Here is a 72,089-nt window from a genome sequence, read left to right as displayed (position 1 = left end):
GGCAGTATTCTAACCCAGGCAGTCTGAGCCCACAGCCCGTAGGCCTAATCTGTATTCCAAATGCTTCCTACAGGCTGTGCTACAGTCCAAGAAGACATGTCACACAAGTATATAGTGATACTGCTGTATAAATAATAATTAAATCAACTGACTTGAGCTTATGATGTGCTCTTCATTAGAATGGATCCAATTTGTGGCATCCTATTGTTTTTTGTTTACTCCTTTCCTTACCTCCTGCCTCAAGCTAAAATATCAAAAGGATGTTTTACATATATCCTTTATATATTGTTAATTATGAACAAATGTATCTATAGAATAGGGCACCATTTTGGTTGGGGCGAAGCACTGTTATTTGTTTTAGTTTATGTTTGCCGTGGTGGAAAGTATGTCTATCAGCAATGCCTAGTTGACTTAGGTTTTCTTTTTTGTCAGAAGTAATTTTATGATAAACTAATATTGTAGTATCCTGGGAAGCTTTGTATACCTGAAAGAGGGGAGTGATTTGCTCAGATATGCTGAAGGTTCAGTTTGTCAATTCCATTTATATTTTGAGACCCACTTTGCCCTAACTGAAAGAGATAATGGAACAGAAATCTGGATAGTTTTTTGTTTCTTTGTTTTTGTTTTTGAGATGGAGTTTTGCTCTTGTTGCCCAGGCTGGAGTGCAATGGTGTGATCTTGGTTCACTGCAACCTCTGCCTCCCAGGTTGAAGCAAGCCTCCTGCCTCAGCCTCCCGAGTATCTGGTATTACAGCCATGTGCCACCACGCCAGGATAATGTTTTGTATTTAGTAGACATGGGGTTTCACCATGTTAGTAAGGCTAGTCTCGAACTCCTGACCTCAGGTGATCCGCCCACCTCTGCCTCCCAAAGTGCTGGGATTATAGGCGTGCGCCACTGCACTTGGCCGAAATCTGGATAGTTTAAGTCAAGGAAATGATGCTGGTTCATTGGAAACCATACTAATTTTCCTTTTCTTCAGTAGCAAAGTCATCCCCGGGGTCTCAGACTACAATCTGGGGGCAGTTTCCTACACTGGCATTGCCCTCACTTGGCATTTACCAGCTGCCCACTCCTGCTTCTCCCTGGCATATCTGCTTCTCCATCTACTCCTCTGACCACGTCTTCCTGACCACCTTTCTTTTCTTTTAGCAGAGAGTTAGGGGTTGGAGATAACAAGCAGACCATGAATAATGAGAAAGCAATGGACACATTTGATTCTTAAGCCCTTTGGGGAAAATTGGCATGCTCCTATAGCTTCTTCGGGGATGAGGATGGTAGAATCAAGTCAAGAGCCAACACCCAGGGCAGAAAGCAACCTGCCCTCACTGGTCACTCCAAGAGGCTCAGAGATGGAGTCCGGTTGCGCCAGCTATTGGTAGACCTCTCCTCTGAACCTAACTGATAGCGTGCCACCCTCGCACACTGCCATTGTTTGTTTCACACTATGGACCTAGACAGATGAGCTGCCTCATCACCTACTCTATGCAGAAACTACCGTGTCCTCCCCTCTGCACAGGCAAATATTTACCAGCTCTGTGGACAGCCATGTGTATCATATCAAGGACCTGGGGCCAAGTCAACTCAGGGTCAGATGCGAAGGGGCAGACAAAAGCAGAGAGAGAGAAAGAGAGTACTAACTTGTTTTTTGGCTCCAATTTTATTCATATAGGCATTGAAATGCTGTTGTCAGTTGATCCCCCGGAAAAATCAGCCTTGACAATGATCTTGGTCTCAGGCTTGTGGCCTCTTTGAGTTTCCTCATTGTCAACATCAAGACCTAGGAATGAGAAAAGAAGGAAAAAGAAGAAGAAGAAAGGAAGAAAGGAGATGAAGAATGTAGAGAGGAAGGGATGAAAGGCCCCTGCAGGAGGGGACTGGCCGGGAGCAGGATACACTTCCTTTCACCAACATTCCGGGCCTCAGGGAGGAGCTTGGGGGCTGATCCAAACTGTGTATGGGAGTGGCAGGGATCCTTGGAGAGAATCAAAAACCTAACAAATCAAGTTATTAAGTTACTTTTGAAAGCATAAACATACTTTGCAATAAAGGTCTAGGACCCTGATAAAACCCAGAGATGGAGAAGTGAAATCAGTTGTTGAGAATAAATGAAACATGTATTGATCCACACACTACAGCCATCTGTGATGTCTAATCCTCATGGTAATCACGGCAGGATGGTATTTTGATCCCCCTTTGATAAGAGAGGATATTTAAGTCAGAAAGGGTCAGTGGTTCACCCAAGTCCACACGGTAAATGAATGGCAAAGCCACGCATCCACCCGTTCATCCTGCCTCCAAATCCTACCCATGTTTTCGCACAGAATCTGGACTGCACTGAAACCTGGAAAACAACAGACCCTGTTGGCTTGGGAAATAGCTGACAGCAAATAGCACTTGGAGAGTGAGCTGGGGAAGAAGTAGCCCGGGCTGGCAGGTGGGAGGGAGAAGGGTCAGGCCTGAGAGCTGAGGAAGAGGAAGGCCCGCCTGGCCCGCTCCCACTCCACGTGCCAGCCCTGGCCGGGAGCATGTGGGGGCACAGGTTTCCTCGGATCCCACGTCCATTGTTCTGCCGTTATGACATGGCCTCACTGTCTATCATAGACGGAAGTGAAATTGGTCTGGAATGGTTTCCTCTTCCCACAGTTTTCTTGGTTGTATATTGATAGATGACTTTTAAATATAATATCCTTACAGATAGGAAAATTAAGCTAATCTATCCATTCAATGTCCAGAACTGTCCTTTTTTTCAAGTTTAGCATGAGAGACGATGTGTTAGCCTTTTTCAGTCCTCTAAGACTTCCTTATCATGCCATAGTTTTTAAAAAGTGGCTTAATTTCCCTGGGTCACCGGAGAGCATCCGTGGGAGTTCCATGGTGTCAGCATTCTCTGTGCTATTGGAGCACGGCTTCCCTTCGACCGGATTGCAGGTCTGGGCTCACAGATTCCAGTCACCATGGCCACAAAGCTGGGAGAAGAGAAAAGAGGCCCCACCTTGGCCGGAGCATGTGCTATTCTCTTCCTAGAGCTGTTGTTTTCCTTGATCATCTATAACTAAGATCTTTTTCCAGTTGCCTCTTGCATGTCCTAGAAGCTCCATCTGATTTGTTTTTGTGGTTTACTTTTTTTTTTTTTCACAGAGACAGAATCTTGCTCTGTCGCCCAGGCTGGAGTTCAGTGGCATGATCTTGGCTCACTGCTACCTCCGCCTCCCATGTTCAAACAATTCTTCTGTCTTAGCATCCCGAGTAGCTGGGATCACAGGTGTGTGCCACCATACCCGGATATTTTTTCTCTTTTCTTTTTAAGTAGAGACAGGGCTTCACCATATTGGCCAGGCTGGTCTCGAACTCCTGACCTCAGGTGATCTGCCTGCCTTGGCCTCCCAGAGTGCTGGGATTACAGGTGTAAGCCACCATGCCTGGCCATGGTTTGCTTTTTTGATTCTGACTTGGAAACCACATACTATCTCTCTCTCTCTCTCTTTTTTTAATTTAGCTGGAGCTCCATGGGTTTCTCAGGCCCTGGACAGAAGGGGTTGATTTTTGTTTTGCTTCTGTCACTGCCTTTCTCTGTCAGTATAATTTCTGTGACCTTAGCAATGTCTACTAAAAGTACATTCCTTGCAAACTTTAATTCCTAAGATTTGATTTTCCCTGGTCCTTTTTGCTCATAGCTAAAGCATGTTGGAATGTTTCTCTGAAGCTCATGCCAACTGTGGATTTTCCTTAACACTGTGAATATTATTACCCAGATGATTATTTTCTCTATTTATAGAGGAATTTTTAGAAGTTTACCATTTGAATGGTAAACTTGTGGTTAACATGCATTATCTCATTTCATCTCCAGTTACCCATGAGGGAGATACTCTCTCCATCGTCTATTTCACAGATGAGGACACGTCCGAGGATTTGCGTGCATCACACAGCTCACGACTGTCAGAGCCGGAAGTGGAGTGCGTTTCCACCTTGAGACGCATGCCACTACTTTTTCGTTTTCTTCCGTCTTTAAACATAACTCCTTTCCATATGTAAAAATTAAATCTGGCTGGGCGCAGTGGCTCAGGCCTGTAATCTCAGCACTTTGGGAGGCCGAGGCAGGCGGATCATGAGGTCAAGAGATCGAGACCATCCTGGCTAACATGGTGAAACCCTGTCTCTACTAAAAATACAAAAATCAACTGAGCATGGTGGCACGTGCCTGTAGTCCCAGCTACTCAGGAGGTGGAGGTTGCAGTGAGCTGAGATCGCACCATTGCACTCCAGCTTGGGCAACAAGAGTGAAATTCCATCTAAAAAAAAAAAAAATTAATCAGGGAACCAAACTACCCATTTTAGGAAAACTCTCCATCTGAAATACTTACTTCCTTTTAAAATTTATTTTGTTTTCATAATAAATTCTCTAATACAAGAATAGGGAATGCACTGTGTTAGCAGGTGGCGGACTCTGGACCCTGGGACCCAGATCCCAGCTTAAAGGGTCATTCCTTCTTGCCCTGAAGCACCATTGCACCAGGAGAAACTGGCACCCGGTGTTACATTGGGAACATTTGAATGGAAACCAGAATTTTTACACTGTTTATCATCTGATGAGGGTTTTAAGGGGAAAGTGTCAACATAAATTTGGAATTTCCTGACTTCTGCGGATTTGAGTTACAATCCTGACAAGACTAGAAAGGAAATCTTTAAAAAAAAAAATTTTTAGAGTGTTTTATTGTGGAAATGTCCCCAAACATTTTCATCCCATTTTCCCAGAGAAACCTGACAGCTCTTGGGGCAGGGGGTGGGGGGTGGCGGACGAGGGGGGATGGAGAAGAACAAAACCCAGCGGCCACATCCTTGAACTCTTTTGTGTGTTTAGAACAATGTCCAGTTAAAATCAAACAATATTGCTGCTAAATGCGTCTAAAATAGTCCTTGGTTAGTACTCTTGCTCTTGCCCGGTGGAAGGGCTCCGTAAGAGGGCAGCTTGGAGAGTGATGAGAGCCGGGCCCAGTGCTGACCGCAGAGGCAGCAGGGCACAGCGAGATACTGTATCTTTCCAATAACCCTGTCATCAGCTCCTGCGTTGCTGGGACTTTAAATCTCAATCTGAGCGCAGCGTGCATACAGCCGCTGCACCCAAGTGGAAAACAAAAGCCGGGCTAGGGCTGGGGGTGGGGGAAGCTCATAAAGGAGAAGTCATGAAGTCTGGCTTTCTGGCCAGATTTCCTCTGGAAGGTGAGGTGTGGCCGGCACTGTGTGTGTGGACCGCCTGGGAGGGGACACACACCCTGCCTTCAGACGGCAGGACCTCAGCCTGGCCCGCAGCCAAGGAGCCAGACGCCAGGCCCCGGGCTCTCAGCAGTGGGAGCGGTCGCTGGGCTGGGTATACAATGGTATTATCTCAAGCCAACCACTGCTGCAGAAACGCGCAATGCTTCCTGTCCTTGCATTGCAGCACAAACTGTCCGATTTCCAACTGCTTTCGGACACACTCACCCGCACTCGGCCGCCAGGCTTGCTGTATGAATGTCTAAAGCCATTTCTTCCTTGGGAATTGCAGACGCTGCAATGCCGTAATCCACTGTATTTTTATCCCCTCTGGAAGGACCTGAACCGATCATGAGTCACATGGGGAAAGGGATTAACTCCCAAAACAGTTTATGTAATGTAGGCAAATGCCTGAAGCTTCTTATAATGGGGGAAAGCAGAAAGATCTCCAAACTCATTAACATCATACACAATTTATTCTTGTTGGTCCATCGTCTTTATTCTCTTTCCCACTTTGAATCCTTGGGAAAGCAAGAAGATGCAATAGAAGAGGAAAATCTGGGTGAACGTGGAGGAGAAAGCCTGATTTTAATTTCTAGTGATTACTTTTAATATATGTTGAATGAATTTTGTTTAAACTGTTATGGTACTCTCAAACATGGCCATTGGATTAAATTATTTCAAAAATTTAAAAGCCTACTAAACCCTGGTACTACCAATGTGTTGAAAAGGACAAGGGAGATGAAGGAGAAGGTTCTTTTTTTTTTTTTTTTTTTAATCGTGTTTGATGTTTTTGGCTTTGGAATATTTCAATTAGGTTTTTAAGCACCTGACTGAACCTTTCAAATTACGTGCCTATGTCAGAAGGGTGAACACTTTCAGTAACCTGCTCCCAGAAGTCAGAGGTTTAATCCAACAGTTACCAGAAATGCTCTTAAACTTTCTGCTTCCAGGTCAGGAACTTTTTGGCAGGCCGCTGTTCCCAGGGACATGGACTTTGATGCAGCATGGGCTACTTAAGGAGGCTCAGAAAAGGCTGGCCTCAGGCGGGCAGCCAGGGCTCACAGGGCCAGAATCCTCTGCTTTGTGCTTCGTGGGAATTCCTGTGATTACAGTACAAACCCAGTTTTCAGTAAAATGGGATGACAACTGCTCCAAATAAGGTGGCCCTTGGTTTATCCCGAATGTGCCTAAGTAGATCTACTCCCTCGTAATGAAGCCTGAAGATTCCTTCAGCTACTTGCCCTTGTGAAAATGGGTGGGCTTCTTTTGGACTGGATTCAGTAGTGTGCTGGCAAATGTTTAACCACCAGCTCTCCGCAACAAGCAGCCCTGATGGGGACATTTGCTATGGCCTTCAAGGGATTGGGGCCTTGAAATATACAACTTTTTTTTTTTTTTTTTTGAGACGGAGTCTCGCTGTGTCTCCCAGGCTGGAGTGCAGTGGCGCGATCTCGGCTCACTGCAAGCTCCGCCCCCTGGGTTCACGCCATTCTCCCGACTCAGCCTCCCAAGTAGCTGGGACTACAGGCGCCCGCTACCACGCCCGGCTAATTTTTTTGTATTTTTAGTAGAGACGGGGTTTCACCGTGTTAGCCAGGATAGTCTCGATCTCCTGACCTCGTGATCCACCCGCCTCGGCCTCCCAAAGTGCTGGGATTACAGGCTTGAGCCACCGCGCCCGGCCGAAATATACAACTTTTTAAAATTAGAAAGTATTTTAAACATACAGAGAAATATAGAGGATAATAGAATAAATGTTTATGTACCCACAAACTCTTATTTAATCTGAACACTTTGTGGTGTTTACTTTTCTTTTGAAGAAATGGTTGAAACCTGCTGGGTCCTCTCTCTGGGCTCCTCCCTCCCTGCGCAGAGGCAATCGATGTCTGAACTTCGTCTTTCCCCTGCATGCAGGACAGATGTTCTTCAAGCTCCCAGAGCTGTCTAAAGGCCAGAGTGACAGCACAAAATTTTCAATTTTCAAATACCACCCTTGCCTGCATTTTCCAAACATATGTTTATACATGCAATAGATAATATTGTTTTGCATGCTTTAAAATTTGAATATAAATCATAATGTACATACTTTTTTGATACATTTAATGAGATATTATTTACACACCATACAATTCATCTATTCAAAGTGTACAATGGTTTCTAATATATTTGGAAAGTTGCACAACCATCACCACAATCAACTGTAGAAACTTTTCATCACCACCGCTCATGCCAAGCCAAAAAAACCTACTGGTGCCAATGAATGGTCCCTCATCTTCCCCGACCCTGCCCCACTCCCAAACCTAGACAACCAATAGTGGGTTGCCTAGACTGGTAATTTCACATAAATGGAATCATATAATGTGTGACTTTTTGCATCTGGCTTTGTTCACTTAGCACAGTATTTATCATTCATGCATATTATAGCATGTATTTATATTTCTTCATTTTTATTGCCAAATAATTTTCCATAGTATGAATGTATCACATTTTATTTATTCTTCCATTAATGGCTATTTGGGTTTTTTCCACTTTTTGGCTATTATGAATAATGCTGCTATTAATATTTCTGTACAAGTTTTTGTGTGAACACGTGCTTCAATTCTTTGTGGTGTATACCTAGGAGAGGAATTGCTGGGTCATACAGGAACTCTATGTTTAACCTTTTGAGGAGCTGCTAGACTGTTTTCCAAAGCAGCTGCATCGTTTTATATTTCCACTAGCAGTGTGTGAGGATTCTGGCTTGTCCATATCCTCACCAACACCTATTATTGTCTGTCTTTTTGACTCTAGCCATCCTAGTGGGTGTGAAGGGGTATCTCATGATGACTTTGATTTGCATTTCCATAATGATTAATGGTACTGAGCATCTCTACATGTGTTTGCTGGCTAGCTGTATATCTTTTTTGGAGAAATATCTGATCAGATCCTTTATCCATTTTTTAAATAGAATTACTTATCTTTTCACTTATTTATATATATTTTTTGATACTGGGTTTTCCTCTTTTTGCCCAGACTGGAGTGCAATGACATGATCTCGGCTCACTGCAACCTCCACCTCCCAGGTTCAAGCAATTCTCCTGCCTCAGCCTCCCAAGTGGCTGGGATTACAGGCATGCGCCACCATGCCTGGCTCATTTTGTATTTTTAGTAGAGACGGGGTCTCTGCATGTTGGTCAAGCTGGTCTCAAACTCCTGACCTCAGGTGATCCGCCCACCTCATCCTCCCAAAGTGCTGGGATTACAGGTGTAAGTCACTGCGCCCAGCTTATTATCTTTTTATTTTTGAGGTACAAGAATTCTTAATGTATTCTAGATATAGTCACTTATCAGATATACGATTTGCAAATATTTTCTCCCATTCTGTGGGCTATATTTTCACTTTTTTGATAGTGCTCTTTGCTCTATATAATCTTCTAAGGCTATTCTTAAATTAATACATTTTTAGCATTATCCAAGTAGAAACATGGAACATGAATACATCAATTTGAACCATTTTCAACCTCTGTATAGTACTGAATACTATGACTATTTAGAATTAATTTATTGATTCATTATTCTGTCAGTGGAAACTTGGGCTTGTGCCAGTATTTGGCTGTGGCAAACAATGCCACCATGAACATTCTTATCCATGTCTCTTGGGGTACATTTCCAAGTGTCTGTTGGGCAAATACAAGGCATGTGTTAGAGATAGTGTGGGTTTGGTTCGAGACCACTGCAATAAATCCAATAGCACAATAAAGAGAGTCACATACATTTTTGGATTACCCTGTGCATATAAAAGTCATATTTACACCATACTGTAGCTTATTAAGTATGTAATAGCATCAGGTCTAAAAAAAACAAAGTATAAACCTTAACTTCAAAATACTTTCTTTTTTTTTTTTTGAGAGAAGGTCTCACTCTGTCACCTAGGCTGGAGTGCAGTGGCGCGATTTGGGGTCATTGCAACCTCCATCTCTTGGGTTCAAGTGATTCTTCTGCCTCAGCCTCCTGAGTACTGGGATTATAGTCATGCACCACCATGCTCGGCTAGTTTTTGTTTTTAGTAGAGATGGGTTTTGCCATGTTGGCCAGGCAGATTTCAAACTCCTGGCTTCAAGCGATCCACCAGCCTCGGCCCTCCAAAGTGCTGGGATTACAGGCATGTGCCATGGCGCATGACCTAAAATACTTTATTTTTAAAAAATGTTAACAATCATCTGAGCCTTCAACAAGGCCTAATCTTTTTGCTGGTAGAGGATCTTATCTTGCCTTGAGGTTGATGGCTGCTGACCAGGATGGTGGTTGCTGAAGGTTGAGGTGGCTGTGGCAATTTCTTAAAATTTGCCGCATTGATTGACTCTTCCTTTCGTGAGAGATTTCTCTGAAACATGCAATACTGTTTGGTAGCATTTTACCAATAGTAGAATTTCTTTCAAAATTGGAGTCAATCCTCCAAACCCTGCCACTGCTTTATCAATGAGGTTTGTGTAATATTCTAAATACTTTGTTGTCATTTTAATAATGTTCATAGCATCTTCATCAGGAGAAGATTCCATCTCAAGAAACCACTTCCTTCGGTCATCCATAAGAAGCAACTCCTCATCCATTAAAACTTTATCATGAGATTGCAGCAATTCAGTCACATCTTCAGGATTCACTTTAAATTTTGGTTCTCTTGCAATTTCTACCATCAGCAGTTATTTCCTCCTCTGAAGTCTTGAAACCTTAAAGTCATCCATGAGGGTTGTAGTAAAATTCTTCCAAACTCCTGTTAATGTTGATAGTTCGATCTTCTCCCATGAATCATAAATGCTTTAATGGCATCTAGAATGCTGAATCCTTTCCAGAAGGTTTTCTATTTACTTTGCCCAGATACATCAGAAGAACCATTACCTACGGCAGCTATAGAGTTAGGAAATGTATTTCTTAAATAATAAGACTTGAAAGTTGAAATTACTCCTTGATCCGTGGGCTGCTGAATGGATATTGTGTTGGCAGACAGGAAAACAACATTAATCTCCTTGTATGTCTCCATCAGAGCTGTTGGGTGACCAGGTGCTTTGTCAATGAACAGTAATATTTTGAAGGAAATCTTTTTTTCTGAGGAGTAGGTCTCAGCAGTAGGCTTACAATATTCAGTAAGCCATGCTGTCATTCAGGCTTTGTTGTTCCACCTATAAAGCACAGACAGAGAAGGCTGAGCAGACCCTAGGATTTTTGGAATGTAAAATGAGCATTGGCTTCAACTTGAAGTCACCAGCTGCCTTAACCCCTAATGAGAGCCAGGCCTGTCCTTTGAAGTCAGGCATTGATGTCTCCTGTCTAGCTATGAAAGTCCTAGATGGCATCTTCTTCCAATACAAGGCTGTTTTGTCTACACTGAAAATTTGTTGTTTGGTGTAGCTGCCTCCATCAGTGATCTTTCCTAGATCTTCTGGATAACCTGCTGCAGCTTCTCCATCAGCACTTGCTGCTTCACTTTGCACTTTTATGTTACAGAGATGACTTCTTTTCTTAAATTTCAGGAAGCAAACCCTGCTAGCTTCCAACTTTTCTTCTGCAGCTTCCTCATCTCTCTTAGCATTCAAGGAATTAAAGAGAGCTAGGGCTTTACTCTTGAGAGGAGGGTTTGGCTTCTGGAAATGTCGTAGCTGGCTTGATCTTCTATCCAGGCCACTAAAATTTTCTTCATATGAGCAATAAGTCTGTTTCATTTTCTTATCATTCATGTGTTCCCTGGAGTAGCATTTTTTTTTTTTTTTTTTTTTTTTTTTTTGAGACAGAGTCTCACTCTGTCGCCCAGGCTGGATTGCAGTGGCGCGATTGAAGTAGCACTTCTTTTTTTCTTTTTCTGACACAGAGTCCTGCTCTGTTGCCCAGGCTGGAGTGCAATGATGCGATCTTGGCTCACTGCAACCTCTGCCTACCAGGTTCAAGCAATTCTCCTGCCTCAGCCTCCTGAGTAGCTGGGACTACAGGCACGCACCACCACACCCAGCTAATTTTGCATTTTTAGTAGAGACGGGGTTTCACCATGTTGGTCAGGCTGGTCTCGAACTCCTGACCTTGTGATCTACCTGCCTCAGCCTCCCAAAGTGCTGGGATTACAGGCATGAGCCACCACACCCGGCCTGGAGTAGCACTTTTAATTTCCTTCAAGAACTTTTCCTTTGCATTCACAACTTGGCTAACTGCGCAATGTAAGAAGACTGGCTTTTGGCCTTTCTTCTCTTGTGACATGCCTTCCTCACTAAGATTCATAATGTCTAGCTTTTGATTGCAGTGAGAGATGTGCAACTTTTCCTTTTGCTTGAACATGTAGAAGTCATTGTAGGGTTATTAATGGGCCTAATTTCAATATCATTTTGTCTCAGGGAATGAGGACGCCCAAGGAAAGGGACAGAGATAGGGGAATAGATGGTCTACAGAGCAGTCAGAACACACATACATTTATTAATTAAGTTTGCTGTCTTATGTGGGCGTGGCTTGTGGTACCTCAAAACAATGACAACAGTAAGGTCAAAGATTGCTGATCACAGATCCATAACAGTAATAATAATAACACCATAATAATAAGGAAAAAGTTTGAAATCTTGTGTGAATTACCAAAATGTGACACAGAGACACAGAGCGAGCATACGCTGTTGGACAAATGGTGCCAAAACACTTGCTTGATGCAGGGTTGCCATAAACATTCAATATGTTGAAAACACAGCGTCTGTGAAGCGCAATAAAGCAAAGTATAGTAAAATGAGGTGTGCCTGTACCTAGGAGTGGAATACCTGGACTTAGAGAATGTAGGTCTTCAGGCTTATTTGATATGGTTACAGTCTTTTTTCCCTTTTTGTACCAGCAGTGTATTGGAGATCTCAGTGTGGGACATCTTTGCTAATACTTGGTATTGTTTGACATTTAAATTGTAGCTATTCAGATGGGCATGAATTGGTTCTGATTGCTGTTTTTAAGATGTGGCCTGACTGTCAAGCCTGCAGAGAACAGATAAGCTGCTGGACCCGTTTTGTTATTTGTAAAGCAGAGTCATGAAATTGTGGCCCTAATAAGCTCTTGTATATCCAGAGCTCTGGAGACTTCCATAGATAGAGAACAATATGGAGAACTTTATGAGATACTTGTATGATTCCTCTGTACAGTATTAGTTGGCTGTATTAGATCACTGATGATTTTGACTATATTTAGTATGGAACATATTTTAAACCTGTAATGTAAACTTTTTGCAACTGAATAGTATAAAGTTCTAGAAATTTATTAGTGTAAGCCATTTGCAAATTGTTTAGCCACTGGAAGTCCTGCAAAAGCAGGATCATTCCCATTTCCATTCTTTGTCTCCGCCCTTTAGTCTTGCTGTTAATAATGCCAATTCCTTCAGCATTTTCTCATATAGTTCCTCTCAACCTTTTTTTTTTTTTTTTTTTTTTTGAGACGGAGTTTTGCTCCGTTGCCCAGGCTGGAGTGCAGGGGTATAATCCCGGCTCACTGCAAGCTCCACTTCCCAGGTTCATGCCATTCTTCTGCCTCAGCCTCCGGAGTAGCTGGGACTACAGGCGCCTGCCACCACACCTGGCTAATTTTTTGTATTTTTAGTAGAGACAGGGTTTCACCGTGTTAGCCAGGATAGTCTCGATCTCCTGACCTTATGATCCGCCCACCTCGACCTCCCAAAGTGCTGGATTACAGGCATCAGCCTCCGTGCCTGGCCCCGCTCAACTCTTCAATCTTGTAAAAGTTAATTTTTTTTTTCTTTGGTACTGCATACATAATGCACACAAAGCTTTGCATAACTTTCGAAATTAACTCCTCTTTCAAGGTGAAGATTAAATACCTGAGACCACTATGGTTTTTCTTGTTTGATATTTGTAGCAGAATGGCATTTTACCAGATAACCTGTTTCAAGATATCTCATCAAAATTATACTTAAATCAGTACCTTAGTATTTAGGTAAGAAAGAAACTTTTCATGGTAAATGAAGGTTTTTCTCTCAGACTAGAGTCTGATTCAAAAGAAGACTAAGGAGAAGCTTCAATTTGAATTGTGAATAGACCATGTTGTGAATTGTGAAATACAACTAGAACATGGTTTTCAGTTCAGTTTCTCACATGGGTGTCGATCTGTTGCTTTTAATATGTGTAGGTAGATCCTGCAGAGTAAAACTAGCAAACTATAATCTACTAATAAGTGAGAAGCTTTCTTTTTTTTTCTTGAGACAGAATCTCGCTCTGTCACCCAGGCTGGAGTACAGTGGCATGATTTCAGCTCACTGCAACCTCTGCCTCCTGGGTTCAAGCGATTCTCCTGCCTCAGCCTCCTGAGTAGTTGGGATTACAGATGCCTGCCACCACGCCCAGCTAATTTTTGTATTTTCACTAGAGATGGGGTTTCACCATGTTGTCCAGGCTGGTTTTGAACTCCCGAACTCAAGTAGTCCACCCGCCTCGGCCTCCCAAAGTGCCGGGATTACAGGCGTGAGCCACCACGCCTGGCTAAAGTGAAGAGCTTTCTATGCGGAGAGCTTTATAAATGTTGTGTCACTTAATTTACACAATGTGCTTTTTCTAGAGGTATTTTAACAAAGTAGTTCTCTTACAGAATGTTTATGTGCCACTGTGCTCAGCTTTGCACATACATTCATTATATCATTTTCTGCTGACCAGGGTGTCTCCAGACACTACCTCACTCATCCTGGCTTTAGCTATTTTCCAGAATCTTCCACAGATGTAGATGGTGATATTAATTTAGGCTCTGAAAATAAACGAAATATTAGTCTTTGGATATTTCCCTCCAGTAAGTGTTCAAAAGCCAAGACAGTTCAAGGGTTTGATTAAAAATAGTTGGCCTTCTTGGCTATCAAATGAAGCATTCTCCTTCAGAGGGAAAGGTAAAGTCAGGAAATCCTGAGATGTTCTGTCTAAATCCTACTTTACTGAAGTGATAAAAGATTAGAGGTCAGCCTCAAAGTTATTTTTATTTAAAACTGGGCAGACTCCAGGTTGCACCAGATTTTCTTGGCCCAACGCTTTCTTTTCCTTTTTTGTTTTTTTTTTTCTTGAGACTGAGTTTTGCTCTGTCACCCAGGCTGGAGTGCAGTGGCATGATCTCGGCTCACTGCAGCCTGTGCCTCCCAGGTTCCAGTGATTCTCCTGCCTCAGCCTCCTGGGTAGCTGGGATTACAGGCGCATGCCACCACGCTAGGCTAGTTTTTGTATTTTTAGTAGCGACGGGATTTCACTATGTTGGCCAGGCTGGTCTCAAACTCCTGACCTCAGGTGATCCACCTGCCTCAGCCTCCCAAAGTACTGGGATTACAGGTATGAGCCATTCTGGGCAAAGCTCAGGACTGTCTGTGGCCGGTGGGACCTCGCCTATGGAAGTACCTCAAATGAAGGGATGTTGGATGTAGAGAGGAGAGGTTCTGACCCTGTTCCCAAGCCCGTGATCGTCCAGTGGTAGCACAGGCTTTGTATCAACATGACTGTGGATGCGGTGTTGGCCAGATGTAGAAACAGCACCCTGCATGGGGGCAGATCTGAGTTGACGAAGAATGAAAATGTCCCACTTCACAGGCACTGCAGGTGTCTGACTTCTGCTGGTGGCATCTGCCTTTTACGTGGTTATGAAATGAAGGAGAAACCTGGGTTAGTTCTGCTCAGCAGTTTAGCTTTGCCACATATTAGCTGCATGTCATTTAACTTCTCTGTGCATCAGTACCCTCATCTGTAAATTGGGGATACTAATAGAACAGTCCCATAGAGTTACTGGGAGGATGAAATGAGATTAAACATGTAAAGTGCAGGAATAGTGCCTGGAAAAGAGAAGATGCTCAGTAAATGTTAGATAGGATGATTACTGTGTTATTAGTAATATGTCTTATAAAGTCAGGGGAGAATCAGTTAATCCTTAATGTAGCCAAAGAGTTGTCTGAATAATCCTTCAGCAGTTTTAGAGATCAGTCATGTGCATTCAATTAGATGCAGAATCAATGTAGGTCTTCTCAATGTGTGGTCAAATTGAACTGAAAAATAAAGGAGAAGTGGGCAGGGCACAGTGGCTCACACCTGTAATCCCAGCACTTTGGGAGGCCGAGGCCGGCAGATCACTTGAGGCCAGGAGTTTGAGACTGGTCTGGCCAACATGGCAACATCCCATCTCTACTAAAAATACAAAAAATATTAGTCGGTGTGGTGGCGCATGCCTGTAGTCCCAGCTACTCAGAAGGCTGAGGCGGGAGAATCGCTTCATTCCAGGAGGGGGAGGTTTCAGTGAGCCAAGATTGCTCCACTGCACTCCAGCCTGGGCCACAGAGGCAGGCTCCATCCAAGTCTAACCCTGGGGTTTTCTCATGAAGAGCAGAGTGGAGGAAGCCTGGTGAGACCTGAGCCTCATCCCTGGAGAGAATGCCTGTCAGCCCAGACCATTTGGGAAGCAGGAAAAGTAAAGAGAAGCACAAACAGCCACAGACCAATTTCAGGAAATAGTAGTAAGGGAGAGTCGCCGAGCTTGTCAAATCTTGGTTTGAGTTTGGAGGTGAGATGAAAAAGCAGGAACGGGTCTCAGTCCTTCACAGGAGAGACACCATACTCCAGAAGTTTCCAGAGTGTGATGTTTGAAACTGGGATTTGGTTAGTTTTTTTCTTTTTTTCTAACTTTTAATGTAGAAAAGTATACAAGTCACAAATACGCAGGTTAATTTTTTTAATTGTGATAAATTATACATAACACAAAATTTATTATTTTAATCATTTTGGGGGCACAGTTCAGTGGTATCAAGTACATTCACATTGCTGTGCAACCACCACCATCCATCTCAGAACATTTTCATTTTCCCAGGCTGAAGCTTCATTCCCATTAAACACGGTTTCCCCACTCCCTTGCCCCGTGGCCCAGGCCCTGGCAATCCCCATTGTACCTTCTGTCTCTATGGATTTGACTACTCGGGACACCTCATGTAATAGAATTATACAAATTCGGTCCTGCTGCGATGGACAAATTTCACTTAGCGTAATGCCCACAAGGTTCAGCTTGGTGAATTTTATAAACTTGAACCACCTGTGTAACCAGCTCCCTGACAGTGAAACATGTCATTGCTAGCCACACAGACGTCCCTGTGCCCACCTCTGGTCAGTCCCCTCTACCCTCGCAGGACCCCGAGGGCAACCTTGTCCTTTGTCAATGCAGAGAAGGAGGCAGAAGAGGGGAAGACAGAGGTTTCTGCCTCTTACCTCCCCTAGGGAAGCTGCACATTTTATCCGTTTCACACGTTAGGCTTTAGTGTCTCTGCCAAAGAAAATCTGGAAACTTTGGCTTGGGCAATGTTTATATTTCACTCCCAGATTGTACAGATAAATGCCTTGTTTTATTTAGTCTGCCTTTGTTCAACTAACTCCCATTTTTGCGACTCTGTTTAGGCAGCCTCTTCTGGGGGAACCCTGTGCATCCCACAATCTGGAGACATTGTTGGCTGACTGTGACTCACCACCAGACAAATGCCCACCAGAGGACAGTCTCCTTGGCATCTGCGTAACCTCAAAGCGTAACCTCAGTGTCCAGCGCTCAGTGGTTTCTACAATGCATGTTTAACTGAGCAGAGCTGAACTAGTGCTCCCAGGGAACTGACTGATGGAAGTCTGTCTTAAAAGCTGAGCTCTGTAATTCTGCAGCTGTTTGTCCTTGGAGACATCATTTAACTTCTCTGTCTGGGACTCTGCAACATAAGGAAAGTGCCGCAATATTAATCTGCCGTAAAAAGTCTATGAACAAGTGCCTAGGCAACTCTTAAGTTGAACAGCAGTTATCACATCGTCATTTAGTGTGCACACTTCATTCTCTCATTTACTTGAGAGAGATTATTTTAAAATCTCTCATGTTAATCAAACCACATTTCCTGATCTAGATAAAAAGATTTCAGAGTTTAATTACACAAAAAGTAGGTCATGTTACATGAAGATTTACAAAGAAGCCAAGATTTTTTTCTCTTTTTAAAGTACGACTAGGTAATAATAGATACAAGCATATTTTTCTCATTCCTGATACGTGTTTTATTTGGATGCTGTGCTGTGATATTCGAGGATTTGGGACACACTCTTTTAGGTTGCAAGAGAACTGTGAAACGCAGACACCAACAGTAGGTGAAGTGAGATCTTCTGTGTTAGTTTCCGAAACGTCTAGCAGTGGGCCATTCTCTGACGGTGGCCTCGTAGCTGATAAAGAGAACAACCTGCCACGGCCATGTGAGGGGCCATTCCCAGATGGGGGAAGGACTCCAAGTCCCTAAATCTTTCTTAAAATTTTAGACTGAGAATCAACAGAAAACATCTAAATTCAGATAAACAGGCAAAGGTATTGAACAGACTATTCATAACTGTACTTATGACCACAATAAAAATAGAAGAAATGTAAATTTGAGTAAAATAATTAGATATCTATTTGGGGCCTATGAAATCACCAAATGCATTTAAAATTTAATTAGCATGATAGATGATTTCTGTTTTCTTATTTGCATTTGTCATATTTTTAAAAATACTGTGTAGGTGTTATTTTTATAACCACCCAATAGTATTTGAGAATATGCTCTAAAATGAATGAGCCTCGTTCATTTTATTCATGTTCAGGAAACTACAGTCAGCCAGTAGAAACAGTGCAGTAAGCTGGCTGTGCATGGTTTTATTTGTACTTGCCACTTTGCAAATATCATGGATTGGCAGGTGTAGCTCTTATTTTATTAGATACAAGAGAAATGGGAAATGACACAGAATTCCCACACATTGGAAGGGGGCATTTTTTTTTTTTTTTTTTTTTTTTTTTGAGACGGAGTCTCGCTGTGTCACCCAGGCTGGAGTGCAGTGGCGCGATCTCGGCTCACTGCAAGCTCCGCCTCCTGGGTTTACGCCATTCTCCTGCCTCAGCCTCCGAGTAGCTGGGACTACAGGCGCCCGCCACCACGCCCGGCTAGTTTTTTGTATTTTTAGTAGAGACGGGGTTTCACCATGTTAGCCAGGATGGTCTCGATCTGCTGACTTCGTGATCCACCCGCCTCGGCCTCCCAAAGTACTGGGATTACAGGCTTGAGCCACCGCGCCCGGCCGGAAGGGGGCATTTTTTAATTGAGCAGATACTATATCCTGTATGTTATGCTGAGTACTTTACACCTATATCTCATGCCATCCTTAAATGACACTGAGTGGGGCCTTTCCATTGGAAAGAATGCTGCAGTACGATGGCTGATAAGCAGATATCAATGTACAACAAAGCTTGCCATTAAAATTACTTTCAGAAGATATGGTAAGACTGCTTTTTTTGGGTCTTGGATTGTTAGTAGAGCCTCAAAGTTTAATAACCGAACCCCAGGTGCCTAATTTGCCCCACTGGGTCTTGTCACTGACTCACTGGATGACCTTAGTGAAATCGTTTTCCATCTGTGAGTGTGTTTCCTTGCTGTGAAGATGAAACTAAAAATAAATACTGCCTTCATCATGGGTTATGGTAAGGACTAGCTGAGTAATCTTTGCTAAGAAATTGAAACTTTTTCAAGCAAAAGGGGGAGAAGAAAAAAAATGCCTGTTTCATCATATAGGAAACTTGTTTGGGAGTTTTCTGACCCTAAAGTGATATAAATAAAATAGAAGACTTTTCTTCAACCTGCTTTGTTAGAGTATGAGACAAAACTGGCTGAATTCCGGTGTTCTTTGGTGCTGGCTAAGAGCGGCTTGGTTGCCCATGAGCAGGGCGGTCACAGGCTAGTTCCCGGTGGCCACGTGCACTCCGGAGAAAGCGGCCTCCTCCAGCCTGAGCTGTGCTCCCCCATGGGACTGAGTCGCTCGGACTGCCCAGTCTCTTCTCTCCCAAAGCTTCCAAAGCTCACTCTCTTCCAGGTGCTAAGTCCACCATCAATTTTTCTTTGACTAGTCTAGTTTTATTAGTGGTAGTTTTCTGATTTTAAATGGAAAAATTCTGCCTCATTTGCATTATTTTATTAATATACTTTTATTCTTCTCTTTGATGTGAGTGTCCAGTTCTAATAGCTAAGAAGATCCAGGAGTGCAACTCAGAAGTGTAGAAAGAAAGTGGGCTTCAAAGGTAAGGTTTTCCAACTGTCTTACGATGACCTCGGACACTAACCTCTTTGAGCTTCAGTTTCCAATGGGAAATACTAACCTTATAGGGTTGTTGTAAGGATCAGATACCTTTTCTTTATTTATGTTTCATGTCATACAAAACACACATAATGGGCATGGGCACCAAGTTTCTTACCTCATAATATGGTGGCAAAAAAAGATAAGCCCTGCCTTGGTAGAGCCCGTGTTGCGGGGGGAAGCTAAGTCCTAAGTATGGGTCTTTAACTCAGGTTCTAACAGGGGAACAGTCCACAGCACAGTGGGCCTGTCTGTGTTGGGTGCTGATGAGCTCTTCATTTACCGTCCAAATATCAGACAAAAGAACACATGGAGGGGTTATGTGATCTCATGTTGCTCCCATTTTTCACTACTTGTTCAAACAACAGTGACAGAACACCTGGTTCCCATGGGCAGGGAGTTCTGCTGGGCACTAGGAACGCTGACATCAGTGGGACCCTGCCTTGTCCTGGAGGGGCTGACAGTCGGAGTAGGGGAGGCAGACGCCTAAACGGGTGTTACACTTCAGAGCACTGAGCGCCACAGGGCTCTTACAGAATGCTTCAAGCTGGGACTAGGAACTGAGTCCCGAGGATGAAGAGACATTTATGATGCAGGGCGGCGGTGAGATGGTGGGGAAGAAGATGGAGTTGGTGCTTCAGACAGAAAGGACAGAGGAAAAGGCTATAGGGGGACAGAACGTTTTGTGCTTTTGGCATGTCACAGACCAGTTCAATTCAGTGTGAGGAGCTTGGAGGGAGCGGGGGACAGGCAGTTAAGAGGTGAGAATAAAAACTGGAAGTGTGAAGGGGTTGGCCTGCGCGTGGTGCTGACCTTGGAAAAGGGAAGGCAGGTGGGAGACTGGGAGTGAGAGGGGCTGGGGGCCTGGAGGAGGCGTCAGAACCAGGAACAGTCAGGGGGCGGCATTCCAGGGAGGGTGGACAAGACTTAGTGAGTGGCTGGTGTGGGCATTGCGGGGAGGAGGAGACACTGAGGACAGCACCAACATCCCCTGCAGGGAGGATGTGGTGACATTAACCAGGGGAGGCTGAGAGTGCCACCTTTGATGCCAAATCCCACCTCCAGCTCTTCCCTGTGGCCCTGGGAAAATTAATTCTCTGTGTCTCAGACTCTTCACCTGAAAGTGAGGATGACAATAACAGAACCTCATAGAATGTGGCTTTATTGTATAGATTAAGTGAAATGACGCATGTAGACATCATCTTGGAGGAGAAAGAAGGCTTAGGGTGGTCCAGTTCTGATTACATGACAAAAAGCTGCCTCAAGACTCTGAGGACATTATGCCCATCTTTGTCAAAAGAAGGTGAACTGCCCAGTGGAGTGTTAGCTCAGAAGTCTCCAGCTGTGGAAACCCAGAGCAACTCTTGTGAGATTTGCTATCAACCAGAGGCAGGTGGAACTGTGGACCTTACATTTATTTCAGGGCCGGGGCAATAAAAATGTGAGTGAAAGTGTTAAACCTAGTCCCTTGGATTGTTCAGTCTGCAATGCTGGAGACCACACTGGCTCCTGGTGAGACTGTGAAATGGGTGTAGTTTGTTTTGGCCTAACTGCCTCCCAACTTCTCTAATGTTTCTCTAAAGATCGATTCCTCCTAAATCTTCTCTTTAAAGACTTAATTTTTCTAGGGCAGTATTAGGCTCACAGCAAAATTGAGCAAAAGGCACAGAGATTTCCCATGTTCCCCTGCCCCCGACCCTGGCAGAGCCTTCCCCATAGAAAACACCCTGCCCCTGAGTGATCCATCAGCCGCAGCCGAGGAAGCCACACTCACCTGTCGTTATCACCCAGGCTCCACACTGTACAGTAGGGTTCACTACCTCTTCATGGCACCAATAAATAACACAGATTTAGTTGATGATTTTTAAAGGCTATGCACCCTACTGGGAGCATAGGGTAACTACCCTTGCCTGACAACCAAGGCATTTCAAAACCAGCCTGCTCCATCTCCTGTCTCTCACCAAACAATAAAGCTCCCAGTGCTGGAATGACTGAGGGTCTCACCAAGGCCTGCCTGGACACTCACCACTGTTTGTGAGACTTTGCAACCACTTTCTTTCTCTCCATCCTCACATTTGCTTTTATTCTGGACATATCCGACTCTGTGACCTCTTAGCTCCTTCACCCAGTGACCTTGCTTTCCAGTGGGCCACGGCTTCCCTTTCTCACGGTGCAGAATGTGAGTCTGAACCATGTTATCTCTTGCGACTGCTCCACCTCCAGCATCTCAGATTCAAACATCCTCCTCGCTGCCCGCAAACCCTGCCCTGCAGCTTCCTGCTCGAGTATTCCCTGTACAGCCTCCTTTACTTCTGGGTGACCTTTCCTGACCCTCACTTTTTCCCTATTCATGGCCCGCCACTGTTAACTTGCCTGACATCCATGCTGGATTCTGTCCCATCATGTCAACCGTGCCCTCTTTCTGTTGCATGTGCTGGCAAACTTGAAATCTGATGAACCCACTACCCTCACTACACTCGCTGTCTGATCTCTCTCAGGTAGCTGAGGACTGAGGAGCAGCCCCAGCCAGGCAGGTTGGGGTCACGATAAACTCACAGTTACCAACCACACACAGTGCTCTGTCCGGCTGGCCATCTCATTACACCTCTCTGACTTGCTTACTATCCTGCCCCCCGAAAAAGCTTTTCAAACCCTATATCCTTCTGCCTCAAATATCTCACTTCCTCCTCAATGACTTTGCTTCATATGTGACACAAAGAAATGTTAATATCTGCCAAGACCTCCCTCACCTTCCGGCCAGCAAATCAGGAACACAAGCTGCATCTGTCCTGGTTTTCCTCTTCTCTCTTCTCGTTACAGTGGAGTGGCCACTCCTCTTCTGAAAAACACTGATCTCCCATCCTGCTCTGGACATTAAAGCACTGAGAAGTGGTTTTGTGTTCCCAGCAATATGGGAGTCATTGGTGACCTTAATAAAAGCCATATTGAAGTGAAATGAGAGGGAATTAGGTGAAGAGAGAAACAAGACAGTTATAGACAACTCATTTAAGCAATTTCATTATGAAGGGAGGCCATTGCTACTATCTCCAAAACCTTAAGCTATCAGTGATTCCTTTTGCCTTTTCTTCCTCTCTACCCATTCCCTTCAGCCCTTAAACAGACAAAGGTCTCAGTCCTCTAAACAGTAGCAAAAACTGCATAAACAAGAAACGAAAACCCTCCTTCAGCCTTACATCCCTCACCTATTGGCCTATTCATTGCTGCCCTTCATAGTCAGATTTCTCCGTGGAGTTGCCTTGTCATTTTTTTTTATCTTCTAGGCCTTTCACATCTCATTTCAATATTATTTTCTTAAGGTCACCAATGACTTTGAGATGACCAGAACTGCCCCCACTCCCCCTCTGCCAAAAAAAACCCAAAAACAAACAAACAAACAAAAGAAAACACTTTTCAGTCTCCTAACATGTTTTTCACAGGTGGTCCTTGATGGAAGAGTCTTGCAGGTTTGGGGAAGTGACTTCCCGAAGAAGGTTACATCATCAGTTCAACAAATCAACGGCACAGGTGCAGACTGCATACTCTGGAGGCACTGGGCCGTGTCCAGAGAATGCACAGCAGCATGAGACCCAGCTCTGTTCTCTAGGCCCTGTGGACTGGCCTGTGGGGGGCAATGATGGTACGTGGTGGGCACCACACGCAGCAGCAGCCACCAAGGAAGAAGGGCCCCAGAGCACAAAGGAAGGAGTGGGGAGCCGCCTTCGCTGGAGTGGTTGGAAAAGGCTTTGCAGGAGAGGTGGTGCCCAGGCTGGAGTTTGAGAAGTGAAATGGAGGGGCTGAGAGGCTGGGGAAGTGCACTCCAGGCAGTGAAATCAACAGGTGCGACATGCAGGGAAGCTCGTGTCACGCGGGACTGTGAAAGCCCTGGGTGGAAGTGAGGTGTGTGTGGGGCGTGGGGTATGGTGTGGGGATGGCATATGGAGCTGGATTCATGGTGAAATCTGACCAGGAATGCCTGGGTGCTCAAATCTTGGCCTCTGGTCTGTCTCTCCAATCCCAATGACATCAGAATCACTATATTTAGCCTAAGTACGGACCTAGGTGCTAGCAGGTACAGAATAAATGAAAAATGGTTGAATGACTATTTTAGTTCATGAAATTCTACCACATTATTTGTGTCATTTAACTTAAAAGTACTAGGAATAGAGTTAGGCACAGAGTACAAGAGGCAGTGAAACATAATGGTTAGGGCATCATCTATGGGACTAGAGACACAGGTACTGTAACCTTCCCAAAGAAAGTTACATCATCAGTTCAACAAATCAATGGCACACGTGCAGACTGCATACTCTACTCAGTAGACCAGATACTGGCTTCACCACTTACTGTGATTTTGGACAAGTTACTTAATCTCTTTGAGCCATCTGTATACTGGGAATTCTGACAGTGCCTAACTCATAAGGTTATCATGAAGGTTAAAAGAGTTTATAGGTATATAGCACTTAACCCAATGCCTTGTAATGACTCATGATAATTGTTTGTAATTACCATTAATAATAAGTCACAAATAGGTTGGGCACGGTGGCTCATGCCTATAATCCCAGTAATTTGGGAGGTTGAGGTGGGGGAATTGCTTCAGCCTAGAAGTTTGAGACCAGCCTGAGTAACATTGTGAGACCTCGTCTCTATTACAATTAAAAAAAATTAGGCATAGTGGCATACACATGTAGTCCCAGTTACTTGGGAGGCTGAGGTGGGAGGATTACATGAGCCCAGGACTTCGAGGCTGCAGTGAGCTATGATCGTGCCACTGTGCTCCAGCCTGGGTGACAGAGTGAGACCCTGTCTTGAAATAAATAAATAAATAAAATAATATAAGCCACAAACATTTATTACTAAAATTTAAATTATGATTATTTATTGACCATTATGATTGAATCCTCCCAGAGCTCCGATTCGTAATGCCCTCTCTCCCACGTCAATTGCAATCTTTTCCTGGTGTATCTTTTGCTCATTTGAGATTCAGATCACTCACCAAGTGTATCTGTTAGCTGGTAGAACATAAGTTACATGATAAGCACCTGCAAGGAGAATTGGAACAATCATTCATTGACTTAAACATGATGCTATTCCAAAGCTGAGATAGCCCTTCTTCCTTATTTAAAGTACAGTTAGATAATTGATGTGTAAACCAGTATATCTGTCTGGAATTATGTTCTACAGGGCTAAAGAAATGATGATCTGACCTAGGTGTGCACTCTGGAAGATTCCCGTGAAAATCTCTCCATATTTTTTGTTTATTGGCACGTCAGCTTTTTTGTTTATTGGCACGTCAGCTTTTCAGAGGCACTGTTCAGCCAAAGGGCATGTGTTTTTATGTTCTGAAAAATTGTATTAACCAACAGTGTAAAACAACAGAAACCGGTTGCAAAGCTTTCACTTTTAAAGAGTTTCCAAGCACCCTGCCCTTTTCCTAAAGGACTCTTTTCCCTTTTATGGATGAGCACCAGGCTCCAAGACAGTGTAAATAGAGCTTCCTGTTCCAGGGAAGTGCTGGCTCCTGCAGGAGCCCAGGGGTCCTTTGGGAAAAGTTGATAGGAACTATGAGCTGTATGTGCCCTGAGGCTTAGGAGCCAGCTGAGCCAGGAGGGAGGGAAACACATTTAACAGCCCCTTTGTGCAGACTTCAGTCCCAGAAGCACTTCTGGGAAAATAAGTCCAGTGCCATACACACAGTCCCTGTAAAGAATGGCAGGGAAGCTGGCCGGGCTGGAGGGAGCCATTCCCAGATTAGACGCCTAAATCTTTGACCTGGCCACTTTGAGGAACCCAGAGATGTCTGTAATTCCCACAATTCAGGGATCCTGTGCTTCAGATGAGTGAGGTTTCAAGAAACAGAAGAAAACTGAATAGATGTTAACTTTGGCCCGACAGCAAGTATTTTTCAGTGTGGTTAGTGTTTACACACTGAGGACATGAAAATTAATATATATTCTTCTCTCTTGGACTATATTATCTTCCTGTATTTTTAAATGATAATAATACAAAGCATTATTTTTGTGGTTGAGTTGATGGGCCACTCACTTTGATAATTTTCTTTGACTTTTGTTTGCTTTAGAATCTCATCAGTGGTGGCAAGGAAACGAACCAGGAAAGTACAATTAATACTTTTGGACTTATTCATTATGATATTATGACAATCATATTATTTTGATGATAGTTAACATTTACTGAACACTTGCTATGTGCTCAGCAGTGAGTTAAGTCAATAGTCTCCATCCGTAAACAATCTTGCATGAACTTACAAATTGTCTGCTAATTTAATACAAAGTATGTAAACGTACCACCATGCTATCATATTATGTACATTTATAGAGCATAAACAAAAATAAAAACTAAAGGAGTGATGTAAATAAACATAAATATCAGTTCTAATATTTTCTTCTTGCATAAGAGCAGATTGTCTACTGCTGGAGTTTTGGCACCCCTGTTTGAAGCCCACTCTGCAAATACTGTACAAACTGTTATTAATTCCTTGCCCAAGGCCAGTGGGTTATCTTTGTATGTCTACCCTGTAACCTTACTGACTTCTGTAGTTTTTCCATCAGCACTTCCAGGAAGCCACACTATCATATTAGTGTATTCCTATTTCTGCGTCTTCTCAATCTAAATATTAGATGCATGTATTTAAACAGTGTGTCCAGATTTGCTGCAGACTTATCATCTGAGATCCTTAAAACAGTCTGAGTCAAATTTGTAGCTTTATCTTCTGATCAGACATAAGAATCTCAGAATGAGATTTCCTCCTCTGAAGCTTCTTTCTTAATCCAGAAATGAAATCTAAATATCAGTCTTGTTGTGGATAAGATTAAGCTCAGAAACACAGATAAAATTAAGAAAATGGTTCCATTTAGAATAGCAGCAAAAGAAAAATAAAATATTTAGGAATAATAAAAGTGGTGCAAAACATGTACTCAACTACAAAACACTGTTGAAAGAAAAAAAATTTTTTTTTTTTTTTTTTGAGAATGAGTCTCACTCTGTCACCCAGGCTGGAGTGCAGTGACGCAATCTTGGCTCACTGTAACCTCTGCCTCCCAGGTTCAAGCGATTCTCCTGCCTCAGTCTCCCAGGTAGCTGAGATTACAGACGTGCGCAACCATGCCCAGCTGATTTTTGTATTTTTAGTAGAGACAGGGTTTCACCATCTTGGTCAGGCTGGTCTTGAACCCCTGACCTCAAGCAATTCACCTGCCTCGGCCTCCCAAACTGCTGGGATTACAGGCATGAGCCACCACACTTGGCCTGAAAGAAAGTTTAAAAGTTCTAAACAAATGAAAGGTCATCCCATATTCTTGGATTGGAAGACTTAATAGTGTTAAGATGGGAATACTCTTCAAATTGATCTACACATTTAACTCAATTCCTATCAAAATCCTAGCTGACTTATTTCCAGAAACTCACAAACTGATCCTAAAATTCATGTGGAAATTCAAAGAACAGAGAACAACCAAAACAACCTTAGAAAGAAGAACAAGAAGAAAGCATGGAGGACTCATGCTTTCTAATTCCCAAACATAATATAAAGGAAAAGTAATCAAGACAGCATGGTGGTGGCATAAGGATAGACATATAGATCAACAAACAGAATTGAGAGTTCAGAAATAAGCTCTAACATTTATAGTCAGTTGATTTTCAACAAGTGTACCAGGACAATTCAATAGGAAAAGAATAGTATCTTCAATAAATGGTGTTGGGGAAATTGGATATCCACATGCCAAAGAATGATATTGAGACCTTACAATCATGCCATACAAAAAAATTCAAAATTGGCCAGGTGTGGTGGCTCACACCTGTAATCCCAGCCCTCTGGGAGGCTGAGGTGGGTGGATCACCTGAGGTCGGGAGTTTGAGACCAGCCTGACGAACATTGTGAAATCCTGTCTCTACTAAAAATACAAAGTTAGCCAGGCATAGTGGCACATACCTGTAATACCAGATACTCAGGAGGTTGAGGCAGGAGAATTGCTTGAACCCGGGAGGTGGAGGTTGAGGTGAACCAAGACCACGCCATTGCACTCCAGCCTGGGCAACAAGAGCGAAACTTCATCTAAAAAAAAAAAAAAAAATTGATTAAAGATTTAAGGGTAAGGGCTAAAATTATAAAGCACTTAGAAGAAAATATAACATTATAACCTTGGATTAAGCAATAATTATTTTTTATGGCACTGAAAGCACAAGCACAAGCAGCCAATAAGAAAAACAAATAAATTGAACTTCATCAAAATTAAAATCTTTTGTACTTCAAAGGACACTATTAAGATAGTTTACTCTCTTAATAATTAATAATAATAATAATTATTATTACTTTTTAGATGGAGTTTCGCTCTTGCTGCCCAGGCTGGAGTGCAATGGCACGATCTTGGCTCACCACAACCTCTGCCTCCCAGGTTCAAGTGATTCTCCTGCCTCAGCCTCCCGAGTAGCTGAGATTACAGGTGCATGCCACCACGCCCGGCTAATTTTGTATGAGATGGGATTTCTCCTTCTTTAGTAGAGATAGGGTTTCTCCATGTTGGTCAGGCTGGTCTTGAACTCCTGACCTCAGGTGATCCACCTGCCTCAGCCTCCCAAAGTGCTGGGATTACAGGCACGAGCCACCGTGCCCAGCCCAATAATTAAGAATTATTATTAATTAATAAGTATGTGAGGCAATTCACAGAATGGGAAGAAATTTGGGCTCTATATATATAGTATATAATCATATATAATGTATTTGTATCTAGAATATATAAAGAAATATTGCAATTAAATTTTTAAAAACGCAACTCAATAAAAAACAAAATCCACAAACAACACAATTAAAAAATGGGCAAAAGACTAGAATAGACATTTCTCTGAAGAAAATATACAAGTGACTAATACACACATGAAAAGATGCTTAACATCACTAGTAATTAGGGAAATGCAAATCAAAACAAAAATGAGATACCAACTCACATCCATTAGGATGGCTATTATAAAAACAAAACAAAATAAAAAACACTAAATAAAGGTGGGCGCAGTGGCTCATACCTGTAATCCCAGCACTTTGGGAGGCCGAGGTGGACCGATCTTCTGAGACCGGGAGTTCGAGACCGGCCTGACCAACATGGAGAAACCCCGTCTCTACTAAAAATACAAAATTAGCCAGGTGTGGTGGCACGCACCTGTAATCCCAGCTACTCTGGAGGCTGAGGCAGGAGAATCACTTGAATCCAGGAGGTAGAGGTTGTGGTGAGCCGAGATTGTGCCATTGTACTCCAGCCTGGGCAACAAGAGTGAAACCGTCTCAAAAATAAAAAACAAAAAAGGAAGAAAATAACCAGTATAGGTGAGGATATGGAGAAATTGGAACATTTGCGCATTGCTGGTAGAAATGTAAAATGATACAGCCAATGTATAAAATAGTGTGATAATTATTGAAAAAATAAACAGAATTACCATATGATCCAGCAATTCCACTTCTGAGAATATACCTAAAAGAAGTAAAAGCAGGGATCCAGACAAATATCTATAAATCCATGGCTGCATTATCCACAACAGTCAAACAGTGGAAGAAACCCAAGTGTCTGCCCATTGATGGGTGAATCAATAAACAAAATGAAAATGGGGTATATACATATAATGGAATGTTATTCAGCCTTAAAAAGAAATGAAAGTCTGGCACATTCTACAACATGGATGAACCTTGAAGACGTGAAATAATTCAGTCATGAAAGGGCAAATACTGTACAATTCCGCTTATGTGAAAGCAGTCACATTCATAGAGACAAAACAGAAAGGTGGTTGCCCAGGGCTCAGTAGAGAAAATAATAAAGAATTATTGTGGAGGCCGGGCGCGGTGGCTCAAGCCTGTAATCCCAGCACTTTGGGAGGCCGAGATGGGCGGATCACGAGGTCAGGAGATCGAGACCATCCTGGCTAACATGGTGAAACCCCGTCTCTACTAAGAAATACAAAAAAAAATAGCCGGGCGAGGTGGCAGCGCCTGTAGTCCCAGCTACTCGGGAGGCTGAGGCAGGAGAATGGCGTGAACCCGGGAGGCGGAGCTTGCAGTGAGCTGAGATCCGGCCACTGCACTCCAGCCTGGGCTACAGAGTGAGACTCCGTCTCAAAAAAAAAAAAAAAAAAAAAAAAGAATTATTGTTTAATGGGTACAGAGTTTCAGCTTGAGAAGATGCAAAAATTCCGGAGATGGATGCTGGTGGTGGTTGCACATCTTCAGGAATGTAAGTAATGCCACAGAACTGTAGATTAAAGATGATTAGAATAGTAAATTTTATGTTATGTATATTTTACTACAATAAAGGATATATTAAAGTATAATAAAAAGCAAATTGTCCAATATAAAAAGACTAAGGATCTGAATAGACATACCTCCAAAGAAGATATACAGGTGGCCTATAAGTACATGAAAAATCGCTGTTATTAGTCATCAGGAAATGAACATCAATACTGTCATGAGATACCTCTTCACACGCACCAGGATGGCTGTGATCAAGAAGACAGATAAATGTTAACAGGATATGGAGAAATTGGAAACTTCATACCATACTGGTGGGAATGTAAAATGGTGCAGCCATTTTATTTATTTATTTAGTTAGTTAGTTAGCTACTTAATTATTTTAGAGACAGAGTCTAACTCTGTCACTCAGGGTGGAGTGCAGTGGTGCAATCATCATAGCTCACTCTAGCCTTGAACTCCTGAGCTCAAGCAATCGTCCCGCCTCAGCCTTCCAAGTAGCTGGGACTACAGGCAACACCACCATGCCAGGCAGATTTTTATTTTTTATAGAGACGAGGTCTCACTATGCTGCCCAGGCTGGTCTTGAACTCTTGGGCTCAAGCAATCCTCCCACCTTATCCTCCCAAAGTGCTGAGATTTCAGGCATCAGTCACCATGCTCTGCCCATGCAGTCCTTTTAGAAAACAGTCTGGAAGTTCCTCAAATGGTTAAACATACAGTTGCCACAAGATCTAGTAGTTCCACTCCTAGGCATATTTTCAAGAATAGTAAAAACACATATCCACATAAACTTGCACATAAGTGCTCATAGCAGGCCGGGCGCGGTGGCTCAAGCCTGTAATCCCAGCAAAAAAAAAAAAAAAAAAACAACTAGCCGGGCGAGGTGGCGGGCGCCTGTAGTCCCACCTACTCAGGAGGCTGAGGCAGGAGAATGGCGTGAACCCGGGAGGCGGAGCCTGCAGTGAGCTGAGATCCGGCCACTGCACTCCAGCCTGGGCGACAGAGCGAGACTCCATCTCAAAAAAAAAAAAAAAAAAAGTGCTCATAGCAGCACTGTAACAGACAAAATGGAAACAACCCAAATGGTCACCAACTGATGAATAAATAAATAAAACATGGTAAACATACAGTTGAATATTTGCAATAAAGAGAAATAAAATACTGATACACACTGAAGCATGGAGGAAACTTTGAGAGAATTATGGTAAGGGAAAGAAGCCAGTCAGAAAGGACCACATATTGTATATTTACATGAAATGTCTAGAATAAGCAAATCTATAGAGACAAAGCTGATTAGTGGTTGCCTAGGGCTGGGAGAGTTGGGAAAACTGGTGTGACATCAGGGTTTCTTTGGGGTTAATAAAAATATTCTAAAGCAGATTGTGGTAATGTGTATGCAACTCTGTGAATAGACTGGAGACCACAAAACTGTATACTCTAAATGGGTGAACTGTGTGGTGTGAGGATTATAAAATAGTTTTAGAAGAAAGTAAGCACAGAATATTTAATATATATTTGTGGGATGACTAAAGGACAAAATTATAAATATTTATAAAATAATTTCAGAAAAATTAGTTGTTGACTCTCATTCCCCACTCACATGTGTGAATATAAACACAAAGTTGGGGCTATTCTCCTTGGAGTTAAGAGTGGGCCTTTGGGAGAAGAGAGATCAGCTATCTTTCTCTGTGGAAAAAAATGATGACATAGGATTTCATTATTCTTTTCCTCCTCTTTTTTAAAAGCAAATTTATTGAGTTATGATTTACACACCATACAATCCATCCATTTTAAATATACGATTCAATGATTTTTTGCAAATGTATACGGTTGCCCAAATAGCACTACAATTCAGACCTAGAACATTTCATCACCCCAAAATGTTCCCTGGTGCCCATTTGCAGTCAATTCTTGCTCCTACCCTATACACATTTAGCTGCTTTCTGTCTCTGTACTTCCTCTTTTCCTTTTTTTTTAGTTCATACAAATGTTATACAATATGCAATATTTTATGTCTGGCTTCTTCACTTAGCTTAATGTTTATGAGATGCATCCATGCTGTTGCACAGATTAATAGTTCTTTGATTTTATTGCCATGTAATATTTGTTTTTGGTTTTGTTTTTGTTTTTTTGAGACAGAGTTTTGCTCTTGTCACCCAGGCTGGAGTGCAGTGGCACTATCTTGGCTCACTGCAACCTCTGCCTCCCGGGTTCAAGTGATTCTCCTGCCTCAGCCTCCCATGTAGCTGGAATTATAGGTGCCCAACACCATGCCTGGCTAATTTTTGTATTTTTAGTAGAGACGGGGTTTCATTACGTTGGCCAGGCTGGTCTCGAACTTCTGATCTCAGGTGATCCACCTGCTTTGGCCTCCCAAAGTGCTGGGATTACAGGCATAAGCCATCATGCCCAGCCTAATATTTGTATTTTTAGTAGAGATGGGGTTTCACCAGGAGGCTCGTCTCAAACTCTTGACCTCAAGTGATCCTCTCTCCTTGGCCTCCCAAAGTGCTGGGATTACAGGCATGAGTCACTGTGCTCAGCCATTGCTGAGTAATATTTCATGGGATGGATATACACATTTTATTTACTGATGCTGGTAGATGGATATTTGGTGTGTTTTGGGCTATTACGACTGAAGCTGCAATGAACATTTATGTACATGCCTGGGTGGATGTATGTTTCTCGTTTCTTCTGGGCTGAGTTTCTGCATTGTACAAGTATGTGTGAGTTTAACTTTCAAAGAAACTGTCAACTGTTTCCCAAAGTGGCTGTACCACTTTGCATTTTCACCAGGCATGTATGAGGATTGCAGTTTCTCCACATCCTTGCCAACATTTGGCACTATCAGTCTGTTTACTTTTAGCCATCCATTCTAGTAGGTGGATGCTGATCTTTTTTTTTTTTTTTTTTTTTTTTTTTGAGACAGGGTTTCATTCTGTTGCCCGGGCTAGAGTGCAGTGGCACAGTCATCACTCACTGCATCCTCGACCTCCCAGGTTCAAGTGATCCTCCCACCTCAGCCTCCTGAGTAGCTGGGACTACAGGCGTTCACCACCACGCCTGGCTTTTTTTTGTATTTTTGTAGAGACAGGGTCTTGTTATATTGCACAGGCTGGTCTGGAACTCCTGGGCTCAAGTGATCTGCCCACCTCGGCCTTCCAAAGTGCTAGGATTGCAAGCATGAGCCACTGCCCCATCTAGTCTTTTAAACTCAAATATAAATTACTTCTGGATTTTGCTGTTGAATGGGAAATGCTGAGTCTCAGAGAGGGCCACAGGATGTGTTGGGTGTTGCCACATTCCTGGAGCACCTTGTACTGAGTGTGCTCTGGGTGGAGGAGGGGAGGGAGAGCTGAGGACTGTCTGACATCTCGTCTCCTATTTTCAGGGAAAAAAAGAAAGGCAACCTTGAGAAGAAGGGCAGTAAGACACTCCGTAATGAATTCAAGAAGAAGCACTATAATATTTTTTCATTAAAAAGCACTGGAGGCCAGGCGCGGTAGTTCATGCCTATAATCCCAGCGCTTTGAGAGGCCGAGGCGGGTGGATCACCTGAGGTCAGGAGTTCGAGACCAGCCTGCCCAACATGGAGAAACCCCATCTCTACTAAAAATACAAAAAATTAGATGGCCGTGGTGGCAGATGCCTGTAATCCCAGCTACTCGGGAGGTTGAGGCAGGAGAATCGCTTGAACCCCGGAGGCAGAAGTTGCAGTGAGCCAAGATCATGCCACTACACTCCGAGCAAGAGTGAGACTCCATCTCAAAAAAAAAAAAAAAAAAAAAAAGCACTGGAAATAGTTTGTAGCCTTAAATTCTAGTTGCAGCTAGGTCCCTAAATAGCCCAATAAGCATTTTTATCGCTCTTGGGCCTCAGGTATCTTATGTGCAGAGACAGAATTTCAAATATCATACTTAAGCATCCTTCTAATTCTACCTGGAAAGTTCAAGAATGTGGCTGATGTTTCTAGGATAAGATGCAGCATATGCAGTGATATTAGAAATTGAACATATTTTTTATTTAGTTTTTTATTTATCAATTTTTATTTATCAATTTGTGAAATTGAACATATTTTATCTTATTTTTATTTTAATTTTTTATTTTTTGAGACGGAGTCTCGCTCTGTCGCCCAGGCTGGAGTCCAGTGGCTCGATCTCGACTCACTGCAAGCTCCGCCTCCCAGGTTCACGCCATTCTCCTGCCTCAGCCTCCCGAGTAGCTGGGACTACAGGCGCCCTTCACCATGCCCGGCTAACTTTTTGTATTTTTCAGGAGAGACGGGGTTTCACCGTGTTAGCCAGGATGGTCTCGATCTCCTGACCTCATGATCTGCCCGCCTCGGCCTCCCAAAGTGCTGGGATTACAGGCCTGAGCCACTGTGCCCAGCCACGTATTTTATTTTTTATCTTACTATTAATATTGTAGTCAGAAGATGCAAGCTGGTATCTTGCTGATAAGATTAGGGGAAAGGGCATTTACACGAGTTTCCTAAATTCTATCACGTGGTGACACATTTGTTAGTAGTCTTTACTCATCCACATGGCATATGCTATCATTTATAGCAGTATAACCTGTGATATTATATTATGAAAGGAATAAAAATGCTTATTTAAAATATTTTCTTATCTGTGAGATGAAGATGGATTGAGATAGGTGAGTCAGACGCAGTGGCTCACACCTGTAATCTCAGCACTTTGGGAGGCTAAGGCAGATGGATCACCTGAAGTGAGGAGTTTGAGACCAGCCTGGCCACATGGTGAAAATCCGTCTCTTCTAAAAATACAAAAATTAGCCCTGTGCGGTGGTGGATGCCTGTAATCTCAGCAACTTGGGAGACTGAGGCAGGAGAATCTCTTGAACCTGGGAGGTGGAGGTTGCAGTGAGCCGATATTGTGCCACTGTACTCTAGCCTGGGTAACAGAGCAAGGCTCTATCTCAAAAAGAAAAAAAAGAAAAAGAAAAAAGATACCTAAGTGGGCTGCTTAAATTTTGTACCAGGAGAAAGGTCGGTCCACAATTACCTGTAGGTTAGCAATATGCTTTATGAATTGGGTATGGAGCATCTAAAATACTAATTTTGTTTTAGAAAATAGTTATTTTTCACAAGCGCATATTATTTGTGTTGGCTATAATAGATTTGTTATTTTAAATGGATAAATAACAGTGCTTAAAAGTGTTCAATTTTAATTTCTAATATGCTTACTATTGATAGATGTGACCCACATAAACAAAAGCATCTGGGTTTCTCCATAATTGTTAGGGTATAAAGATTTCTCAGGGCCAAGAGGCTTGAGGCCTGCTGGTCTACATCCCCATCATCCGGACTTCCTCATCTCCCACACATTTCTCAGCCCTTTGCTAATACTGCTTCTTCTGCTGCTGCTGCTTTCCTGAAGCTCTTTGTGGTAAGATTATCTATAAATTCCAGATTTCAAAGTCCAATTCACATTTTCGTTTCTTACCTTGTTTGAACATCCTGAAGCCTCTTACATTGTTGTCTACACCCTTCGTAAAAACGTTTCTCCCCTGATGTTGCGACACCAGCAATGTCACCATCTCCTCCTTCCTCCCCAGCCTCCAATCTTCTTTGGCTTTCTCCTTGCCCTTATATGTTGGTTATTTCTTAGGGTTCCAGCCTAGATTTTCTTCTCTTACTGATCTATGTATTTTCCTCGGGGTGTCTCATTCAAACCTTTGGCTTCAGTTGCTTCCAATATACCAATGATTTCCAAATCCGCATTTCTTTCCTGGGCTTCATATCCTTATTTCAAATGTGCATTCCTGCCAAAGAAGTATCTCAAAAAGAGCATGTCCAGCTGAAACTCATGAGGTTTTTCTTCCTAAACTCACATTTACTTGCATGCTGTTTAGGTCAATAATATTATTATTCATTTATTTGGAAATAACAAAAAAGAAAATCCAAAGCAATAGCTTACAATTTTTGTAAAGCTGTTTTTTACTCCTCCTCCTCCTTGCCCCCTGCCCCTGCCATGTAGTAAATCTCCAAACCCAATTCTAGTTATATCTTGTATCTACTTCCGTTTTTCCTCCTGTTACTCTTGCTGACACCATCTATTCCTTGAATGATCGCAACTGTCCTATTGATCAGCCTCCTGCACACTTTTTCCCCACCCCTCGTCAGGGCGATCTTTCCAGCATGTATGTGGCATTGTCACTTCTGGCAGTCAACATTCTTCCATGCTTCCTCCTCACCTGCAGGATGAAATTCATGCTCCTTAAGCAGGCAAAGGCACAGGAGTCCTTCATTATTTGATCCTATGGAGTTTCCCATAGAGTGTCTTGCCATTCCTAGTTTCTACCCTGTTACCTAGCCGTGCTTTATGATGGGACCGTGCCTGTGCTCAGGTGGTTTTCTCGGTCTGAGGTGTCCATACCCTCTGATCTGTGTGTCCCCTCTTAGAGGTCATCTCCTCTTTGAGAGCTTCCCTCTCTCTCAGCCCCCAGGGCATTTGCTTGGTTTATCTAGCAAATTCCCAAATCAGTTAGAATCAGGCCTTATCATATCTCCCTGTACTGTAGATACATTTACATCTCTATTTCCCCACAAGGCTGTGTCTCCTCTGTGCCCCACACACTGTCCAAGCCCACTGATAGGTGTGCAAATGGATTAGTCAGAACTAATGGGGAGGTTGGAACAGGGATCCTTCACTTTCTCTTTGAAGCAGCTGCAGAGATTAATTTCTCTTCATTGTTAAATCAAGATAGAGATATTAAATTGCTTCATCATGAAAAAAATGGGTTCAAAATAAATAATTTGGGGATGTAGATGGAATGAATTTTCCCTCACAGAGGGATCAAGATCGTTCCCTGTAGTCTCATCGTTGGCTTCCTCCCATGGATTAGCAATGTGGGCCAAGATTTAGAGAAAATAAGAGATACTGGAATGAAGGCATTTGGGGAGAAAAAACGAAAACCAGGTGGGTTACTTGGAAAGAAAGGTACCAAAGGAGATGAGGGAGACAGAACAAGAAAAGGAAAAAAGATTGTGGGAAAGAATGCACAGAAACAGTACTAAAGAATAGTCCATTTGCTGCCAATAAGGGGCTACAGGGAAAAAGAAATACAGGAATGAGAGGAAACCCTGACAGGATGCAGCTTCACAATTCTTTTCTGAGCTCAATCTCAGGCAGGCTTCTTGATATTGTCTCTAAAGTGTGTGTTCACCCTGAGACGCTCATGTCCATGTAATTTCTCTCTCTGAGGCATTCCAGGGTCAAAAGGTCAGAGCTCCAGCATTAGAATAGGAAACTGTCTTTTCTGGACAGAGGTGCCATCTTAGGAATAAAGCTAGCCAATGCTTCAATCATTTGATGAAATAACTCCAATGATTATGAGTTTAGTTTAACACATTGATGAGATGTTTATTGACCCCAATTGTTGCATTTAATTTCTTCTATCTTGTATAGTTATACAGGATTTTAATAAATTCTATGCCAAATCTTAATATTCTTCAATATCAAAAGTCAGAAATAACTCTTACTCAAAACCATATAAGAGATCTAGGCTATAGCTGGCAATTGCTTCAGTTAAAGAGTGACAGAGCTATAAATTTAATCCTAATTTTAAAATTGCAGCAAAACATAAGGATTGAATTTACAAATCTCCCATTTTTTCCCAAAAATTTCTCCAGAATTGGAACTTTTGTTTGTTTAGGAATAAACTACATGTTGAATGAAATTATCCAAAATTTCATAAGAGTGTTATGTGGTAACACTTTAAAAGTAAAATATGCTTTCTTATTTAATCCCCTGGTAATGTTTGCCTGGTACTGAAAGGCAACACCACATCTAATTATTTTAAAGTCAGCAGAGTATTAAAGAAACTAAATTTTGCAAAGATAGAAATTATAATAACCTTCATTTTCATTTATTTATTTATTTATTTTGTGTGAGACAGAGTCTCACTCTGTTGGCTAGGCTGGAGTGCAGTGGCACAGTCTTGGCACACTGCAACCTCCACCTCCTGGTTTCAGTCAATTCTTGTCCCTCAGCCTCCCGAGTAGCTGAGATTACAGGTGTGCACCACTACGCCCGGCTAATTTTTGTATTTTTAGTAGAGATGGGGATTCACCATGTTGGTCAGGCTGGTCTCCAACTCCTGACCTCAAGTGATCCACCCACCTGAACCTCCCGAATTTCTGGGATTATAGCCATGAACCACCATGCCCGGCTATAACCTTCATGTTCAAAGCACTCTCCCATCTATTATCAAGGCCTCTAAGAAAATCTCCTTTATATATATATTCTCGAGTCAGAATTATTAGTCTCCATCTTTCATCTCAGTCTTCTTCAAATACCAAACTCTTTACTAAGCAGTTAGACACAAGCAGTTTCACCAGTTCTATCTCTCAAATAAGGTTTCATAAGTTCTGCCTTGTGATTGCCCGTCAGAGGGGATATGGATTTGGGGGCAAGAAATAGAACAGAAACCTAACTGTTCTGTGAAATGTAGTGTTTAGGTTAATATTCTTCCTTAACTGCCACCTGCTTTTTTTTTTTTTTTCTTTAACACTTTGTTCAAATCTCTCAAACCTTGCACTGCAGAATCATGGAGTGTTCAAGCCTGAAGGGAGTGGAGAGATTGGGCCAGCTCCTCTTGGATGCATCCTGAAATCGAGGACCAGTCAGAGGCAGGGAGTCACCCATTATCAACCCTGCTCACCAGGAGGAGGGCCAAAGAGTGGAACTCGGGTTTCCCAGCTCAAACCCTCCCCATCGGGGCACATCACACCACCTCTTCCCATGCCACTGAAAACATCCCCTAAAGTCCGAAACACATTTCAGATTCATGAGCCAATCCGGTTTAAGAGAATTGGTGTTGGCTACCCATGTTAGAACAGACAGAACGGACCACTCGAGAATCTTTTGTATTTGTTGACAAATGATAAATGGAGATAAAAGAGAGGAAAGAGGGGAGATGAACTTGGAGCTGGATGGCTTAACATTGAAGCCATGTAGCTTAGCAGTTAAACACAGGGACCCGGCCTCACAGTGCCTGGCTCCCTCCTCTAGCTGCATTGTCTGCTAATGACTGTGTGGCCCAGGGCAGCTCCTTGGTCTCTCTAGCCTCAGCTGTTTCTGTGATGGCTACATGAGCTTGAGGATTTACAAGGAGTCCTGGTACACAGTGAGCACACAGGTGTTAGCTATTACGGAAAGATCTTCTTTTTATTCAGAGGAGTCCAACATAACTTTGCAGTACTTGAAGATGTCTTATATAGTCATTCATCTGCAAAGACGTGGTCTTTTCAGCACTTCTTTCTCTCTCTAATGTGGTTCTACTAAGCTATCCACATTTAAGATCCCAGCCAGGTCACTTGGGTGCTGCTAAACTATGTAATTCAGTGTGACCCTAAGAGACCCATATAGGAATGGAGCTATGATTTGTTTTAGGGCTGTCCCAAGCCAGCTCATCTACCCCACACAGACTGTCTTGAAAGGAAGACATGTCTGCTCCCTAAGAGCCTGGGGGTAGGAGTATCTCATTCCCGTCAACATTCCACACATCCCCTGCTGAACCCAAGAGGACGATTCCAACCTTCAAGTCCATTTTGACAGAAGGACCCAAGGTCAAGAAGGAAAACACTGAAATTAACCAAGGATCTTCCCTTTCTCTTCATCCCCTGGGAGAACATTTCAGGTTTATTAGACAGTTTGTCTGTTAATATTATTCACTTGAAACAAAACCCTGGGTGTGTGCCTTTTGGAGAACCATGTAAATCAACAAAGCTATACATAGAACAGAGCGACTGGCTCAGGAGCCAAGTTCCCCACAGATAGCAGGTGGACAGATCGCGCCGAGGAAAGGAAGCGCAGCCTTTCCTTATTTTTCTAGCATCCTCGGCTTAGCAGTCAATGCACATCCCGTATACTGATGTCGGCTATTCAAATAAATATTGACAAATGGTGACTAATTATTACAAGGCATTAGTTTGTATAATTACACTGTAAGTAATGGTGGAGCTCATTTCTGAAATGTCTGAATTACATGTATTTATTATTTTGTTCTTAATTTTAGAGGTAATTTAGAAATGGCATATCAAAAAGTAATCACATATTTAAATTCATAATTAGCAAAACTAAAATATCATTTATGCATACTTCAAAAAACTCTACATTACCACTGTGGTTTAATTCAACTCAGAGACATTTAAAAGTGGAGACGAGCAGGCATCTGTGCCACGCTAATGTCTTTCTCACATTTCCTTAATGCTGTTGTAATTACGTGTGGAAACACAGAAAGCCACGTCCCATCTGCCCAGCACACGTCGCCTCCTGTTTTTGTTTCCTTACATTGACATTAGGCACTTCTCTGGTTTTCCAGACAGTTTTCAGTTCTGAGGTAAAAGTTGTTTCTCAATTTCTTCTCAGGTTGTGTGAGGGAGTATCTCATAAATCCTAGGCTGACCGCTTTTTGGAGATCACAAACAAAACAAGATTGCTATGAAGCCCTGGGGTGAAATTAAGCTTCCAGGGTTGTGGCTTTTATAGTGCTTCCCCCTTTTCTAATTCCCTCTCCCAAACCTCTCCTTCCAGGGTGCGCCATGCAGAGTCCTGATGCAGGCCCAGTGCCTTGTCTACTGCCAACCGGGGGCCAGCTTTTGCATTTGCTTTGATGGTCTATTCCAGAATCTTTTTTCTTTACTTTTTTTATTTTATTTTTTAAATTTAAGATACAGAGTTGGCCAACCGCGGTGTCTCATGCCGGTAATCCTAACTCTTTAGGAGGCCAAGGCAGATGGATCACGTGAAGTCAGGAGTTCGAGACCAGCCTGGCCAACATGGTGGAACCCCGTCTCTACTAAAAATATAAAATTAGCCGGGAGTGGTGGTGCACGCCTGTAATCCCAGCTACTAGGGAGGCTGAGGCAGGAGAATCACTTGAACCAGGAAGGTGGAGGTTGCAGTGAACCGAGATCATGCCATTGCACTCCAGCCTGGGCAACAAGAGTGAAACTCCTTTTCAAAAAAAAAAAAAAAGAGAGAGAGAGAGAGTCTTGCTCTGTCATGCAGGCTGGAGTGGAGTGGTGTGATCTCAGATGACTTCAGCCTCGACCTCCTGGATTCAAGCAATCCTCCACTTCAGCCTCCCGAGTAGCTAGGGCTACAGGCATGTGTCTCCAGGCCCAGCTAATTTTTAATTTTTTTGTGGAGACACAGTCTTGCTTTGTTGTGCAGCAGTCCTTCTGCCTTGGCCTCCCAAAGTGTTGGGGTTACAGGCACAAGCCACCGCGCCCTTCTTTTCCTGAATGTTCAGGTGAAAATCTGAAGGGAAGAAGCAGGGTGGGCTTGACTAGCTTCAGTGGTGACTTGTTCTTCAGGGTCTTTGGTCAGATGAACCCTTCCATGCAGTGATGCTCGGGGACCTATACTTACAGTGAGACAGCAGAGCGTTTTCTGGCTCGTTAAGCAGAACCGATAAGGACATGACTTACAAGGACACGGCATTCCTGAAGCCAAAGATGTCCCAGCTGCGACCTGTGTCCCAGCTGCGGTCCACTGCCTGGCAAATCCACCTTCTTTCATGGCTGGTCCAATCTCCACCTCCTTATGAGAGAGCCCCGCTGCTGGCTGTGGTTATTTTTACAGATTGGCCACTTTCTTAGGGAAGACAAAGGTTTCTTGATAAGGTTTTGATTTAGCAAGTGGATGTATTCTCACTCTCTGAACCTCCTAAAGCTGTGTGCTTGTCGCTCACCCTGCAAGACTCTACCACCAGGCTTCATCATGAGAAAAGCCTCTCCCGGCCCCGAGGGAGCGCTAGAGCAGGGCAGGGCAGAGTCTCTCATTCTGTACCCACACGCTAGCGATGTCGCTGCCTGTCACTTGTGTACACAGCCTTCATCCCACGTGACTTACGAGCTCTTGAGAGTGGGAAATAGGTCTCCTTCGCCATCCTATCTCCTGGCTTAGCGGGGTCCCATTCAAAATGCATATGTGCCCAGCAACAAGGGCACACCCTGGGGTCCTTTCCCGAGCTTCTGACTGGGAGCTCCAGCTACCTGCTATTAGCTGCATTCAGACATCAAACAGGTAGTGTTAAAATCACTGGATTCTCTTCCCCTCCCTAGAGCTGCTCCTGCTCTGGTGTCCCTAGTCAACAGTCATTATTCACTTGATTGCCTGAGCCCTAGACCTGGAGTCACACTTAGCTCCCCCATCTCCCCAGAAACCCCCCACACACAACATAGCTTCCACCTTTAATCCGTTACCTAAGTCCTGCTAGCTTCTTATCATTCAAATTTATCAAGTGCTCTTTATTTGCCCTGGCACTCCCTTCATTTCAGCAATGATGTCACCTGAATTAATATAACAGCTTCCAAATCAGTGTCCTTGTCCCCACTGCAACTACCCTTCATCCTAAGAACTATCTCTTGCACATACATTGGTAGCTCCACTGCTTGCTGGAAGGAGCTCAGCAGCCTTAGTGTGGTTTCATGGGCTACTGCTATTTTACCCTGTCCGTCATCCACTCCTCCTACCTCTGGTCACAGTGCCTGATTTTCACAAGGGCAACTCCCCTTTCCACATCCTCCCTCCTTTCGCTTTGATCCCCGCCCATTCCTCTCTACCTCCTCTGATAAGCCAGCTCCAGGGCAGAAAGAGGGATCATCCCTCGGGTGCAGTGACTGATTCAGGCTTGGCCATTCGTCTCCACCAGCCTCACGGAAAATCAGTCTTGGGAACTACCGGTCAGCAAGAGCTCCTTCTGCTGGGTTTGCAAATTGGCAGAATCTGAGCCTGGAGCTGCTGGTGGCCATCTGAACATGGGTGACTCGGCCTGCAAGAGATGGGCCGACAGCAGAGACTGAGCACCGACTTCTGACATGGCCAAGCACTCGGATCCAGCTTGCTCAAACCGTTGCACCCCTAGTCTTCAGTTTCTGTTTAGATTTGTATTTTTTAACTTGCCAACAAAAGAGACGTGACTCCTCCAGATACAAGACCCTTGGTGACCAGGACTCTCCCTATCTTTTGGAGAGAGTCTTACCTCTTACCTCCCAACTATGGCTCAAGTTACCTCCTTTTCTGGGATTTCCCTTTCTTTTCTTTGTTTGAATATCTCCTATTCATCCTTCAAAAATCTGCTAAGACTTCACCACCTCTGAGATGCCTTTTCTGACCCCCACCAGACTCCTTGATCATTACCTTCTCATAGCACTTATCACATTGCATCCTAATCACCTCTTTATCTGGGGGGACTTTCTCTAGACTATAGCCTCCTTAAGGCTAGTATTGTTTTCTCATTGTTGTACCTCCAAAATCATATGTATTCACTCACATGTATGAAATAAGAAAATTAACCCTCAAAAAGAGACAAAAGAGAAATTATTATCTTGGTTTCATTTAAAATAGATTTGTATATACTTGGCCCTCTGCATCTGTGGATTCAACCAACCAGGGCTCAAAAAATTAGGAAAAAAAAACCCAATAAAAATAACAATACAATAAAAAATTAAGCAAATAAAAAACAATATAGGTTAACCACTACTTCCATAGTATTGACATAGTATTAGGTATTATAAGTAATCTAGAGATGATTTAAAGTATACAGGAGAGTGTGCATAGGTTTTATGGAAATAGTGCACCACTTTATATCAGTGACTTGAGCATTTGTGGATTTTGGTATCCATGGGGGTCCTGGAACCAATCCCTAAGGGTACAGAGAAGCAACTAACCATATTTTAAAAGATCACTTCCTTGGCTAAATCATAGAGAATGGGCTGGCACAAGGAAAAGTTTGGAAGCCTGGAGAGTAGTTGCAGTGATTTAGGCAAGAGATGATGGCATTATGAACCACGGTAGTTTGAATGGGGATGAAGAGCAAGGGATAGATTCAAGATACTCAAAAGACCTAAAGATCAAATATCAGGGAAATGAGGACTACAGAGAAGGAAGAGGTCCAAATGCCTCACAAGGTTTCTTCAGATAGGGAAACACACAAGGAGGAAGAGTTTTGGAGTCAGGGAACTTTAGATCTGTTTTGTTTTGTTTTGTTTTTTTAATTTAAAATTGAGATATGGCCAGGCATGGTGGCGTGTATGTACCTGTAGTCCCAGCTACTTTGGAGGCTGAAGCAGGAGGATCACTTGAGTCCAGGAGTGCTGGGCTGTAGTGCATTGTGCTGATCGGGTGTCCACACTAAGTTTGGCATCAATGTGGTGACCTCCTGGGAGCAGGGAATCACCAAATTGCCTAAGAGGGGTGAACTAGTCCAGGTCAGAAATGGAGCAGGTCAAAACTCCTGTGTTGCAGCCTGGTCAACATGGTGAAACTCCGTCTCTACTAAAAACATAAAAATTAGCTGGGCGTGGTGGCAGGCACCTGTAATCCCAGCTACTCGGGAGACTGAGGCAGAACAGCTTGAACCCGGGAGATGGAGGTTGCAGTGAGCCAAGATTGTGCCATTGCACTCCAGCCTGGGCAACAAGAGTGAAACTCTGTTTCAAAAGAAAAAAACCCAAAAACCAAAGCAAACAAACAAAACTCCTATGCTGAACAATAGTAGGATCACACCCGTGAATAGCCACTGCACTCCAGCCTCAGCAACATAGTGAGACCATGTCTCTAAAAATAAATAAATAAATAAATAAAATAAGAGGTATGATCCACGTGCCATAATATTCACCATTTTAAAATAGACAATTCAGTAGTTTTTAGTGTATTCACAAGGTTTTCTAACCATCACCATTATCTAATTCCATAAAATTTCATCACTTTTCAAAAAAAGACCCAAACCAGCCAGGTGCAGTGGCTCATGCATGTAATCCCAGCACTTTGGGAAGCCGAGGTGGGTGGGTCACCTGAGGTCGGGAATTTGAGACCAGCCTGACCAATACGGAGAAATCCCATCTCTACTAAAAAATACAAACAATTAGCTGGGCATGGTGGCACATGCCTGTATCCCAGCTACTAGGGAGGCTGAGGGAGGAGAATCGCTTGAACCCAGGAGGAGGAGGTTGCTGTGAGCCGAGATCACGCCATTGCACTCCAGCCTGGGCAACAAGAGCAAAACTCCGTCTCAAAAAAACAAAACAAAACCCAAACCCATTAGCAGTTACTCCTCATTGCTCCATCCCCCAGCCTTGGGCAACGACTAATCTACTTTCTATCTTCATAGATTTGCCTACTCTGGGCATTTCATGTAAAGATAACCATATGATATTGGGTGGTTGTTTCTGGCTTCTTTCACTCAGCGTGTTTTCAAGATTTACTCATGTTGTAGCATATACCAGTATTTCACAATGTTTTATGACTGAATATGATTCAATTATATAAATATACCACAATTTATTTACTCATTCATTAGCTGAGGAACACTTGGTTTGTTTCTGCCTTTGGGCTATTGTGAATAGTGCTTACACCAATAGTGGTGTAAAAGTGTTCTTTTTCACCAGAACACTGGTATAAAAGCTTTTGTGTAGACATGTATTTCCTATTCTCTTGGGTATATACCTAGAATTTGAAAGCTGGATTATATGGCAACTCTATGTTTAACTTTTTGTGGAATTACCAGACTGTTTTCCAACATGGTGGCAACATTTTACATTCCTACCAGTAATTTATGAGAGTTCCAATTTTTTTTGACAAACTCATCAACACTTGCTATTAATATCTTGTGTTGTTTTGATACAGCAATCCTAGTGAATGTGAACTGGCATCTCATTGTCATTTTGGTTTGTATTTCCCTAGTAACTAATGATGTTAAGCATATTTTCATGTGCTTTTTGGCCGTTTATGTATCTTCTTTGGAGAAATGTCTATTTAAGTCATATGCCCATTTTGTAAGATGGAAAACAAAATTTTATTCTAAAAATAGAACTCAGTAAAATGAAAAAACAAAAGATAACAAAAAGGAAGATAAAGATATTTTAGATATTTAAAATATCTAAAAATCAGATTTTTTTTTAAGTGAATGGAGAACTGAAGATGCCATCCTAGAATTGTTTTTGGGGCCAAGTTAAAAAAAAGTCAACCCTATTAATGGTATGTAGACAGAGAGGCAGAAGAATGTGGAAGCCTCTATCTCTGTTTCCTCCTGACTTTGTTCATAGCTGACATTCCTTCTGCCCCACACAGCGGGCTGGCCCCAGCACAGCTGCCCTGGGCTTGGCTGTGATTGATACCGATGCTCCAAAGTCAACAGGTGTGTTCTGATGTCAGAGTTTTTCGTGTTTCCTTTGGATGCATTCCAAGCCTGGATAGAGACGTATCTGCTTGAAATGGCTTATCTCTTCCACAAGACTGGGTGGCTGCAAGATGCCTGAGACCCTGGTGCTGGAGAATTCTCCATTAGAGTATGTCCCTACAAGTCAGTAAGCTTCCAGGGCTAAGTTCCGTGTTGTGTGATACACATGGAGTCTATGATCACAGGGAAACCAGCTAAAACGTTTGATTCAAAACTTTGAGGCCAGGTGCAGAGGTTCATACCTGTAATCTCAACACTTTGAGAGACTGAGGTGGGTGGATCACCTGAGGTCAGGAGTTTGAGACCAGCCTGGCCAACATGGTGAAACCCTGTCTCTATTAAAAATACAAAAGCTAACTGGAGTGGTGGTTGGCGCTTGTTATCCCAGCTACTAGGGAGGCTGAGGCAGGAGAATGACCTGAACCCAGGAGGCAGAGGTTGTAGTGAGCTGAGATTGTGCCACTGCACTCCAGCCTGGGCAACAGAGTGAGACTCCATCTCAAAATAGAAAAAAATAAAATAAACTTTGGTCCCCAGCAATATCTAAAAATTGTTTTTAGTAGGAAATAGGCATAACACATGGCGATTCTTCTTTCTTGATTTCTAACTAAATTTTTGGTCAGGTCATTTATGGAGAATTTTAAGTTTGAATATATTGTTACTTTTAAACACATGGTGCAAAACATGATATTTAGATTGTTCATATTAGAAGAAGCTATCACAATGATCAGTCAATTTATAATCATTCATCAGTCACAGGGGAAGAATAAAATCCTAGATACATCAGAAAAATAAATTACCAAGACACTTAATTATAGTTATAAGATCTGCTTGCTCATTGAAATTATTTCATGGGCTTAATTATCAATTCATTGAAGAAACCTGTTTGTGTTTTCACTCGTTAAAGCTTAAATTGTAGATCATATTATCTTCCTTCTCAAAGTTATTAAGGAAGATCTTTCTAAAGCAGGAAAGGATTTTTGGTGTATTGTTAAAAGTAAAAAGATGGTCTGTCTATCAAGCTGACTGGGGGAATGTAAGCATTTTTCTCATGCTCTAAATGGCCATGCTCCATGCTAGCTCAGGATCCTAATAAACTCCCCTCTTCCACGTCAGGAATTATTTGATTGAGTTACTCAATGAAATCAACTGGTTCTCCTTTCATTATTATAACCAAAGTCTCACATTGTTATAATAAATATCAAAATTAGAATGTATTTAAATGCGTGATTTCATAGGCTCTGGTCAGTTCTACTGAGAAAACAGAGAGAACTGGACTCTTTTCCCTGGATATTTGAGCCAAAATGAAGCAAGACCCTGTACACATGAATTATGGAGAATAAAACTCAGCAGAACAGGACATTAACACAGATCAGATCAAAGGGCATTTATTGAGAGTAAGAGGTGACATAATTTACAGAATAACTGCAGGAAAAGGAAATGTTCTTGACAATTTTAGATTACCTTTTATGAGAGAGTCCTGGCAGTCTGGAACATGTTTCACTAAAAGCAGGCCATACTTCCAGATTTCTGATTTATAATATTTTTTGAGTGCAATCAATATCTTTGTCTAGGATTGTCCCTATCTGGGCTCCCTTTAGAACAAATCAACAGACACACAAACAGTCCCTGCTCTCCGGGCCCCAACCTCCTTCTTGTGTGGGTGGGCTCTTCCTAAATCAAAACCCCTGCCTCCTTCAGCTCTCCAGATTTCCCTGCTCCCAGCTCAGCTACCCACACCCCAAGGGAGGGGTGGGTGATAATCCAGCTCTGGCACCCTCCTCTCCCCTACGTAAGCGTCTCTGCAATGAGGCAGCCCAACTCTTCTGATGGGCTCTCACAAAAGGTAATTGAAAAGGAGCATCAGGGCTCCTGTCCACCTCCCTCACCCTCTTCGCTGGCAGCATCTACCACACTCCTGTGGATGTGAGTGGAATCCTGGACCCCACCATCTCTTAGGTCTCCCTGCTCTGTCACCACCAGGGCCAGAGTGTGACAGTTGATGCCTGCTGGATGCTTTGAGATTCCTCAGTTCTACTTTGTTCAGAAAAGGTCTGTGTCAGCTGATGTCTTATCATCTGGCACAAGTTGGCGGGTGAGGTTGAGGATTACCTCTGATTGCTGATTCTAGAGAAAGTAGACCCCGTAGTAGAAGAGGGGCCCATGCTTGTTGGGTGGGGGTTGATGCTCAGACTCCGCAGTTACCCCTCACTAAGGGCTTCTCCCATGATGAAAACCACAGCCCTCACCACTGGTGAGGAAACACCAGGGTGAGGTCGCCAGCATTCCTTCATTGTATCCCTACCAGGCATATTTTTTTCAGCCTGCTTCCACCTTGGATCTCCACACCATGTTTTTGTCTTGTTTTGTTTTGTTTTATTTGCAGATACCGTCTGGCTCTGTCACCCAGGCTGGAGTGCAGTGGTGCAATCTCGGCTCACTGCAGCCTCTAACCTCCCAAGCTCAAGCAGTCCTCCCGCCTCAGCCTCCAAAACAGTTGGGATCACAAGCACACGCCACCACACTTGGCTAATTTTTCTTTCTTTCTTTTTTATTTTTATTTTTTGTGGAGACAAGGTTTTACCATGTCACTCTGGCTGGTCTCCAACTCCTGGACTCAAGCAATCTGCCTGCCTCAGCTTCTCACAGTGTTGGGATTACAGGTGTGAGCCACTGCACGGCCTCATTCCATGTTTTTAATTCACAGACCTGGCCCAGGAGGCATATTCCCTACTGTCACTTCCCCTCCACCCCTCCAGGGAGAGAAATCCAGCATTCACTCCCATTCTACCGCCGGGAGAGCTGTTCAGACAAAGGCAGGCAATGAGAAAAAACAAATCCAGGCTTCTCTGTCCATCCTTTGAGGCCTGGCAGGCAACAGGGACAATGGAAAAGGGAAGGAATTGCTATACGTTAAGAATTCAGTAGTATTTTGTGGCCACATGTTCTTCCTCTCTTCTTCCAAACTCCTTTATCCCTCAAACTTACCAAGTTGATACTGTACAATTCCTGACTTGTATTGTCTTGAGCAATGAGGCCAGGCTGCAGGGTGTCCACTGAGAAACTGCTGGAGTGAATTTCCTTATCGATAATTCTTATCAGCTCAAATATGCCACTGCTCTCTGACATAGTTTGCATGTTTTCAGAACATGCCCTTTCCCTTTCTTTTTAGTCTTATGGTATCTTTTTTTTTTTTTTTTTTTTTTTTGACAGAGTTTTGCTCTTGTTGCCCAGGCAGTAGTGCAATGGTGCAGTCTTGGCTCACCTCAACGTCTGCCTCCTGGGTTCAAGCAATGCTCCTGCCTCAGCCTCCCGAGTAGCTGGGATTATAGGCATGTGCCACCAGGCCCGGCTAGTTTTGTAGTTTTAGTAGAAATGGGGTTTCTCTGTGTTGGTCAGGCTGGTCTCGAACTCCCAACCTCAGGTGATCTGCCCACCTTGGCCTCCCAAAGTGCTGGGATTACAGGTGTGAGCCACCGCCCGGTCTGTTTTTTTTTTTTTTTTTAATATAGAAGAGTAGGTATTAAATATGTCTTCTTTCCAGATTATTTTAGTTTGAGATCAACTAAATAATATTCAAAAGGAAGAATTCGATCAGCATCATCTTAAAACCTATCTGAAATCTATTTCTAAGCCCCAGGGTGCCCCACGCTGGTGAGCCTGCCCCAGCCTCTGCGGGTGGTATGGACTGAATGACCGCAGGAAGGAAAGTGAGCCTGTGCCCTCTGTAAGCCTCTTTCTGGACTTTAAACAGTACTTGTGGACCACCTACTTGTGGGCGTGCTTCTTTGTGGAGTTACTCATTCTCTTGGTTGTTATATTTACCTTGTGAACTTCATTCCGTCTAAAGGGTAGCTAACGATAGAGCAGAATGACTTGAAGAGTCACCATTTAGTAAATGTTTGGTTTGAAATCTGCCAAGAAACAGATTGCTATTGATGTCGGCCTGAGTGCACAGGAAGTACCAAGAGTGTTGTGGGGACCTTTACTTAGTTCCAAGTGCTTTATGTCCAGCGTCGCATTGAATCTTATTGCAACCCTATTAATAGAATGAAAGCACCATTATTACCTGCTTTAAAAATGAGAGGCTTGCAAATTAGACGGGCGTGGTGGCAGGCGCCTGTAGTCCTAGCTACTGGTGAGGCTGAGGCAGGAGAACTGCTTGAACACGGCAGGCGGAGGTTGCAGTGAGCCGAGACCGTGCCAGTCCACTCCAGCCTGGGTGACAGAGCAAGACTCCATCTCTAAATAAATAAATAAATAAATAAATAAGAGAGACTTGGAGTGATTTGCTTAAGGTCACACATAATAGGCAGCAGGACCAAGACAAGAAACTAGACCTTAAAACGGTATGTTACATAAATGATACATATTTTTCTCTGGATGGCTCCTTTCCCCATGAGTTTATAATGCATTATTTACCGAGAACAGAAGGTACCACAAATGAGTTGGTCCTCCCTGGACATGATCTTGGTGCTGGAGTTATGGGTAGAGGCATGGAAACTGTGCAGTTCTTCCTACAGTCAAAGAGTTGGCTTCCTCGGGCAAGAGGCTGAAATTTGATCTAGCTTTGCAAACACGGCTCCTTCAGGCCCTCAATTTTGACTTTTGTAACACACACAGAAAATACAGGAGCTGATTCTCCCTGCATCCCCCACTCCCCTGGGTCTTACTCTTCTTCACTGTTCAGCTTGTCCTTTGGGTGTTTTCATTCACCCTTATTCCTCCAATCAATTCCCTCTCTGGGAAGTTAGCCAGATTTCATTGCTGTAGCGAGCACTCAAAGAACCGCATATGTAGGATACTTACAAAATTCATGGCACTGTGTGTGGCAGCAACTGCTTTAATCCTGGAGATAAGCCATTCCTCCACGTCTAGGTGACTAATCCTGAGGCACTGGGAAGTAACTTTCTGAACACTGAATAGCAAACCAGAGGTAGAACCTGTACAAGTCCACCACTCCTTATCCACAATTCTAAAACCCAAGCAGCTCTAAAAACCACTAGCAAAACCTGGCCTGACCTGATACGCAGTGATTGACGGTCTTTACCTTACTTTTTAACAAAATGCAAGTTGTGACTCACAGAACCTGTGTTCCTCCCCTGTTAATGAATAATGGTCTTGAAGGCTTCAAGTTTGTGGTGAGCCTCCACCCCCATGATCATCCTCCACTGACGGCTCCTCCTTCTCATAAATGTCAGCAGCTTCCAGTGATTGGTAGGGTAGGTGGGGGCTGTAAGTTTCTCAGGCAAATTTGCAAATCTTGGACCAAATCCTGACAAATGCATAAACATTTATCAAGTAAATTTAAAAATTCATAATTTCTGATCTTTTATGCTCAGGGAAACTCTACTTCCCTTTTTTTTTTTTTTTTTTTTTCCCCCAGACGCAGTCTCACTCTGTCCCCCAGGCTGGAGTGCAGTGGTATGATCTCGGCTCACTGCAACCTCTCCCTTCCAGGTTCAAGTGATTCTCCTGCCTCAGCCTCCTGAGTAGCTGGGATTACAGGCGCAGACCATCACGCCTGGCTAATTTTTGTATTTATAGTAGCGACAGGGTTTTACCATGTTGACCAGGCTGGTGTTGAACTCCTGACCTCGAGTGATCTGCCCACCTTAGCCTCCCAAAGTGCTGGGATTACAGGCGTGAGCCACTGTACCCGGCCCCCTCTCTGAGCTTCAAAGAGGACCCGCATGAGAGTTCACTCTGTGCTGGGTGCAATTGTGTTCTGATGTGAGGACCGTGTGAGCTGAATGGATCCTTTTGCAGTCCACACCTGAAATCGTAAAGATAAACAAAATAACTAAGAAACCCCCGGCAACCCAACACTAAAAATCAAAGTTATTTTTTCAGCTTATTTGGCAGAAACAATCTGATACTGAGGGTTTGTTATAATTTCATTCATCCATTAAGTGCGAATATTTATATGTCTTGTGTTGAAGTTTTAATATGTTTGCTTCCACGGTGTTTCAGACCTCTCCGGGTTATTAATAACTGCATGGCATTTTATTCTTTTTCTACTTGGCCCAAAGGCTCTGAAGAAGGGATTAAGATCCTGTAATTTGTTCATTTAAGAACAAAAGGCCCATGTTATTTTTCTAGTCACCACTTATCTTGAATACCATGACTTTCACCAACAAAAAAATTATTTAGCATACTTTATTCCAACTAGTGAATACATTTTTTGGTGTAGAGATTAGTAGTTTATTGCCTATTAGCCATTGCTACAGTAAAGTTTCTGATACTTGAAATGCTGGCTAACCACACTTGCTATTTAGCTGAAATATAATTTGCATGAAATAATCATCACACAGACACTACAATACTATAAGCACCAACATTTTAAGAAGTGTGAACTATTTGCTATGGAATCATTTTTAAATTCCTGGTCAGGCACAGTGGCTCACGCCTGTAATCTCAGCACTTTGGGAGGCCAAGGTGAGCAGATCACGAGATCAGGAGTTTGAGACCAGCCTCACCAACATGGTGAAACCCCATCTCTACTAAAAATTCAGAAATTGGCCAGGCACGGTGGCATGTGCCTGTAATCCCAGCTACTCAGGAGGCTGAGGCAAGAGAATTGCTTGAACCAGGGAGGCGAAGGTTGCAGTGAGCCGAGATCACACCACTACACTCCAGTTTGGGCGATAGAGTAAGACTCTACCTAAAAGAAAAAAAAAAAAAATCCTTATAAACCTGCCCATATTTTAAAAAGAAAAGGTTTAAATTGTATTGGAAAACCTACAAGAGTATGATTTCAACCAACAGAAAAGCATTACAAACCTCCGCACCCAGTTTCTTTTTCATTGTCTCCTAACTGTGAAAGTGGTGTCGCTTGGTGCCACCACATGCAAACATGAATCCAAGCAGGAGACTAAAACTGTCAGTGGTTGTTAGGAACCTGTTATCCACATGACTTAGAATGTATCTATATTGATATTTTTAACCAACCAAAATCCAAACATAAAATTGCGTAGAAAATCCATAGATCCCCGAAAATATGTCTGAGAATTCCTCAGGCCCATGAACTCTACTCTGAAAAACACTAAACAATTCCTCTACCATTATATGTGAAATCCAAAGGGAGAACTGAAGATTCATGCTGATCCCAGAACACCGTATCATCTTAAGCTATCCAAGCATACGAACTTATTCAATCTACCTATAATTCTCCTGCCTTCAAGCGCTCCCCTGGACTGTGATAAAAATATATGTGTACTTGGCATGCAGTGGAATCCTGCCAAGAAGGGCAACCATTTTTTTTTTTTTTTTTTTTTTTTTGGAGACGGAGTCTCGCTCTGTCGCCCAGGCTGGAGTGCAGTGGCCGGATCTCAGCTCACTGCAAGCTCCGCCTCCTGGGTCTACGCCATTCTCCTGCCTCAGCCTCCCGAGTAGCTGGGACTACAGGCGCCCGCCACCTCGCCCGGCTAGTTTTTTGTATTTTTTAGTAGAGACGGGGTTTCACTGTGTTAGCCAGGATGGTCTCGATTTCCTGACCTCGTGATCCGCCCGTCTCGGCCTCCCAAAGTGCTGGGATTACAGGCTTGAGCCACCGCGCCCGGCAATTTTTTATAAATGCTAAATAAACCTAAATTTCTAAAACTTATTGGAAATAAGTTCAACTGAACCAATACAATTTTTAAATGAGCCAGTAAGTATATTTTAACGGACCTGAGTTCATTTGAAATTTTAAATACCTAGTGTTTATTGATGGCGGAAAACATTTGTGAAGAAACTTCATTTATTGCATTATCTGAATTTATTAAAAATATTTTGCTTGGTCAGGAATGGTGGCCCACACCTGTAATCCCAGTACTTTGAGAGGCAGAGGTAGGCGGATCACCTGAGGTCAGGAGTTCAAGACTAGCCTGGCCAACATGGTGAAATCCCATCTCTACTAAAAATATAAAAAATTTAGCCAGGCGGCCGGGCGCGGTGGCTCACGCCTGTAATCCCAGCACTTTGGGAGGCAGAGGCGAGCGGATCACTTGAGGTCAGGAGATCGAGACCAGCCTGGCCAACATGATGAAACCCCGTCTCTACTAAAAATACAACAATTAGCCTGGCGTGATGGTGGGCACCTGTAGTCCCAGCTACTCGGGAGGCTGAGGCAGGAGAATCGCTTGAACCCGGGAAGCGGAGCTTGCAGTGAGCCGAGATCGCGCCATTGCACTCCAGCCTGGGCGACAGAGCGAGACTCCGTCTCAGAAAAAGAAAAAAAAAAATTTAGCCAGGCATGGTGGCGCACGCCTGTAATCCCAGCTATTCAGGAGGCTGAGGCAGGAGAATCGCTTGATCCCAGGAGGTAGAGGTTACAGTGAGCCAAGATTGTGCCATAGCGCTCCAGCCTGGGTGACAGGCCAGACTTCATCTCAAAAAAAATAAAAATAAAATTTTGATCATCCTATCCATGTATTTTCAATTTAGTAAGAGTAAACATAGTAGATACTTTCTGTTGTAGGATATAAGGCTTGATATTACCAATGGGGGAGGATTTCTAGCTTGGTAGTAAATTGCACTTTAGAGAGGACAAGAAAAAAAGAATGCAAGTGTTTTAACCCTCACCAAGGGTGAAGAAAAACTGATAAAGTTTGCTCTGTTCCAGAGAAGCCTGGAAAAGTTAAACAAAACTGGAGTGATCTAGGACTAAGGAGGGGTTTCAGAGGATCTTTGGATTGAGTATTTGGCAGGACTCTGGGACAATTCCCATATCATCCCAAATTTATCCAAAGCCAAGAAATCTATAAAAAAGAGATCACCATACTTTCGCAATGGGTTGGAGGTGAAGGGTCATTTGTTTTGCAGCTTTATCCTGCGCATTAGACTTCTGTTTCCTAGGGGACAGTAAATGATAGCATGAGGCTTACTTGTTTAAATGTAATCCCTCAATGGTATAAGGCACCATAAATACAAATCAAGTTGACCCAAAACACTATGCTATTTAATATGTAATAATGTTGTAATATATAGATGTTTAATGTAAAAAATCAGTTTTAAAATTATTCGCTTTTCAGTATTCATGTAACAACAATCTATAGGATATATATGAGTGTATATCTATACAAAGACATATGTATGTATATAATTTTAAATTTACCAGTGATGAAGATTGATAACTGTTGTAATAACACAGAAAATACAAACAGGCTGGGCGCAGTGGCTCACTCCTATAATGCCAACATTCTGGGAGGCTGAGTTGGGAGGATGTCTTTAACCAGGGAGGTCAAGGCTGCAGTGAGCCGTGATGGCGCCACTGCACTCCAGCCTCGGTGACAGAGTAAGACCTTGTCAAAAAAAAAAAAAAAAAAGAAAGAAAGAAAAGCAAGAAAGAAAAAAGAAAGAAAATACATACAAATGATTGTCCTGTTATCAAGCATGTGTATTTTAGTTGGTTCTTGAACATCTGTCTGGAATCAGTTGTATATGTTTCTCTGCTGTAAATGCATTATTTTCCTCTGAAGACTTAAAGAAATAACCAAAACAAAATAAAACAAAAACAAACAAACAAAAAAACCCCTCCAGTTTACCCGGATACTTTTTGGTGGATTCGAAAGGATCTGAGTGTCCTTAACCTCAAGGGCCACCTGAAGAGTAGTAAGAAGGCCTTTTCTTACTACTGGGATGTTGGAGCAACTCAAATCTGTAAACACGTCCTTGTTGCTCAGTTTAATTGAAAGCTGCCTTCATTTATTGCCATTTTGAACAGTACTGCATTGGGATGGGAAGAGAGCCCATTTCTTCCTAATCATTTTGCATCTTTTTTAGAAGTTGCTTCTCTTTTTCACGGGAGGCTATAGTTATGTATCTTGTGGGCAACGTAAAAATGAATAAAATCCTGACTAAATGTTTAGCGCCACCTATTGGTAGTCAAGTACATACTGATTCTTGGTGACAGACATTCCCACCAAAGAGAGAGCAGAAGTAATTTTAATGATTCTTTTTCTTCCAGTGTATATGCCTGTATGCATGCTTTATTGTGACTATTATATTTAAATATAAACATATGCTTAAATATTGGTAATAATATAAATATGGAATTCTTCTAAGTTACGATTTGTATTAGTTAGCTTCACAATACCCTTGAAGTAGAATATGCAGTGATAGTCTACTTTTCAACAGTAAAAAGAAAATTCTAGGCTGGGTTAAGTGACTCATGCCTGTAATCCCAGCACTTTGGGAGGTTAAAGCAGGAGGAAGGCTTGAGCTGAGGAGTTCAAGACCAGCCTGGGCAACATAGTGAGACCTTGTCGCTCCAAAAAAGAAAAAAAAGAGAAAAAAAGAAAAGAAAAAGGAAACGGAAAAGAAAATTCTAGAGAACAAGGAAGAAACAACATGACATTGTCACATGTTGTTTGTTATATTTGTCTTGAAATACATATTGTCACCTATGCACAAAGTATCTTGAATGTGCTCTATATCTTTTGAAACAGACTTTAAAATGGTTTTCCACAGAAGTTTGAAATAATGATGTTATTTAAATTCAGTTACTTATCTGTGCTAAGAATGAACTGGCTACAAATGGTGCTGAGACAACTGGATTTGCACTGGAAAACAATAAAATTGGACTCCTACCTCATACCATAAATGACACTTAAATCAAAATGGATCAAATGCCTGAACAAAATGTAATACATAGGCCAGGCATGGTGGCTCATGCCTGTAATCCCAACACTTTGGGAGGCCGAGGCAGGAGGATTGCTTGAGCCCAGGAGTTCAGCACCAACCTGGGCAACATAATGAGATCTTGTCTTTATTACTTTTTAAAAAAGTAATATATGCATATAATGGGATATTATTTGGCCTTAAAAAGGAAGGAAATTATGACACATGCTACAATATCCATGAACCTTGGGGGTGTTATGCTAAACGAAATTGGTCAATCAGAAAAAGACAAAGACTGTAGAATTCCACTTATAAGAGGTAGTCAAATTCATAGAGACAAAAAGTAGAATGCTGGCTGCCAGGGATGGAGGTGGGGAGAAATTCGGATTGTTGTTCAGTGGATACAGTTCCCATTTGGGAATGTAAAATCATTCAGGAGATGGATGGTGGCAATGTTTGCACAACAATGTGAATACAATCAACACTACTGAATTGTATACTTAAAATGGTTAAGATAGTAAATTTATTTTATGTGTGTTTTACTATAAATAAAAAAAGTAAAACTTTTTAAATGTCTCAGACACCTAAATGTAAGAACTAAAATTAAAATTCATAAAAGAAAACATAAATGTAAATCTTTACGATCTTGGATTAGGCAATAAGTTCTTAGATCTGACACCAAAAGCAGAGACAATCAAAGAAAAACAAAGCAAAACACACTTCATCAAAATTAATAATTTTTGTGTTTCCAAGGAAATCATTAGGAGAGTGAAAAGACAACCAGGGAGAAATCATTTGCAAACCATATATCTCATAAGGAACTTATATCTAAAACATGAAAATAACTTTTAAGTCTCAGTAATAAAAAGACAAACAACACAATTTAAAATGGGAAAACAGTGTGAACATTTTTCCAAAGAACATACACAGATAGCCAATAAGTACATGAAAAGATGCTTGATATCATTAGACACTAGGGAAATGCAAATCAAAACCACAGTAGGATATTGACTCACACCCACTCAGATGGCTGTAATAAAAAAGATAGATAATACCAAGTACTGGCGAGAATACGGAGAAATTGGAACCCTTGTTCACGGTTGGTAGGATTTGTAAATGGTGCCGTCACTTTGGAAAACAATCTGTCAGTTCCTAAAATGGTTAAGCTTAGTTACCACATGGCCCAGCAATTCCACCAAAAATAATTATAAACATAAAAAACTTGTATACAGATGTTCATAGCAGCATTATTCACAGTAGTCAAAAAGTGGAAACAAACAATCCACATGTCTATCACCTGACGAATGGATAAATAAAATGTGGCATAGCACACAATGGAATATTATTAAGCCATAGAAAGAAATGAAATGCTGCTATATGCTGCAACACCATTGAGCTTTGAAAACACTGCACTAAGGGAAACCAGTCATAAAAGACCACGTATGGTATAACGTATAACTCCATTTCTGTGAAATGCCTCAAATAGGCAAAACTATAGAGATATGAAATAGGGTAGTGCTTTCTTTGGGCCATATCTGGGGGGATAAACTGCTAAAAGTTTCTTGTTGGGGTCATCAAAACATTTAAAAATTAATGGTGATGATGGTTCCAGATATCTGAATATACTGGAAACCACTGAATTTGTACACTTTTAAAGAATGAATTATATGATATGTAACATCTTAAAAAGAGCCTTATAGGAAAAGAGTTAATGGGTCAGTACTAGATCCAGCATTGTCAACTTGTGACATTGATTGAAAAATACCTTCAGAATGGGCAAGACTAGAAAAAGAGATATGTGAAACATCCTTCATGGTATTAAGGAATATAAAACTATTCATATTTAGATTTAATGAATGTGAGTTTATTACAGTGCTTTATTTACAGTAAATAATTTCCACTAAAATTAAAGAGGCACTGGTCTTACCATTCTTTATCTCTATACTCACTCTTTTCAGCAAACAATATGAACAAGCATCTTAAACCTAGAAATTGTCCCCCAGCTATGACAATTGCTCTCCTTCCTGGAAGTGCCTTTCCTATATGTTAATTTCCTCAGTGCAAAAGCTGTTATTTTCATTCAGAATGTTAAAGATACCCCTAGGAAAAGTCATTTTAAAAGGCTTGATTTTCACAGCCTTCTTCTGCATTAGAAGCTTAAGAGATATCCTAGGGCTAGGCTTCACTCCAGGTTTTAGGAGCAATCTGGGTTAGAATCCGCAGCAGCTAGCTGAAAATGCAGATCCATGGAAGCTATTTCAAACCTATCACATCCGTCCCCAGGTAATTTTTATACTAATACATGCTAGAAACGGATAAGGTTAAAAATTTTCTACTTCTCTACTTTACCAGAGAGGTGGCAGTTTTGAAATCTCATTGCCATGTAGAGAACTACAGCCCAGAATGTGAAAAATGAAAGGCACCTAAGAGTCATGTAGGGCAGTCCTTTCATTCTGTGAAGGAAGAAACAAGATGATTAGGCCAAAGCCACACAAATATTAGCTGCACAACCAGCACAAGATTGAGCACGAGACGGGGCTCAGGTGTTGTGACGTCCAGTTTCTTCAGCACAGTTAGGGCAGAATTAGGTTGATTGGGCACCATTGAAGTACATGCTACATCCATCCACCCTTAGATGAAACCTCCAGTTTTAGTTCTGCTTATTATTTTTTATTTTATTTTGTTTTATTTAATTTTAGTATTATTTTTTTAAGACAGGATCTTGTGCTGTCACCCAAGCTGGAGTGCAGTGGCGCAATCACAGCTCACTGCAGCCTTGAACTCCTGGGTTCAAGAAGTCCTTCCACCTCAATCCCCTAGTAGCTGGGACCACAGGCACAGAACCACCATGCCTGACAAATTTTTTAATTTGTAAACGTTTTTGTAGAGATAGGGTCTCACCATGCTGTCCAAGCTGCAATTTTAGTTCTATATAAATAAGGTAATCCAGGGAAAAGAGAGGGGAGTTACCATGGAGAAGGGGTTACTGTGGATATGATTTTAAAAATTTTCTCTGCTACAGCTCTTCCACATTTACCCACATAAATTTGAAGTTTAATTTTTAGTCTCTAGAAAGCATTTCATGCTGTCTTTTAAATTATTATGTATGTATTGAGAAATCTTGCGTCCATATGTGTAGAACTGACTATTTCCCCTTTTCTTTTTGGGCACTCGTGGCTCTCTATTAATATGAAGAATTTCCTAAATGTTGCCATTCTTCAAGGAAACAATTTCAGAAGAGAGTTTCTTTTCCTCCCTTCCCTTCCCTTGCCCACACTTCTCTCTCTCTTTTCACTTCTAGTTCTGGAAATTGGCCAGCAGAATTATTTATGGCTCTTAGTTCCCATCACACCTTAATAATAAACAGAAGGAGTTTTCCTTTGTTTTAAAATTTCAACAGTACGGTAGTTAAAAATTGGCTTCCATCAGAAAACTCTTTCTCCAAGTCTAATTTGCTATGCCATGTATATACATGATTAACCAGTACAATACGTACAGCAAAGAAAGCAGGTGAGAGATTTATTGATTCTGGCTGAAACAAATTGAAAAGTAACCTTGAACACTTTGTGAAGTCCATAATTGAGTTCCACAAATCAACTTTGGAGCCAGTTTAGCATGTCCATTTAGTTGAGGCAAAGAGCCTGTGTTTGATCTAACTTAAAGTAATTCCAGTGCAAAAAGTAGGTCAAAATGACTACCTTCTAAAATTCAAAGTTCCTTTTTTCACTGAGAGAAATTACTTTTATTTCAAACAGAACTAATGATACTGAATTTGGTAGAATATGTTATTTTCTTAGATATCTTAGGGGTGCCCTTTACTAATACTTCGGGGTAGACTTGTGGGATTTATGAGTGTCACCAAGTTCAGAGCTGATTTTAAGCTAAACTCAATGACTTGGCCCTTCTAGAAAATTATCTTGCCTCTGATAACTCAAAATTCAAACTGAGACTGTAAACTATAACATAGAAGTATTTAGTGTAGGTGATATTATAGAACAGGTATCTATTCTACTGATAGTCACCCCATTTGAGTTAAATATGCTATGTGACGATATTAAGAAGCTATGTCTTCTGAAATTAAGTGTAAACTTTAAAAAATATGTGAAAAATTAGAATATGAAACAATAATTATTTAACCTTCTCCCACCGATTCACTTTCTGAAATCAGAAACGGAGAGATAGTGTGTTTATAAGCATGTGTGAATAATTACCATAGCAGACACGTAATTTTAAATTCAAATTTGTTGTTGTTTTTTTTTTGTTGGTTTTAGAACAATAAAATAAGCCTGTCTTTCTTTGGATCTTAAAATTTATTCACAATGTTTTCATGTTTTATATTAGGAATTATCTGGTCCTACAGAAGTAGAGAATTCCATTTCTCTGGGAATATCAGAAGGAGGTTAAAATGGGCACAGGTAAATCATCCATTTGGCTATCAAAAAGTCTGATTCTGGCTGGGCACAGTGGCTTACGCCTATAATCCCACCACTTTGAGAGGCCAAGGTAGGCAGATCATCTGATGTCAGGAGTTTGAGACCAGCCTGGCCAAGATGGTGAAGCCCCGTCTCTACTAAAAATACAAAAATTAGCTGGGAGTGGTGGCAGGCGCCTGTAATCCCAGCTACCTGGGAGGCTGAGGCAGGAGAATCATTTGAATCTGGGAGGCGGAGATTGCAGTGAGTGGAGATCAGGCCACTGCACTCCAGCCTGGGCAACAGAGTGAGACTCTGTCTCAAAAAAAAAAAAAGGCTAATTCTTTTTTCTGGTCCCAAGTAAAAATGACTAACTTCTCCCAAATATAGGGTAATAAAATACCCCGAAATGAGTAAAAGTTATTCATTCTGACTATAATACACTCTGTTTTGGCAGAAAAAAAAACTTCATAACTTTAAAAACTGAATAGTAAGCCCTTGGTTAATCATTTAACATTGGAACTCCTATTTTCTCTTCCAGCAAATGTTTCCAAAAAGAAAAACGACCACAATCAAGTTAGAAAAATGTTTCCCCTTTGAGGAAGGAAGGACAAATAAGGTGTTTCAACTGTAGTTGGTAAAATCATTTGCTAACCCTCCGTGTGGTAATGATGCCACATCACCTGCACTTTGCTATCTTGATTCATGCTGAAGTGATTTGTTCTTGAACCCAAGTGGAACTCTCTAGCGATTTGCCCATTTTTTCATATTGTCACAGACACTCATGGTTAAATAAAAACAATCTGGTTGGTATAAAGCTCAATTTGCAGAGAAATAACTATTCTCTTTGTCATGAGTCCGCAGGCACCTGAAGAAAACATTTTCACACAGAACATGGCTATGTGCCTTTTAAATTCATTTGCAAAATTGTTTCATTTCTTATGTAAAAAGGTGAAATATTGACTACTGATAAAAATTTCCTCCGACACAAATATTTTTCAGGTTCATCCAATCCCACCCTTACTCAATATCATGGAACATGAAGCTAAATTCATCTGAAATACTTCACTAACTCCCAAAATGAACAAGTGAGTGGATGCTTGATAAAAAAAAAAATACTAGCCCATACACAATTAGGGAAACAAGAGTTGTAGGTTAAGTGGATTTTCTTCCAACCCTGTGATTACCTGAATGTCATTTTTAACTTGGTTAACTTAAGGTAAACTTCTCTCTCTCTCTCTTTGTTTTAAATTCATCAATATTCCTGCACAAACCTTCATTGCCATTTAATTTTAATAAAACTGAGAAAGAGAGAGTGAAAACGCATGTTACGCATTTCAGGCAGGAAGATGGGAAGAAAGGAAGCATGCCATTCAGGATTCTGAATTGATTTGTACAATGTCTTAGGCAAAAGCTCTTCCAGAAATATCTATCTATGAATTCACGTTGAACATAAGACACAAAATTACAGATAAAGGTTAAAATCAAACTTGTCAGATGTTAACATTATCCTGACTACTTATAAATTGATTCATTTATGTGCTAGAACATTTTTCTACCACCTATCCTGGAGGAGGAGAGAATCCACTTACTGCGAATGTGGAATGTGCTTCGTCAGGGAGGGGAGGGGAAAGAAAGAATCCTGACTGGTGCTATGTAAAGTGGCTGCACCTTTCAACCAGTTTTCAGTTTCAAACAAGACTTTTAATATCTGTGTCTTTTGATTGTCTCTGATTTTTAATTTTTGAAATAACTGCTTTATTAAGATATGACTTAGATACCAATTTACTCATCTAACGTGTACAGTTCATTGATTTTTTGGTATATTCAGACTTGTGTAATCATCACCATAATCAAGTTTTTAACATTTCCATCACCCCAAAAAGAAACCACATACCTTTTAGCCATCACCCCCAATGCTTTTTTTTAATCCCTTAGCCCTAAGCAACTCATACCAATTTTCAGTCTACAGATTTGCCTATGTTTGAACATTTCATATAAATGGAATCAGGCAATTTGTGGTCCTTCGTGATGGGCTTCTTTCAGTTAGCATGTTTTTAAGGTTTAGTGTTTAAAGAATTTTTTAAAATTTGGGAATCCTTTCAGATTTACAAAAGAGTTGCTAAAAAACGTACTGAAAACCTCCATTTACCCCTTATCTAGATTCATGTCCTGTTAATCAGGAGTCTAAAGGTTTTTAATATCTGTTGTTATAGCAATAAAACATTCAAAATGGTTATATTTATAAAAGAATGGTCGGCAAATGCTTATAAATAATTTGGATTGTCATTTGGAACATTCTGAAAATGGCATGGAACTCAGGGCTATGAAAATCCATTGGTAGATGTGTAGTTGATGTAGGCAGATTGAGTTTCCATATGTGCCTGGCATTATTAGCCATACAGTCATACAGTCTTGCACCACACAAGAACCTTTAGTCAACGACGAACTTCATATATGACTGTAGCCCCATAAGATGATAATGCCATATTTTTACAGTATTTTTTCTGTGTTTAGATATCCGTAGTTACACAAATACATTTGTGCACGTAATACTGCATTACAATTGCCTACAGTATTCAATACAGTAACATGCTAGGCAGCCAGGAGCAATAGGTTATATACCACATAGACTAGGTGTGTAGTAGGTGACACCATCTAGGTTTGTGTAAGTGCACTCTAGGATGTTTTCACAAAGACCAAATTGTCTAAGGAAGCATTTCTCAGAACACATCCCCATTGTTAAGTGACAGAAGACCATGCAAGAAAACTCAAGATTCTTGCAATCAAAATGAACACATAGGAAACAAGGCTTAAGAAGGTCATAGGGCTGGGTGCGGTGGCTGACGCCTCTAATCCCAACACTTTGGGAGGTTGAGGCTGGTGGATCACTTGAGGTCAGGAGTTTGAAACCAGCCTGGCCAAGATGGTGAAACCCCATCTCTACTAAAAAACACAAAAATTAGCCAGACTTCATGGTGGGTGCGAGGCTGAGGCAGGAGAATTGATCGAACCCAGGAGGCGGAGGTTGCAGTGAGCCAAGATTACGCCATTGCAGTACAGCCTGGGTGACAAGAGTAAAACTCTGTCTCAAAAAAAAAAAAAAAAAAGTCGTAGGGATACCAAGTCCTTTTCCATCATTCTTAATCAACTGGAATTACAACCAATTTAGTATTTATTAAGCACTTAATAATCTGTGTCAAAAAGTTGTACAAAGAGGTAAGGAGTAGTATAAAGAAGAATAAAACAAGGTGGTCAATTTTAACAAGATGATCTACACTGTGACCTGAACTCTCTCAGCAAAATTATGACAAAATAGCTATGGAAGACATAAAGAATTAATTCTTTCTGGGAGTAAGACACTATTGAAATCACAAAAGAAGAGGTACTCAACAAAGCTTCGGGTCATAATTTTTTTTTCCCTTTTGACATTAAAGATTACCAAGGCTCTAGCTCTCTTCTGGAAAAAGGTAATAAGATGAAGTTAAGGGGATCCTTTCCTTAGAAGTTTTATTATTTACAAATAATGAGGGGACTAAGAACCTAAGGTAGCTGTTGCTGTTGACTTTTTAGGAATAATATTACTCGGGGCACCTTGAATTTCAGCTTAGCATAATTATAGTTTTAATCTATGCTGCAACAGTTCTATGGAATATCATTAACCATTTACCACTTTTAATATATTAAAGCACTGCATCCCAGTCTTGGCTAGGGAACATAATTGAATCTGTATTCAAGCTTGGGGTACTTGAATACAGATATCCAAGGTTCTCTGCAGATCCCCTGAGGAGAACCTCTGTCAAAAAAAGTTTGGAAAACTCTTTGAAGGACGCTGCTTTAGGAGTTTATCAGCTAAATTTAGGATGCTCTGGGTGACTATATTCATTATTGACACCTAGTTTATGGACATAGAAAGTATCCTCACTAAAATATTTAATAAGAAGCATGTTGTACTGTCTTTGAACCAAGCCAGAGTGCTCTTAGTAATCAAAGTGAACTGAGCTGGGGGCAGTGGCTCATGCCTGTAATCCCAGCACTTCGGGAGGCCGAGGTAGGTGGATCCCTTGAAGTCAGGAGTTTGAGACCAGCCTGGCCAACATGGCAAGACACCGTCTCTACTGAAAATACAAAAATTAACCAGGCGTGGTGGCAGGTGCCAGTAATCCCAGCTACTCAGGAGGCCGAGGCAGGAGAATCGCTTGAACCCGGGAAGTGGAGGTTGCAGTGAGCTGAGATTGCACCACTGCACTCCAGCCTCGCTGACAGAACGAGACTCTGTCTCAAAAAAAAACAAAAAGTGAACTGGTGTCCTTTGATCATTGGATAAACACTACAGTGGCTAATAATTTCCCTCTTTACATGTGTAAAACCATGTTAGAAGTTTGGGACACAGAGAGCATAAATTGTGGAATGAGAAGGTTCAATTCTTCCTCTTGTGTGACCCTGTGGGAGCCATTTCATCCTTCTGAACCTCATTTCCTCTTGTAGAAAAAAAAAATGAAAAGAGTAAGAAGATCTAACTGGTAGGGTTATTTTGATGATGAAATTGAAGTATGTATATAAAAGTACTATGCACACTGTCATTATTATTTTGTAAAACAATCAATAATTTTCCACATTCATGTTCTTTTGTTTTTTTGAGGTACTCATAATATTTTATTTTTTGACAAACATTATTTGTGATAATTTTAGATTTACAAAAAGGTTGCAAAGACAGTTCCTGTGTACCCCTCACCATGCTTCCCCTAATGTTAACATTTTTTTTTTCAGGCAGTCAAATAATTTATTTATAATCATAAGCTGGGGCTTTATTCAGAAGTGTTAGGACATTAGTTGCCTAGATACTAAGCTATTCATTCAAAGGTGGGAAAATCTGTACATTATTTCTTTTTTTAAAAATTATTATTATACTTTAAGTTCTAGGGTATGTGTGCACAATGTGCAGGTTTGTTACATTTGTATACATGTGCCATGTTGGTGTGCTGCTCCCATTAGCTCGTCATTTACATTAGGTATATCTCCTAAACACATTCATGTTCTTTAGAAAGCAGTGCCAACTATTGTAACAACTTTTTTCTTTACGAAGCTACATACCATTTTAAATATATTGTGCAAGTTTATTATATCTGAAAGCAAATCTACAAAAGAAATAATTTCCCCCTTTTGTGTACTACTCTGTGTTATAGCGATTTTGATTCTTTCACAATTTCGGATCTCCTCCATACAGAAATTTCTCGCTCTAAAAGACTTGAAGATGTTTGTGGCTGCCTGGGTTAGAGAAAATGTACAGATATATAAAATAATAAAATAAGATAATTTGAATTCAAAGAAGCTATTTATAAAGAAATTTAACATGCAAGGAATATGACTGCCCAATTGAAGCATCTTTGAGAGTACAGCTATTTACAATTTAGAAGGAAGGAATTGTGGATGAACAGTTCATGTGTCTGCCTGGAAAATACAATGGCACATCAAATAATAATTTTAAGTCTTCTGTCTGAACAAAGGCTTTAGTATGGTAATAAGTAGTACAAAGCAATCAATGTTTCATATATTATAATTTTTCACATATGGAAACTTGTTTTCCATATGAAGAACTACAACTCTTTGTTAGCTGCGTTGGTGGAAACAAAAGGAAGATGGGAATTTAAGGGACTCCAAGTGTATTTATAAAGTTAGAAGTTACAGTGAGTTGGAGGATAGAGTGGAAGGCATGACTTGAAATATCTAGGTGAGGAGAGTTTGGATGAAAACGCTGATCCCATTAGAAAGCCAAATGGCACCTCCGAGGTATGTAGCAGGCCTGTCCCATCTCACAGGCAGAGCAGCGGGCACAGCCCAGGGGACGCCCGCTCTAAAGAGGGTAAAGAACTAAACCCCTTAGCTTGGGCTTCTGCCACCAGATCCCCTGGATTGACTATTAGAAACTTCACTTCCATGTCTCCATCAGTAAAACAGAAAACGAAATATTCGATGTGTAGGAGTAGCTATGGTTAATAAAATAGGTTTAAATATTTGGCAGCAGGCCGGGCGCGGTGGCTCACGCCTGTAATCCCAGCACTTTGGGAGGCCGAGGCGGGCGGATCACAAGGTCAGGAGATCGAGACCACGGTGAAACCCCGTCTCTACTAAAAATACAAAAAATTAGCCGGGCGCGGTTGTGGGCGCCTGTAGTCCCAGCTACTCGGGAGGCTGAGGCAGGAGAATGGCGTGAACCCGGGAGGCGGAGCTTGCAGTGAGCCGAGATCGCGCCACTGCACTCCAGCCTGGGCTGGGCGACAGAGCGAGACTCCGTCTCAAAAAAAAAAAAAAAAAAAAAAAAAAAAAAATATTTGGCAGCAGAAGAAAGAATTCAAATCTGTGATTGAGAAGCAGGTCACTGGAAGGTTAAGTTAACCTGAAAACTCCAATTCCCCCTTTCCTCTTTACCGCATAGTTTGCTTTTTTTGCTTTTCCGTCCTTTCACTCGGTCCGCACCTACACTAAATCCCAGCAGTGAAGTTGAAGGCATTCATGTCTCCACTCACCAAGGCCCCTGGATCCCAATGGCCAGGCAAATAACCTAGCTGTGCACCAGCTAATGCAGTCGATATATGGCATAGTGTTCATTTGGTGCTTATGAGTGATAGAAGTTTTTATCTAATTTAACTTTCTTAATCAGTTTGAGGTCTTGTTATTTTTTCTTTTTTTAAAATAAGGGCCAGTAACATAAAATTGCAAAAAAGAAAAAAAAAAAAAAAAGAAAAAGGGCTGCTGTTTTAGGACCCTCTGTGCACTGTTTGTATCCCACCTGCAGGGGAAGAACAGAAACTGCAATAAGCAGGTTGGGAATTTGGGAGCAGTTTGAGAGGAATCTGACACCTGCTGATATAATATATCAGCATATAATATATGCTGATATCTAGAATAAAAAACGTGTATTTTGTATGCCTTTATTTTATTATTCTAGTGATTTATTTTTAATGTATGTTAAAAGTACTACTATATGACAGATTCTATCCACAGACAATCTGTGAGAATATTGAATTTTGATGGGCATTTCGATGACTGAGTTATTTTCTCCGTAGAAAGAGTGACACGAGTGAGGGGTGAGGGGGTGGGGAGGGAGCCCTGTCTTCAGATCTCCTGTTGTTTGACTTGGGCGTAAGGAACTTTCTGAGTCAACCTGCAGGTGGCTTGGCAGGGATTCCTTCTTCCCAGCTCCCGGCTCCAGGTGATAGCTGTGGTCTCATCCCCTCAGCAAACACCTTCAAAGAACTCACAGCAGATATGCAGTGGGCAGGAGATTGGCTTTCTCCAAACACAGGGGAGATTGTGGAGGGGGAGCAGGTGAAAATCATATTCTTAATCACAAACAAACACAATTAACTGGCAACTGGATTAAGATACCTAATCAGTCAAAATTATTTAGAGGCTCTTATAACCATCACCCTTCTTTTGGAAGTTCCTGCTTGCTCTGTGAGATAATGCTCTGTTAATGAAATACATGTCCGTAGGGGTCCCCTGAAGGGGACATTCCTCCTCTTCAAGTGACATAATGAGGCTTTAATAAAAGCTCTAAGGGGAAAGAGCCTTTTAAAGAACAAGAGGAGATGTGAAAACGTGTGGTCAAGGACTAACCAAGAGTCAAATGCTCCCTCAACTTTGGTCCCTCTGTGGGCTTTAAAGAAATCCTTCAGTAAGACTTGGTCTCAGGTGATCTTTCATTCATTCAACAAATCTTGTGGAGTTCTCATGATGGGCCAGTCGCCAGCAGTTCTGGGCATGGGGGGCTGGGTACAGCAATGAGCAACGCAGGTAACACCCCAGGGAGCTAGCATTCTAATGGGCAAGGGATAGACAATACAAATAAATATAGACTATAATCACTGCTAGTAATAAGTGCTTTAAAAAATTATAAAGCAGAGAACAGTGTATCACAAGTTTGTGGAGGAGGTGGGAGACAGTAAGGATTCTAGGCAGGATGTCTCTCTGAGTAGGTGTCGCTGAATGAGGGGACTGTAGTTCCAGGCAGAGGCAAGAGAACATAGGTTTCGAGCAAAAAGGAGCTTGGCATGTTCTGGGAACGGCCAGAAGCCAGTTGACTAGAACACAGTGATGAAGGCAGAGAGTCATGAGGGATGGGAGTAGAGGGATAGGAATGAGCCACTTCGGCTGGGCAAGTGGCTCATGCCTGTAATGCCAGCACTTTGGGAGGCCGGCCGAGGAGAGCACATCACTTGAGGTCAGGAGTTCGAGACCAGCCTGACCAACATGGTGAAAAACATGTCTCTACTAAAAATACAAAATGAGCCAGGCATGGTGGCGAATGCCTGTAATCCCAGCTACTTGGGAGGCTAAGGCAGGAGAAACACTTGAACCCGGGAGGTGGAGGTTGCGGTGAGCTGAGATCATGCCACTGCACTCCAGCCTAGGCAATAGGGTGAGACTCCATCTCAAAAAAAAAAAAAAAAAAAAAAAAAAATTAGACGGGCATGGTGGTGGATGCCTGTAATCCCAGCTACTTGGGAGCCTGAGGCAGGAGAATTGTTTGAACCTGGAAGGCGGAGGTTTCAGTGAGCGGAGATCGTGCTGCACTCCAGCCTGGGAGACAGAGCAAGACTCCATCTCAAAAAAAAAAAAAAAAAAAGAAAGAACCAGTTCATGTGGGACCTTGTAGGTCATCAGCATGGATAGGACATTTATATAGGATTAAATCGAACATGATGATCGTGATGTTATGCATGTGCACAAGAAAGTGCAAGGAGCATTCACTAATCAAATGTACCTAAATCAAACGCTAGGCGAAAGGTTAAAAAGTAGCTATAAGTTAACCATCTTTATAAATATGCCATTATAATTCATGTGTTAAACAGCATAAAATTTGTACTGGCAAAATCAAATTAGCATAGGCCCTCCAACTGTTGAAGACTTAGACTGCTCAAGAATTAAAGCTTCAATTCGAACAACCACCCTAAAACTGAGTTGGCGTGTTAGATATTTGTGGATCACACTACATAAAATGACCAGACCAGTTAGTACATACGCATATGATTGCTATTTATTAAATCATTCATGCTCAGAGTCTTTGCTTAACCAGAGGCTGCCCCTTCTGGCTTTGGGATGTTGTATCATCACCTTTTTTGTAGACACGACCCTGTCAGATTTTCCTCCTTTAGTCCTGGAAAGGGAGAAAAGATATGCCAAGGAGAGAAGAACCTGTTTACATACCCTAGGTCATCCACTGCAGCTAAACTTTTGGGGTATTTGTTTGTTTTGTTTTTTGAGACAGGGTTTCGCGCTGTTGCCCAGGCTGGAGTGCAGTGGTGCAATCATGACTACTGCAGCCTTAACCTACTGGGCTCAAGTGATTCTCCCACTTTAGCCTCTCGAGTAGCTGGGACTGCAAGTGTGCACCACCATGCCTGGATAAAAAAAAAAAATTGTAGAGACAGGCACTCTCTATGTTGCCCAGGCTGGTCTTGAACTCCTAGCCTCAAGCAATCCTCCCTCTTCTGCCTCCCAAAGTGCTGAGACTATAGGCATGAGCCACCGTGCTTGACCCGTAGCTAAACTTGTACCTGTGCACTGTCAGGTTTGCGGGGCTGCCAGCAGCGCCGCTCTCGAACTCTCTAAGAGAAAACACCACACCGGGGACGCAGAGTTCAGGGAGCCACTAAGCCTGCTTTGGAGACAGAGGGGTTGGTCTTCATTTTAATGCAGTTCCACTGAACTTTCCCTCTCACACTGAAGATGGAAATGACTCATGGGAATTCAATCATGCAAAGAAACAGTATAAATTAGATTGGCCAACCTCTGCACTTGGGGCAAGTCATGCAATCTGGCTTCATCTACAATCATGGAGAGTAATGTGTGTGTGGGTGTGGCTGACAGTGGGGAAAGGCAATATATTCATGAAGTATTTCCTCAAAGCTGCCACATATTTTATTAACACATCTGGAAAATACTATTTAATGCTTACTCCTCTGTCTTCCTTATGGTTTTTTTATTTTGTTTTGTTTTGTTTTTGAGATGAAGTCTCGCTCTGTCGCCCAGGCTGGAGTGCAGTGCCCCAATCTTGGCTCACTGCAACCTCCAACTCCCAGGTTCAAGTGATTCTCCTGCCTCAGCCTCCTGAATAGCTGGGACTACAGGCGTCTGCCACCACACCCGGCTAATTTTTGTATTTTTAGTAGAGATGGGGTTTCACCATGTTGGCCAAGCTGGTCTCGAACTCCTGACCTTGTGATCTGCCCACCTCGACCTCCCAAAGTGCTGGGATTACAGGTGTGAGCCACCACGCCCGTCCTCTTTATGGTTTTTAAGAAAAGAAATCCTAGTTTTGCTTTAGCCATCACTAAAAGCCAAAGGTCCAAACAATATTTTCTGTTTGTTTGTTTTGTTTTTTGTTTTTTGAGACAGAGTCTTGCTTTGTTGCCCAGGTTGGAGTGCAGTGGCATGATCTCGGCTCACTGCAACCTCCACCTCCCAGGTTCAAGGGATTCTCATGCCTCAGCCTCCTAAGTAGCTGGGACTACAGGCGCACACCACCAATTTTTTAGTTCTTAATGGTACAATGTTGCAGTTTTAAAACGATGAGTGACGGCATCCAAGACAAACAAAAATTGTGCCTTGTAATTTTGTTTTTAACTGATGCCTGAGGAATGTGCCAGCAGGTAAAGGGAGTGAAGAAGAAAACATCAATTAGCTTCCAGTGTATGTTTATGGTCATACTCGATACTTAAAATAATTTTTAAATAGATTTAAACAAGTAATTCTTTCTTTCTCTCGCTCTGGGGCATGGAGGAAGCAGGGTGCTGGGCGAAGCCTGCACAGAGGCACTGGCACACCTGGAAGTCCAAAAAATGGGGGCTGGGAGCGGGCAGTGGTGGGGCCAGGAGCCTGATTATGGTGAGCACATATGTGCACATATGGAGAGAAACAGGAGCCAGGTTTCTCACTGTGGGAAAAGAGAAATACAGCAAAGGAGAAGTCTAGAAAGAACCCTAAGATGTTGGATTGGAATTGGAGACTAACATAAGATACATATATACACACATACAGAGGTAGATTTAGAAATAGTTATAGATATGTGTGTATGTGGACACACACGTATACATAGATTAGTATACGTTATTTCCTAGCTCTGTCTGTTGAGGGTGCCTGGAAGCAGTGACACTCCAGTACTGATGAGAACTACAGACTTCCACTTCTAAATGCCATCCTCCACAAAAAGATGCTCTGGATCCCTGGAG

The 72,089-nt window shown here is 42.1% G+C and overlaps 3 long non-coding RNA genes across 5 annotated transcripts in view; all 3 read right to left on the bottom strand.

Annotated features, from left to right (window-relative positions):
- Positions 1-15,938: 15,938 nt before the first annotated feature.
- LOC105482292 (uncharacterized) lies at positions 15,939-27,446 on the bottom strand. 2 transcript variants are annotated; one of them, XR_011607027.1, is made up of 4 exons: positions 27,329-27,446; positions 24,377-24,422; positions 22,134-22,312; positions 15,939-16,955 (listed from the first exon to the last, which is right to left on the bottom strand). It is a non-coding gene; the product is annotated as an uncharacterized lncRNA (long non-coding RNA). The 2 variants fall into 2 exon arrangements; XR_987535.3 differs by lacking the exon at positions 27,329-27,446 and having other exon boundaries at positions 24,377-27,266.
- A 1,211-nt stretch (positions 27,447-28,657) lies between these two features.
- Positions 28,658-53,097, bottom strand: LOC105482290 (uncharacterized). 2 transcript variants are annotated; one of them, XR_987533.3, is made up of 5 exons: positions 49,911-53,097; positions 42,225-42,433; positions 35,095-41,253; positions 29,761-29,874; positions 28,658-29,630 (listed from the first exon to the last, which is right to left on the bottom strand). It is a non-coding gene; the product is annotated as an uncharacterized lncRNA (long non-coding RNA). The 2 variants fall into 2 exon arrangements; XR_011607026.1 differs by having other exon boundaries at positions 35,095-42,433.
- Positions 53,098-69,644: 16,547 nt separating this feature from the next.
- LOC139355839 (uncharacterized) overlaps positions 69,645-72,089 on the bottom strand; it is an 8,682-nt gene continuing 6,237 nt past the window's right edge. The window contains exon 3 of the long non-coding RNA XR_011607025.1: positions 69,645-70,015. This is a non-coding gene — a long non-coding RNA (uncharacterized lncRNA). The remainder of the gene's footprint in view (positions 70,016-72,089) is intronic.

This window comes from Macaca nemestrina, chromosome 8 (assembly GCF_043159975.1).
Source record: "Macaca nemestrina isolate mMacNem1 chromosome 8, mMacNem.hap1, whole genome shotgun sequence".
Classification (NCBI taxonomy): Eukaryota; Metazoa; Chordata; class Mammalia; order Primates; family Cercopithecidae; genus Macaca; species Macaca nemestrina.
Note: the sequence above shows the minus strand (reverse complement) of the source record. Positions and strands in the feature narration are given on the sequence as shown.